The sequence below is a fragment of the Balaenoptera physalus genome (assembly GCF_965194825.1).
Source record: "Balaenoptera physalus genome assembly, chromosome: 14".
In the NCBI taxonomy this organism is placed as follows: Eukaryota; Metazoa; Chordata; class Mammalia; order Artiodactyla; family Balaenopteridae; genus Balaenoptera; species Balaenoptera physalus.
Window position 1 is genome coordinate 18,948,530 of NC_138893.1, and position 72,089 is coordinate 19,020,618.

General features: G+C 46.8%; 2 long non-coding RNA genes across 2 annotated transcripts; both read right to left on the bottom strand.

Annotated features, from left to right (window-relative positions):
* Positions 1 to 9,090: 9,090 nt before the first annotated feature.
* Positions 9,091 to 13,537, bottom strand: LOC309642230. The gene is made up of 2 exons (XR_014253061.1): positions 12,490 to 13,537; positions 9,091 to 9,209 (listed from the first exon to the last, which is right to left on the bottom strand). It is a non-coding gene; the product is annotated as an uncharacterized lncRNA (long non-coding RNA).
* Positions 13,538 to 18,124: 4,587 nt separating this feature from the next.
* On the bottom strand, positions 18,125 to 47,855 carry LOC309642235. The gene is made up of 3 exons (XR_014253067.1): positions 47,761 to 47,855; positions 46,814 to 46,889; positions 18,125 to 18,187 (listed from the first exon to the last, which is right to left on the bottom strand). It is a non-coding gene; the product is annotated as an uncharacterized lncRNA (long non-coding RNA).
* Positions 47,856 to 72,089: the final 24,234 nt, after the last annotated feature.

Sequence of the window (72,089 nt, forward strand, 5' to 3'; positions counted from 1 at the left end):
TACAGTGAGAGAGGTAGTTAGGGACAGTGTCAGGAATTGAGTTGTGAGTAGTGTCAGTGCCTTAGCCACAGTGTCATTGCCTGAGTTGGGAGTAATGTCAGGGCCTTAGTAAAGGACAGTGTCAGTGCCTGTGTTGGGAATAGTGTAAGGCTTAGTTAGGGACAGTGTCAGTGCCTATGCTGGTAGTAGTTTCACTGCCTTCTTTAGGGACCGTGTCAGTGCCTGACTTGCGAGTAGTGTCAGGGCCTGAGTTAGGGACAGCTTCAGTGCCTGACTTGCGAATAGTGTCAAGGCCTTAGTTAGGGACAGCTTCAGTGCCTGAGTTGTGAGTAATGTCAGCGTCTTTGTAAGGGACACTCTCAGGGCCTGAGTTGTGAGTGGTGTCAGGGCTTTAGTAAAGGGCAGTGTAAGTGCCTGACTTCGGAGTAATGTCAGGGCCTTACATACGGACAGTATCAGTGCCTGAGTTGGGAATAGTGTCAGGGCCTAGTTAGGGACATTGTCAGTGCTTATGTTGGTAGTAGTTTTACTGCCTTCTTTAGGGACAGTGTCAGTGCATGAGTTGGGAGTTGTGTCAGGGCATTAGTAAGGGACAGTGTCAGTGCCTGAGTTGGGAGTAGTGTCAGAGCCTTAGGGACAGCATCAGTGCCTGAATTGCCAGTAGTGTCAGGGCCTTAGTTAGGGACAGCTTCAGTGCCTGAGTTGTGAGTAGTGACAGGGTCTTTGTAAGGGACAGTGTCAGGGCCTGAATGAAGAGTACTGTCAAAGCCTTAGTTAGGTACAGCGTCAGTGCCTGAGTTGGGAGTAGTATCAGGGTCTGAGTTAGGGACAGTGTCAGTGCCTGAGTTGGGAGTAGTGTCACGGCCATAATTAGGCAAAATGTCAGTGCCTGAGTTGGGAGTAGTGTCAGGGCCTTAGTTACGGACAGTGTCAGGGCCAGAGTTAGGAGTAGTGTCAGGGCCTTAGTTAGGGACAGCTTCAGTGCCTGAGTTGGGATTATTGTGAGGGCCTTGGTTAGGGATAGTGTCAGGGCGTGAGTTAAGAGTAGTCTCAGGGCCTTAGTTAGGGACCGTGTCAGTGACTGTGTTAGGAATAGTGTCATGGCCTGAGTGAGGTGTAGTGTGAGAGCGGTAGTTAGGGACAGTGTCAGGGATTGAGTTGTGAGTAGTGTCAGTGCCTTAGTTAGTGACAGTGTCATTGCCTTAGTTGGGAGTAATGTCAGGGCATTAGTAAGGGACAGTGTCAGTGCCTGAGTAGGGAGTAGTGTCAGGACCTTAGTTAGGGACAATGTTAGTGCCTGAGTTGAGAGTAGTGTTAGAGACTTAGTTAGGGACAGTGTTAGTGCCTGAGTTGAGAGTAGTGTTAGAGCCTTAGTTAGGGACAGCGTCAGTGCCTCAGTTGAGAATAGTTTCAGGGCTTTAGTTAGGGACAGCGTCAGTTCCTGACTTGCGAGTAGTGTCAGGACCTTAGTTAGGTACAGCTTCATTGTCTGAGTTGTGAGTAATGTCAGGGTCTTTGTAAGGGACAGTGTCAGGGCCTGAATTAAGGGTAGTGTCAAAGCCTTAGTTAGGGACAGCGTCAGTGCCTGACTTGGGAATAGTGTCAGGGTATTAGGTAGGGACAGTGTCAGTGCCTGAGTTGGGAGGAGTGTCAGGTCCTTAGTTAGGGATAGTGCCAGTACCTGAGTTGGGAAGAGTCTCAGGGCCTAGTTAGGGACAGCTTCAGTGCCTGAGTTGGGAGTAGTGTCAGGGTCTTAGTTAAGGACAGCGTCAGTGCCTGAGTTGGGAGGAGTGTCAGGACATTATTAAGGGACAGTGTTAGTGCGTGAGTTGGGAGTAGTGTTAGGGCCTTAGTTAGGGACAGTGTCAGTGCCTGATTTAGGAGTAGTGTCAGGGCCGTTGTTAGGGACAGTGTCAGTGCCTGAGTTGGGAGTAGTGTCGGGGAATTATTTAGGGGCAGTGTAAATGCCTGAGTTTTGAGTAGTGTCAGGGCTGTAGTTAAGGACAATGTCACAGCCTGTGTTGGGAGTAGTGTCAGGGCCATTGTTAGGCACAGTGTCAGTGCCTGAGATGGGAGTAGTGTCATGGGCTTTCTTAATGATAGTGGCAGTGCCTGAGTTGGGAGTAGTGTCAGCGCCTTATATAGGGACAGGGTCAGTGTCTGACTTGTGAGAAGTGTCAGGGCCTACATTAGGGACAGTGGCAGTGCCTGAGTTGGGAGTAGTGTCAGTGCCTTAGATAGGGACAGCTTCAGTGTGTGAGGTGGGAGTAGTGTCAGGGCCGTTGTTAGGGACAATGTCAGAGCCTGAGTTGAGAGTAGTGTCAGGGCCTTATTTAGGCACAGTGTCAGTGCCTGAGATGAGAATAGTGTCAGGGCCTTAGATAGGGACAGTGTCAGTGACTGAGTTAGGAATAGTGTCAGGGCTTGTATTAGGAGTAGTGTCAGAGCGGTATTAGGGACAGTGTCAGGGCCTGGGTTTGGAGTATTGTCAGGGCCTAGTTAGGGACAGTGTCAATGCCTATGTTGGGAGTAGTGTCAGGGCCTTTGTTAGGGACAGAGTCAGTGCCTGATTCGGGAGTAGGGTCAGGGCCTTATTTAGGCACAGTGTCATTGCCTGAGTTGGGAATAGGGTCAGGGTCTTTGTTAGGGACAGTGTCAGGGCCTGAGGTAAGAGTAATGTCAAGGCATTAGTTAGGGACAGTGTCAGTGCCTGAGTCGGAAGTAGTGTCAAGGCCTTAGTTAGGGACAGTGTCAGTGCCTGAGTTGGGAGTAGTGTCAGGACGTTAGGAATAGACAGTGTCAGTGCCTGAGTTGGGAGTAAGGTCAGGGCCTTACTTAGGGACAGTGTCAGTGCCTGACTTGGGAGTAGTGTCATGGCTGTAGTTAGGAACAATGTCAGAGCCTGAGTTGGGAGTAGTGTCAGAACCTTAGTTAGGGACAGTGTCACTGCCCCAGTTGGGAATACTGTCAGGACCTTAGTTAGGGACAGAGTCAGTGCCTGACCTGGGATGAGTGTCAGGGCCTTAGTTAGCAACAGTGTCATTGCCTGAGTTGGGAGTAATGTCAGGGCTTTAGTTAGGGACAGTGTCAGTGCCTGAGTTGGGAGTAATGTTAGGGCCTTAGTTAGGGACAGTGTCAGTACCTATGTTGGTAGTAGTTTCACTGCCTTCTTTACGGACCGTGTCAGTGCCTGACTTGGGAGTAGTGTCAGGGCATTAGTAAGGGACAGTGTCAGTGCCTGAGTTGGGAGCAGTGTCATAGCCTTAGTTAGGGACAGCGTCAGTGCCTGAGTTGGGAAAAATGTCAGGGCTTTAGTTAGGGACAGTGTCAGTGCCTGACTTGCGAGTAGTGTCAGGGCCTAGTTAGGGACATTGTCAGTGTGGATGTTGGTAGTAGTTTCACTGCCTTCTTTAGGAACAGTGTTATTGGCTGAGTTGGGAGTAGTATCTGGGTCATAGTTAGGGACAGCATCAGTGCCTGAGTTGGGAGTAGTGTCTGGGTCATAGTTAGGGACAGTGTCAGTGCCTATGTTGGGAGTAGTGTCAGGGTCTTTGTTAGGGACAGTGTCAGTGCCTGAATTGGGAGTACTGTCAGGACGTTAGTAAGGGACAGTGTCAGTGCCTGAGTTGGGAGTAGTGTCAGGACCTTAGTTAGGGACAGTGTCAGTGTCAGAGTTAGTAGTAGTATCTTGGCCTTAGGTAGGGACAGTGTCAGGACCTGAGATAGGAATAGTCTCAGGGCCTCAATTAGGGAGAGTGTCAGTGCCTGAGTTAGGAGTAGTGTCTGGGCCTAATTTTCGGACAGTGTCAGGGCCTGAGTTAGGAGTAGTTTCAGGGCCTTTGTTAGGGACAGTGTCAGTGCGTGAGTTGGGAGTATTGTCATGGCCTTAGTTAGGGACAGTGTCAGTGCCTGAGTTGGGAGTCGGATCAGGGCCTTAGTTAGGGACAGTGTCAGGGCCTGCGTTAGGAGAAGTCTCAGGGTCTTAGGGATAGTGTCAGTGACTGAGTTGGGATTATTGTCTGGGCCTTACTTAGGGATAGTGTCAGGGCATGAGTTAAGAGTAGTCTCAGGGCCTTAGTTGGGGACCGTGTCAGGGAGTGTGTTAGGAATAGTGTCAGGGCATGAGTTAAGAGTAGTCTCAGGGCCTTAGTTGGGGACCGTGTCAGGGAGTGTGTTAGGAATAGTGTCAGGGCCTGAGTGAAGCGTAGTGTGAGAGCAGTAGTTAGGGACAGTGTCAGGAATTGAGTTTTGAGTAGTGTCAGTGCCTTAGTTAGCGACAGTGTCATTGCCTGAGTTGGGAATAGTGTAGGGTCTAGTTAGAGACAGTGTCAGTGCCTATGTTGGCAGTAGTTTCAATGTCTTCTTTAGGGACCGTGTCAGTGCCTGATTTGGGAGTAGTGTCAGGGCATTAGTAAGGGACAGTGTCAGTGCCTGACTTGGGAGTAGTGTGAGAGCCTTAGTTAGGGACAGCGTCAGTGCCTGAGTTGGGAAAAATGTCAGGGCTTTAGTTAGCGACAGCGTCAGTGCCTGAGTTGGGAGTAGTGTCAGGGCCTTAATAAGGCAAAATGTCAGTGCCTGAGTTGGGAGTAGTGTCAGGGCCTTAGTTACGGACAGTGTCAGTGCCTGAGTTAGGAGTAATGTCAGGGCCTTAGTTAGGGATAGTGTCAGTGCCTGAGTTGGGGTTATTGTCAGGGCCTTAGTTAGCGATAGTGTCAGGGCGTGAGTTCAGTGTAGTCTTAGGGCCTTAATTAGGGACCATGTCAGTGACTGTGTTAGGAATAGTGTCAGGGCCTGTGTGAGGCGTAGAGTGAGAGCGGTAGTTAGGCACAGTGTCAGGGCCTGAGTGGTGAGTGGTGTCAGGGCCTTAGTTAAGGGCAGTGTAAGTGCCTGACTTGGGCGTAATGTCAGGGCCTTACATAAGGACAGTGTCAGTGCCTCAGTTGGGAATAGTGTCAGGGTCTAGTTAGGGATAGTGTCAGTGCCTATGTTGGTAGTATTTTCACTGCCTTCTTTAGGGACAGTGTCAGTGCATGAGTTAAGAGTAGTGTCAGGGCATTAGTAAGGGACAGTGTCAGTGCCTGAGTTGGGAGTAATGTCAGAGCTTTAGTTAGGGACAGCATCAGTGCCTGACTTGCGAGTAGTGTCAGGGCCTTAGTTAGGGACAGCTTCAGTGCCTGAGTTGTGAGTAGTGACAGGGTCTTTGTAAGGGACAGTGTCAGGGCCTGAATGAAGAGTACTGTCAAAGCCTTAATTAGATACAGCGTCACTGCCTGAGATGGGAGTAGTGTCAGGGTCTTAGTTAGGGACAGCGTCAGTGCCTGAGTTGGGAGTAGTGTCAGGGCCTTAGTTAGGGACAGTGTCAGTGCCTGAGTTGGGAGTAGAATCAGGGCCTTAGTTAGGGACAGTGTCAGGGCCTGCGTTAGGAGAAGTCTCAGGGTCTTAGGGATAGTGTCAGTGACTGAGTTGGGATTATTGTCTGGGCCTTACTTAGGGATAGTGTCAGGGCATGAGTTAAGAGTAGTCTCAGGGCCTTAGTTGGGGACCGTGTCAGGGAGTGTGTTAGGAATAGTGTCAGGGCCTGAGTGAAGCGTAGTGTGAGAGCAGTAGTTAGGGACAGTGTCAGGAATTGAGTTTTGAGTAGTGTCAGTGCCTTAGTTAGCGACAGTGTCATTGCCTGAGTTGGGAATAGTGTAGGGTCTAGTTAGAGACAGTGTCAGTGCCTATGTTGGCAGTAGTTTCAATGTCTTCTTTAGGGACCGTGTCAGTGCCTGATTTGGGAGTAGTGTCAGGGCATTAGTAAGGGACAGTGTCAGTGCCTGACTTGGGAGTAGTGTGAGAGCCTTAGTTAGGGACAGCGTCAGTGCCTGAGTTGGGAAAAATGTCAGGGCTTTAGTTAGCGACAGCGTCAGTGCCTGAGTTGGGAGTAGTGTCAGGGCCTTAATAAGGCAAAATGTCAGTGCCTGAGTTGGGAGTAGTGTCAGGGCCTTAGTTACGGACAGTGTCAGTGCCTGAGTTAGGAGTAGTGTCAGGGCCTTAGTTAGGGACAGCTTCAGTGCCTCAGTTGGGATTATTGTGAGGGCCTTAGTTAGGGATAGTGTCAGGGCGTGAGTTAAGAATAGTCTCAGGGCCTTAATTAGGGACCGTGTCAGTGACAGTGTTAGGAATAGTGTCACGGCCTGAGTGAGGCGTAGTGTGAGAGCGGTAGTTAGGGACAGTGTCAGGGATTGAGTTGTGAGTAGTGTCAGTCCCTTAGTTAGCGACAGTGTCATTGCCTGAGTTGGAAGTAATGTCAGGACATTAGTAAGGGACATTGTCAGTGCCTGAGTTGGGAGTAGTGTCAGAGCCTTAGTTAGGGACAACTTCAGTGCCTGAGTTGGGAATAATGTCAGTGCTTTAGTTAGGGACAGCATCAGTGTCTGAGTTGGGAAGAGTGTCAAGGCCTAGTTAGGGACTGTGTCAGTGCCTATGTTGGTAGTAGTTTCACTTCCTTAGTTAGGGACAGCTTCATTGCCTGAATTGTGAGTAGTGTCAGTGTCTTTGTAAGGGACAGTGTCAGGTCCTGATTTAAGACTAGTGTCAAAGCCTTAGTTAGGGACAGCGTCAGTGCCTGAGTTGGGAGTGTGTCAGGGTCTTAGTTAGGGTCAGCGTTAGTGTCTGAGTTGGGAGTAGTGTCAGGGCCTTAGTTAGGGATAGTGTCAGTGCCTGAGTTGGGAGTAAGTAAGGGCCTTAATTAGGCAAAATGTCAGTGCCTGAGTTGGTAGTAGTGTCAGGGTCTTATTTAGGGACAGTGTCATTGCCTGAGTTGGAATTATTTCCAGGGCCTTAGTTAGGGATAGTGTCAGGGTGTGAGTTAAGCAGTCTCAGGGAGTTAGTTAGGTACCGTGACAGTGACTGTGTTAGGAATAGTGTCAGGGCCTTAGTGAAGCATAATGTGAGAGCGGTAGTTAGGGACAGTGTCAGGGCCTGAGTTGTGAGTAGTGTCAGGGCCTTAGTTAAGGACAGTGTCGGTGCCTGACTTGGTAGTAATGTCAGGGCCTTACTTATGGACAGTGTCAGTGCCTGAGTTGGGAGTACAGACAGGGCTTAGTTAGGGACAGTGTCAGTGCCTGAGTTGGGAGAAGTGTCATGGACTTATTTAGGGACAGCGTCAGTGCCTGAGTTGGGAGTAGTGTCAGAGCCTTAGTTAGGGACCGGTTCAGTGCCTGAGTTGGAATTAGTGTCTGGGCCTTAGTTAGGGGCAGTGACAGTGCCTGAGTTGGATGTAGTGTCAGGGCCTCAGTTTCGGACAGTGTCAGTGCCTGAGGTAGGAGTAGTGTCAGGGCCTAATTATCGGACAGTGTCAGGGCCTGAGTTAGGAGTAGTGTCAGGGCCTTAGTTAGGGACAGTGTCAAAGCCTGAGTTAAGAGTCTTGTCAAGCTCTTGGTAAGGGACAGTGTCAGTGCCTGAGTTGGGAATAGTGTCAGGTCTTAGTAGGGACTGTGTCAGTGCCTGAGTTGGGAGAAGTGTCAGGGCCTTAATTAGGCAAAATGTCAGTGCCTGAGTTGGAATAGTGTCAGGGCCTTAGTTACGGAAAGTGTCAGTGCCTGAGTTGGGATTAGTGTCAGGACCTTTGTTAGGGACAGTGTCAGTGCCTGAGTTGAGAGTAGTGTCAGATCCTTAGTTGGTGACAGCGTTAGTGCCTGAGTCGGGAGTAGTTTAAGGGCCTTATTTAGGGACAGTGTCAGTGCTTGAATTGAGATTATTGTGAGGGCCTTAGTTAGGGATAGTGTCAGGGCGTGAGATAAGAATAGTGTCAGGGCCTTATTTACTGACTGTGTCAGTGACTGTGTTAGGAATAGTGTCAGGGCTTGAATGAGGCATAGTGTGAGAGCGGTATTTAGGGACAGTGTCAGTGCCTGATTTGGGAGTAGTGTCATAGCCTTAGGGACAGCGTCAGTGGCTGATATGGTAATAGTGTCAGGGGCTTTTTTAGGGAGAGTGTCAATGTCTCAGTTGGGATTAATGTCAGGGTAAGGGACAGTGTGAGAGCCTGAGTTAAGAGTAGTGTCAAGGCCTTAGTTAGGGACAGCTTCAGTGCCTGAGTTGGGAGTAGTGTCATGGCCTTAGTTAGGGGCACTGTCAGTGCCTGAGTTGGGAGTAGTGTCAGGACCTTAGTTCGAGACAGTGTCAGTGCCTGAGTTGGGAGTAGTATCAGGGTCTTAGTTTTGGAGAGTGTCAGTGCCTGAGTTAGGAGTACTGTCAGGGCCAAAGTTACGGACAGTGTCAGTGCTGGAGTCACCATGGAGTCACCAAGACCCCTTTCACCACAATGCTTCATGACCCCTGTCATCACAATGTTCCCTGCCTTTATCATCACAATGCTCCTTGTCCTCTGGAATCACAATGTTCCATACCCTCGTCATCACAATGATCCATGGCCCCTGTAATCACAATGCTCCATGCCCTTGTCATCACCATGCTCCAGAACTCTTGTCATCAAAATGCTCCATGACACTTGTCATCACAATGCTCCATGGCTTTTGTCATCACAATGCTCCATGGTCCCTGTCATCACAGTGCTCCATGATACCTTTCATTACAGTGCTAAATGACCACTGTCATCACAATGCCCCATGACTCCTGTCATCACAATGTTCCCTGCCAATCATATCACAATGCTCCATGACCATTTCATCACAGTGCTCCAGAATTCTTTTCATCACAATGTTCCATGACCGTGTCATCAAAATGCTCCATGAAACATATCATCACAGTTCTCCATGACCCTTGTCATCACAATCCTCCATGGCCCCTTTCATCACAATGCTCCATGACCCCTGTCATCCCAATGTTCAATGACCCCTGTCTTCACAGTGTTCCCTGCCCTTGTCATCGCAATGCTCCATGCCCCTGTAATCATAATGCTCCATGCCCTTGTCATCACCATGCTCCAGAACACTTGTCATCAAATTCTCCATGACACTTGTCATCAAAATGCTCCATTGCCTTTGTCATCACAATGCTCCATGGCCCCTGTAATCACATTGCTCCATGATCCCTTTCATCAAAATCCTCCATGACCACTGTCATCACAATGCCCCATGACGCCTGTCATCACAATGCTCCATGCTCTTTTCATCACAATGCTCTAGAATTCTTGTCATCACAATGTTCCATGACCGTGTCATCACAATGCTCCATGACCCATGTCATCACAATTCTCCATGACCCTTGTCATCACAATGCTCTATGGCTCTTGTCATCACAATGCTCCATGGTGAATTTCATCAAAATGCTCCAGGACAACTTTCATCACGGTGTTCCATGCCCCCTGTCATCACAATGCCCAATGCCCCTGTCATCACAAGGCCCCATGACCCCTGTCATCACAATGCTCCATGGCCCTTGTCATCACAAAGCTCCATGATCCCTGTCATCACAATGATCCATGACCCCTTTCCTCACAGTGCTCCAGTACCCCTTTCATCACAATGCTCCATGATCCTTTTCAGCACAATGCTCAATGACACCTGTCATCACAATGTTCCCTGCCCATGTCATCACAATGCTCCATGTCCCCTGTAATCACAATGCTCCATGCCCTTTTCATCACAATGCTCCATGGATCTTGGCATCACAATGCACCATGCCCTTGTTATCACAATGCTTCATGAACCATGTCATCACAATGTTCCATGACCCTTGTCATCACAATGCTCCATCACCCTTGTCATCACAATGCTCTATGATCCCTCTCATCACAATGTTCCATGACCGCTGTCATCACAATGCTCCTGGACCATTTTCATCACAATGCTCCATGCCCCCTCTTATCACAATGGCCCATGACCCCTGTCATCACAATTCTCTAGGACCATTTTCATCACAATGCTCTATGCCGTCTGTCATCACAATGCTCCATGACCCTTGTCATCACAATGCTGCATGATCCCTGTCATCACAGTTGTCCGTGATGGCTGTCATCACAATGCTCCAGGACCCTTTTCATCACAATGCTCCATGCCCCCTCTCATCACAATGGCCCATGACACCTGTCATTACAATGTTACATGGCCTTTGTCATCACAATGCTCCATGACCCTGGTCATCACAATGCTCCATGACCCTTGTCATCACAATGCTCCATGCCGTTGTCATCACAATGCTCCATGGTCCTGGTAATCACAATATTCCATGCCCTTGTCATCATAATGCTCCAGAACTCTTGTCATCATAATGCTCCGTGACGGTGTCTTCACAATGCCCCATGACACCTGTCATCACAATTCACCATGGCCCTTGTCATCACAATGCTCCCTGGTCCCGGTAATCACAGTGTTCCATGACCCCTTTCATTACAATGCTCTATGACCACTGTCATCACAGTGCCCCATGAAGCCTGTCATCACAATGCTCCAAGGCCCCTCATCAAAATGCTCCATGATCCCTGTCAACACAGTGTTCCATGACACTTTTCATCACAGTGCTCCGTGATGTCTGTCATGACAACGTTCCCAGTCCATGTCATCACAATGCTCCATATCCCCTGTAATCACAATGCTCCATGGCCCCTTTCATCACAGTGCTCCATTATACCTTTCATCACAATTCAAGATGACTACTGTAATCACAATGCCCCATGACACCTGTCATCAAAATTCACCATGGCCCTTGTCATCACAATGCTCCAAGAACCGTGTCATCACAATGTTCCAGGACACTTGTCATCACAATGCTCCATGACCCCTGTCATCAAAATGTCCCATGACCCCTGTCATCACAATGTTCCATGACAGTTGTCATCACAATGCTCCATAACCCCTGTCATCACAATGCCCCAAGACCACTTTCATCACAGTGTTCAATGCCCCCTGTCATCACAATCCTCCCTGACCCCTTTCATCACAATGCTCCATGACACCTGTCATCACAATGCTCCATGGCTGTTGTCATCACAATGCTCCATTGCCACAGTAATCACAGTGCTCCATGACCCCTTTCAAAACAGTGCTCCATGACCCCTTTCATCACAATGCTCCATGCCCCTGACATCACAATGCCCCATGACACCTCTCATCACAATACTACATGGTCCTTGTGAACACAGTGCTGCATGATCGCTGTAATCACAATGATCCATGACTGCTTTCCTCAAAATGCTCCAGTACGACTTTCATCACAATACTCCATGCCCCTTGTCATCACAACGCTCCATGACCCCTGTAATCACAAGGCTCCATGACCATGTCATCACAATGTTCAATGAGCACTGTCATCACAATGCTCCTTGACCGCTTTCATCACAATGTTCCATGCCCCCTGTCATCACAATGCCCCATGACCTATGTCATCACAGTGCTCCATGGCCCATGTCATCGCTATGATCCATGACCCATTTCATCACATTGCTCCTTGACATCTGTCATCACCATGCTCCATGGCCCCTGTAATCAGAGTGCTCCATGACCCCTTTCATCACAATGCTCCATGAACCCTGTAATCACAAGGCCCAATGGCCCCTGTCATCACAATGCTCCATGGCCCTTGTCATCACAATGCTCCATGACCCCTGTCATAACAATGCTCCATGACCCCTGTAATCACAAGGCCCAATGGCCCCTGTCATCACAATGCTCCATGGCCCTTGTCATCACAATGCTCCATGACCCCTGTCATCACAATGCTCCATGACCCCTGTCATCACAATGCTCCATGATCCCTGTAGTCACACTGATCCATGACACCTTTCATCACAAGGCCGAATGGCCCCTGTCATCACAATTCTCCATAGCCCTTGTCATTACAGTTCCCCAATACCTCTTTCATCACAATGATCCATGACCCCTATCATCACCATTCTCCATGATACTTGTCATCACAATGCTCCATGGCCCTTTTCATCACAATGCTCCATGACCCCTTTCATCACAATGCTCCATGAACCCTTTCATCACAATGCTCCATGCCCCCGACATCACAATACCCCATGAAACATGTCATCACAAAACTACATGGTCCTTGTGATCACAACGCTCCATTAACCCTGTTATCACAATGCTCCATGACCCTGGTCATCACAATGTTCTATGATTGCAGTAATCACAATGGTCCATGACACCTTTCCTCAAAATGCTCCAGTACGCCTTTCAGCACAATACTCCATGCCTCTTGTCATCACAACGCTCCATGGCCCCTGTAATCAAAAGGCTCCATGACCATGTCATCACAATGCTCGATGAGCACTCTCATCACAATGCTCCTTGTCCACTTTCATCACAATGTTCCATGCCCCCTGTCATCACAATGCCCCATGACCCATGTCATCACAATGCCCCATGTCATCACAATGCCCCATGACCCCTGTCATCACACTGCTCCAAGGCCTTTGTCATCACAATGCTCCATGGCATTTGTTATCACAATGCTCCATGGTGCATTTCATCACAATGTGGCTGGACAACTTTTATCACAATGTTCCATTACCCCTGTCATCACAATGCTCCACGACACTTGTCATCACAATGCTCCATGGCCCTTGTCATCACAATGCTCCCTTGTGCGTTTCATCACAATGCTCCATGACATCTTTCATCAAAATGCTACATGACCTATTTCATCACAATGCTCCATGGCCATTGTCATCACAATGCTCCATGAGCCCTGTCATCACAATGATCCATGAACCATTTCATCACAATGCTCAATGGTTTTGTCATCACAATGCTCCGTGGCTTTTGTCATCACAATGCTCCCAGGACCCTGTAATTACAGTGTTCCATGACATCTTTCATCACAATGCTCCATGCGCCTCTCATCACAATGCCCCTTGACCCCTGTCATCACAATGCTCCTTGGTTTTTTCATCACTATTCTCCATGGGCCCTGTAATCATAGTACTCCATGATCCCTTTCATCACAATGCTCCATGGCGCCTGTCATCACAATGCCCCATGACCCATTTCATCACAATATTCCGTGACCATTGTCATCACAATCCTCCATGCCCCTATCATCACAATGCTTCATCACAATGCTCCACGGCTTTGGTCATCACAATGTTCCATGGCCCCTGTAATCACAGTGCTCCATGACCCCTTTTATCACAATGCTCCATACCTCTGTCATCACAATGCCCCATGACCTCTTTTATCACAATGCTCCATGACCCCTGTCATCACAGTGCTCCATGACTCCTTTCATCACAATGTTCCATGCCCTTTGTCATCACAATGCTCCATGATCCATGTAATCACAATGATACATGACCCCTTTCATCACAATGGTCCATGCTCTTGTCATCACAATGCTCCATGATCCCTATCAACACAATGCCCCCTGACCCCTTTCATCACAATGTTCCATGACCATGTTACTACAAGGCACCATGCCCTTATCATCACAATGCTCCATGCCCACTGTCATTACAATGCCCCATGACCCCTGTCATCACAATGATCCATGGCCCTTGTCATCACAAACCTCCATGAACCCTGTCAATCCAGTGATCCATGACACCATTCCTCACAGTGCACCAGTACCATTTTCATTACAATGCTCCATGCCACTTGTCATCACAATGCACCATGCCTTTGTCATCACAATGCTCCATGGCCCCTGTAGTCACAATGCTCCATGCCCTTGTCATCACAAAGTTCCAGAACTCTTGTCATCACAATGGTCCATGCGCGTGTCATCACAATGCTCCATGGCCCATGTCATCACAATGCTCTATGGTACTTTTCATCACAATGCTCCAGGACAATATTCATCACAATGCTACATGCCCCATGTCCTCACAATGCCCCATGTCATCACAATGCCCCATGACCCCTGTCATCACACTGCTCCATGGCCTTTGTCATCACACTGCTCCATGGCATTTGTTATCACAATGCTCCATGGTGCATTTCATCACAATGCTGCAGGACAACTCTCATCACAATGTTCCATGCCCCCTGTCATCACAATGCTCCATGACTCTTGTCATCACAGTGCTCCATGGCCATTGTCATCACAATGCTACCTTGTACGTTTCATCACAATGCTCCACGACATCTTTCATCAAAATGCTGCATGACTTATTTCATCACAATGTTCCATGGCCATTGTCGTCACAATGACACATCTCCCGTTTCATCACAGTGTTCCATGACCACTTTCATTACAATGTTCCATGACCATTGTCATCACAATGCACCATTCCCCTATCATCACAATGCTCCATGACCACTGTCATCACAATGATACATAAACCCTTTCATCCCAATGCTCCATGCCAACAGTCGTCACAATGCCCCATGACCCCTTTCATCACAATGCTCCATGGTGCTTACGATCACAAAGTTCCATGACCCCTCTCATCAAAATGATCCATGACCCCTTTCCTCACAATGCTCCAGTACTCCTTTCATCACAATACTCCATGCCACATGTCATCACAATGCACCATGCCGTTGTCATCATGATGCTCCATGGCCCATGCAATCAAAATGCTGCATGCCCTTGTTATCATAATGCTCTAGATCTCTGGTCATCACAATGCTCCAAGCCCGTGTCATCACAATGCTCCATGACCCCTGTCATCACAATGCTCGATGACCCTTGTCATCACAATGCTCCATGGCCATTGTCATCACAGTGCTCTATGGTGTTTTTCATCACAATGCTCCAGGACCATTTTCATCACAATGCTCCATGCACCCTGTCATCGCAATGCCCCATGACCCGTGTCATCACAATGCTCCATGGCCTTTGTCATCACAATGCTCCATGGCGTTTGTCATTACAATGGTCCATGGTGACTTTCATCACAATGCTCCACCATAATTTTCATCACAATGCTCCGTGCCCCCTATGATCACAACTCCCAATGCCCCCTGTCATAAAAATGCTCCATGGATTTTGTCATCACAGTGCTCCATGACACTTGTCATCACAATGCTCCATGGCCCTTGTCATCAGAATTCTCCCTGGTGCTTATCATCGCAATTCTCTATGACAACTTTCATCACAATGCTACATGACCTCTTTCTTCACAATGCTCCGTGGCCTTTGTCATCACAATGCTCCCATGACCCTGTAATCACAGTGTTCCATGACATCTTTCATCACAATGCTCCATGCTCCTCTCATCACACCGCCCCTTGACCGCTGTCATCACAATGCTCCTTGGCTTTTTTCATCACTATTCTCCATGGGACTTGTAATCATAGTGCTCCATGACCCCTTTCATCACAATGCTCCATGGCACTTTTCATCACAATGCTCCCTGGTGCTTTTCATTACAATGGCCATGAAAATTTTCATCACAATGTTTCATGCCCCCTGTCATCACAATGCCCATGACACCTGTCATCACAATGCTCCATGCCCCTTTTCATCACAATGCTCCATGCCCTTGTCATCACAATGCTCCATGGCGCTTTTCATCACAATGCTCCATGACCACATTCATCACAATGTTCCATATCCCTGTCATCACAATGCCACATTACAGCTGTCATCACAATGCTACATGTATTTTGTCATAAAAGTGCTGCATTTCCTTTGTCATCACAATGCTCCATGGCCCGTGTAATCACATTGCTCCATGACCCCTTTCATCACAATGCTCCAGGACCACTGTCATCACAATACCCCATGATCCCTGTTATCACAGTGCTCCATGGACCTTGTCATCACAATGCTCCATGACACATGTCATCACAATATTCCATGAACCTTATCATCAAAATGCTTCACGATCCCTGTAATCACAATAATCCATGACCACTTTCCTCACAATGCTCCAGTACCACTTTCATCACAATGCTCCATGCTGCTTGTCATCACAATGCTCCATGACACCTGTCATCACAATGCTCAATGACCCTTTTCATCACAATGCTCCATGACCCCTTTCATCACTATGCTCCATGCCTTTGTGATCACGATGCTCCATGCCCTAGTCATCACAATGATCAGGAGCGCTTGTCATTGCAATGCTCCATGCCTGTGTCATCACAATGCTCCATGACCCTTGTCATCACAATGCTCCATGGCGCTTTTCATCACAATGCTCAATGACCACTTTCATCACAATGCTCGCTGACACCTTTCATCACAATGCTCCATGGCCTTTTTCATCACAATGCTCCATGGCCCCTGTAATCACATTGCTTCATGACCCCTGTCATCACAATGCTCCATGGCACTTGTCATCACAATGTTCCCTGGTGCTTTTCATCACAACGTTCCATGACAACTTTCATCAAAATGCTCCATGACCTTTTCTTCACAATGCAGTATGACTCTTTTCCTCAGAATTCCACATGACCCTTTTCATCACAATGCTCTATGACCACTTTCATCACAATGCTCCATGACCATTGTGATCACAGTGCTCCATGCCCTTGTCATCACAATGCTCCATGACCCCTGTCATCACAATGCTCCATGACCATTGTCATCACAATTCTCCATGGCCCTATCATCACAATACTCCATGACCCCTGTCATCACAATGATCCATGACCCCTTTCATCTAAATGTTACATGACCCATGTCATCACAATGCTCCATGGCCTTTGTCATCACAATGCTCCATGACCCTTGTCATCACAATGCTCCATGACACATGGCATCACAATGCTCCATGGCCCTTTCCATCACAATATTCAATAACCACTTTCATCAGAATCCTCGCTGACCCCTTTCATCACTATGCTCCATGACACCTGTCATCACAATGCTCCATGGCTTTTGTAATCACAATGCTCCAAGGCCCCAGTAATCACTGTGCTCCATGACCCCTTTCATCACAGTGTTCCATGCCCTTGTCATCACAATGCTCCATGACCCCTGTCATCACAGTGCTGCATGATCCCTGTAATCACAATGATCCATGAGGCCTGCCATCACAATACTCCAGTACCACTTTCATCACAATACTCCATGCCCCTTGTCATCACAATGCTCCATGCCCTTGTCATCATAATGCTCCATAACTCTTCTCATCACAATTCTCCATGCTTGTGTTATCACAATGCTCCATGAAAATGTCATCAAAATGCTCCAGGACTCTTGTCATCGCAATGCTCCATGGCACTTTTCATCACAATGCTCCATGACCACTTTCATCCAAAGGCTCCATAACCCATTAAATCACAATGCTTCATGGCCCTTGTCATCACAATGCCCCATGACCCCTTTCATCACAATGCTCCATGACGACTTTCATCACAATGCTCCATGACACCTGTCATCACAATGCCCCATGACCCCTGTCATCACAATGCTGAATGGTTCTTCTCATCACAATGCTCCATGACCTTTGTGATCACAATGCTCCAGGATCCCTGTATTCTCAATGATCCATGACCCCTTTCATTGCAATGCTACAGTACCGCTTTCATCACAATGCTCCATGCCCATTGTCATCATAATGCTCCATGGCCCCTGTAATCACAGTGCTCCATGACCACATTCATCATCACAATGCCCAATGTCACCTCTCATCACAATGCTCCATGACCTTTGTCATCACAATGCTCCATGACACCTATAATTCACAATGCACCCTGACACTTGTCATCACAATGCTCCATGGCCCTTGTCATCACAATGTTCCCTGTTGCTTTTCATTGCACTGCTTCATGACAATTTTCATCAAAATGCTTCAAGATTTGTTTCATCACAATGCTCCATGGCCCTTGTCATTACAATTTCACATGATCCCTTTCATCACAATTCTCCATGACCACTTACATAAAATGTTCCATGCCCCTGTCATCACAATGCCTCATGATACCTGTTTTCACAATGCTCCATGAGCCCTGTCATCACAAGGCTCCATGCACTTGTCATCACAATGCTCCATGAAAACTGTAATCACATTGTTCCTTGACACTTGGCATCACAATGCTCCGTAGCCATTGTCGTCACAATGACTCATGACCCCTGTCATCACAATGCTCCATGGACTTTGTTATCATAATGCCCCAAGGCCCCTGTCATCACAATGCCCCGTGACCCCTGTCATCACAATGCTCCATGACCCCTGTCATCACAATGTTCCATGGCCCCTGTCATCAAAATGCTCCATGACCCCTGTCATCACAGTGTTCCATGGCCCCTGTCATCACAATGCTCCATGCCCTTGTCACCTCAATGCTCCAGAATTCTTGTCATCACAATGCTCCATGACCCCTGTCGTCAAAATGTTCCATGACTACTGTAATCACAGTGCTCCATGACCCTTTTCATCACAATGCTCCATGACCCCATCATCACAATGCTCCATGACACTTGTAATCACAATGCTCCATGGCCCTTTTCATCACAGTGATCCCTGGTGCTTTTCATCACAATGCTCCATGATAACTTTCATCACAGTGCTCCATGACCTTTTTCATCACAGTGCTCCATGGCCCTTGTAGTCACAATGCCACATGTCGCCTTTCATCAAAATGCTCCATGACCATTGTCATCACAATGCACCATGCTCCTATCATCATAATACTCCATGACGCCTGTCATCGCAAAGATCCATGATGCTTTTCATCACAATGCTCCATGGCTTGGTCATCACAATTCTCCATGACCCCTGTAATCACAATGCTCCATGCCCTTTTCATCACAATGCTCCAGAACTCTTCTCATCACAATTCTCCATGCCCGTGTCATCCCAATTCTCCATGACAATGTCATCACAATGCTCCAGGACTCTTGTCTTCACAATGCTCCATGGCGTTTTTCATCACAATGCTCCATGACCACTTTCATCACAACGCTCCATAACCCATTTAATCACAATGCTCCATGGAACTTATCATCACAATGCCTCATGACCCTTTTCATCACAATGCTCCATGACCCCTGTCATCACAATGATCCATGACACCTTTCCTCACAATGCTACAGTACCCGTTTCATCACAATGCTCCAGAACTCTTGTCATCACAATGCTCCATGCCCGTATCATCACCATGCTACAGGGCCCTTGTCATCACAATGCTCCACGACGTCTTTCATCACAATGCTCCATGACCAGTGTCATTCCAATGCTTCATGCCCCTATCATCACAATGCTCATCGACCATTGTCATCGCAATGATCCATTACCCCTTTAATCACAATGCTCCATGACCCCTGTCATCACAATGCCCCATGACCCCTGTCATCACAATGCTCAATGGTCCTTGTCAACACAAATCTCCATGACCCCTGTCATCAGAATGATCCATTACCCCTTTCCTCAAAATGCTCCAGTCCCATTTTCATCACAATGCTCCATGCCACTTGTCATCACAGTGCACCATGCCCTTGTCATCACAATGCTCCATGGCCCCTGAAATCACAATGCTCCATGGACCTTGTCATAACAATGCTCGATGACCCTTGTCATCACAATGTTGCATGGCCCATGTAATCACAATGCTCCATGAACCCTGTCATCACAATGCTCCATGGCCTTTGTCATCACAATGCTCCATGACCCTTGTCATCAGAATGCTGGATGACCCTTGTTATCAAAATGCTAAATGGCACTTCTCATCACAGTGATCCATCTCACTTGTCATCACAATGCTCGATCGGCCCTGTAATCACAGTGCTCCATGACCACTTTCATAACAATGCTCCATGAGCACTTTCATCAGAACTCTCTATAACACATTTGATCACAATGCTCCATGGCCCTTGTCATCACAATGTTCCATAGCGCGTTTCATCACAATGCTCTATGACCAATTTCATCACAATGCTCCATGACCCCTTTCATCAGAATGCTCCATGGCCCTTGTTATCACATTGTCCCATGACCCCTTTTATCTCAATGCTGCCTGACCCCTTTCATCACAATGCTCCATGACGATTGTTATTACAATGCCATAAGCCCCTATCATCACAATGCTCCATGACCCCAGTCGTTGCAATGATCCATGCACTATTTCATCACAATGCTCCATTATGCAGTCGTCACAATATTCCATGACCTGTGTCATCACAATTCTCCATGGCCCCTGTAATCACTGTGCTCCATGACACCGTTCATCACAATGTTCCATGACCACAGTCATCACAATGCCAGATGACCACTGTCATCACAATACTCCATGACCTTGTCATCACAATGCTCCATGATCCCTGTAATCACAATGATCCATAACTCGTTTCCTCAAAATGCTCCAATACCTTTTTCATCACAGTACTCCATGCAACTTGTCATCACAATGCTCCATGCTCTTCTCATCACAATTCTCAATGGCTCGTTTATTCACAATGCTCCATTACCCCTTTCATCACAAGGCTCCATTCCACTTGTCATCAAAATGCTACATGCCCTTGTCATCACAATGCCCATGATCCCTTTAATCGCAATTCTTCATGACCACATTCATCACAATGCTTCATGACCATTGTCCTAACAATTCTCCATGGCCCTATCATCACAATGCTCCATGGCCCCTGTTATCAAAATGCTCCATGGCCCTTGTCATCACACTGCTCCATGATATCTGTAATCAAAATGATTCATGACTCCTTTCATCACAATGCTCCAGTACCACTTTCATCACAATATTCCATGCCCCTTGTCATCACAATGTGCCATGTCTTGTCACTACAATGCTCCATGGCCCCTGTAATCACAATGCTCCATGCCCTTGTCATCACAATGCTCCAGAACTATTGTCACAATGCTCCATGCCAGTTTCATCACAATGCTCCATGACATTTGTAATCACAATGATCCATGGCAGGTTTCTGCACAATGCTCCAGTATGCGTTTCATCACAATCCTCCACGACCCCTGTTATCACAATGCTCCATGGAATTTGTCATCCCAATGCTCCTTGACACTTGTCATCACAATGCTCCATGACCCCTGTCATAACAATGCTCCATTACACTTGTCATCACAATGCTCCATCATCCATGTCATCAGAATGATCCATGACCCATTTCATCACAATGTTCCATGACCCATGACATCACAATGCTCCATAGCCCTTGTCATCACAATGCTCCATGACCCCTGTCATAACAATGCTCCATGGCACTTTGCATCACAATGCTCCATGACCACTTTCAGCACAGTGGTCCATGACCCCTTTCATCACAATGCTCCATGGCCCTATGCCATAACAATGCCCCATGACCCTTTTATAACAATATTCCATTACCCCTGTCATCCCAAAGTTCCAGGAACCCTTCATCACAATGCCCCATGAGCTTTTCATCACAATGTTCCATGACCACTTTCATCACAATGCTCTATGTCCCCTTTCATCACAATGCTTCATGGCCCTTGTCATCAAAATGGCCCATGGCCCCTTTCATCACAATGCTCCCTGACTACTTTCATCACAATGATCCATGACTCTTGCCATCACAGTGTTCCATGACCCCTGTCATCATAATGCTCCATGCCCCCTTTCATTACAATGCTCCATGACACTTTCATCACAATGGTCCATGACACTTGTCACTGCCATGTTCCATGGCCCTTGTCATCACAATGATCCATGGCGCTTGTCATAACAATGCGCCATGATCCCTGTCATCAAAATGCTCCATGACCACATTCATCACAATGCTCCATGACCCCTTTCATCACAATGCTCCAAGGCCCTTGTCACCACAATGCTCCATGGCGCTTTTCTTCACAATCGTCCATTATCCCTGTAATCACAATGATCCATGACCCCTTTCAACACAATGCCTCATGACCAATTTCATCACAATGCTCCATGACCACTGACATCACAATGCTCCATGGCCCTTGTCATCACAATGCTCCATGTCCCCTGACTTCACAATGATCCATGAGCCAATTCATCACAAAGTTCCATGACCCTTGTCATCACAATGTTCCATGACCCCTGTCTTCACAATGCTCCATTACTCTTTTCATCACAATGCTCCAATCCCTTATCCTCACAATGCTCCATGACCCTTGTCATCACAATCCTCAATGAAATCTGTAATCACTATGATCCATGACCAATTTCATCACAAGGCCCCAATACCACTTTCATCACAAAGCTACATGACCCCATTCAGCAAAATACACCATGACCATTGTCATCACAAGTCTCCATGCCCTTTTCATGACAATGTTCCATGACCCCTTTCATCACAATGATTCATGACCCTTGTTATCACAATGCACCTTGAGCCCTGTCTTCACAATGCTCCATTCCCCATTTGATCACAATGTGCCATGCCCCCTGTCATTACAATGCTCCATGCCCTTATCCTGACAATGCTCCATGACACCTGTCATCACAATGATGCATGACTCCTTTCATCACAATGCTCCATGACCCCTTTCATCACAATGTTCCATGGCTCTTGTCATCACAATGCTCCATGGCCTTATCATCACTATGCTCCATCACCCCTGTCATCGCAATGATCCATTACCCCTTTCATCACAATGCTCCATGACCATTGTCATCACAATGCTCCATGATCCCTTTTATCACAATGCTCCAGTACCTCTTTCATCGCAATGCTCCATGCCCCATTTCATCACAATGCCACATGACCCCTGTCATCACAATGCTCCATGACTCCTGTCCCCACAGTGCTCCATGACACTTGTCATCATAATGTTCCATGGACCTTGTCATCAAAATGCTACCTAGCGCTTTTTATCACAATGCTGCATGACGACTTTCATCACAATTCTCCTTGACCGCTTTGATAACAATGCTCCATCGCACTTGTCATCACAATGCCCCATGTCACCTTTCATCACAATGCTCCACGCCCCCTGTCACCACAATGACATGGGACCCCTGTCATCAGAATGATCCCTGACCCCTTTCATCACAATAATCCATGACACCTGTCATCCCAATGCTCCAGGACCCCTGTCATCACAATGCTCCATGGCCCTTGTCATCAAAATGCCCCATGGCCCCTTTCATCACAATACTCCATGAACATTGTCATCACAATGATACATGACCCCTTTAATCACAATGCCCATACCCCCTGTCACCACAAAGCTCCATGTCCCCTGTCATCACAATGTTCCATGAGGCTTGGCATCAAAAGTCTCCATGGCACCTGTCATCAAAATGCTCCATGACCCTTGTAATCTCAATGCTCCATGGCCCTTGTCATCACAGAGCTCCACGCCCTTGTCATCACAATGCTCCATGACAACATTCATGACAATGTTCCATGATCCCCTTCATCACAACGCTCCATGGCCACCTGTCATCACAAGGCTCCATGGCGAATGGCATCACACAGCTCCACGCCCTTGTCATCACAATGCTCCATGACAACTTTCATCACAATGCTCCGTGACCCCACTCATCACGATGCTCCATGGCCCTTGTAATCACAATGCTCCTTGGAGCTTGTGATAACAATGCTCCTTGATCCCTGTAATCACAATGATCAATGACTCCTTTGATTACAATGTTCCATTATCCCTTTCATCAAAATGATCCATGGCGCTTTTCATCACAGTGCTCTATTATCCCTGTAATCACAATGATCCATGACCCATTATATCACAATGCCCCATGACCCCTATCATCACAATGCTCCATGGCACTTATAATCACAATGCACCAAGACACTTGTCATCACAATGATCCATGGCCTTTGTCATCTCAATGCTCCATGGCCCCTTTAATCTCAGTGCTCCATGACCCCTTTCATCACAATGCCCCATGACGCCTGTCTTAACAATGCTCCATGGCACTTGTCAGCACAATACTCCATGACACTTGTCATCACAATGCTCCATGGTCCTTGTCATCACAATGCCCCATGGCCCCTTTTATCACAATGCTCCCCGATCCCTTTCATCACAATGCTTCATGACCATTGTCATCACAATGCTCCTTTATACCTGTAATCACAATGATCCATGTCCCCTTTCATTACAATGCTCCATTAATCCTTTCATCGCAGTGCTCTATGACCTTTGTCATCACAATGCTCCATGTCCTTCTCATTACAATGCACCATGGCCCTGGTCATCACAATGCTCCATGCCGCATGTCCTAACAATGCTCCAAGCCCTTGTCATCACAATGCTCCATGGCGCCTGTTTCCACGATGCTCCGGAACCCTTGTCATCAAAATGCTCCATGCCCGTGTCATAAGAATGCTCCATGACAATTTTCATAACAAGACTCCATGACACGAGTCTTCACAATGCTCCATGACCCCTTTCATTACAACGCCCCATGACGCCTGTCATCACAATGCTCCATGGCCTTTCTCAGCACAATGCTCCATGACCCCTGTCATCACAAGGCTCCATGACTCTTGTAATCTCAATGCTCCATGGCCCTCGTCATCACAAATCTCCATGCATTTGTCATCAAAATGCTACATGACCCGTGTCATCACAATGCTCCATGACTCTTGTAATCTCAATGCTCCACGGCCCTCGTCATCACAAATATCCATGCATTTGTCATCACAATGCTACATGACCCCTGTCATCACAATGCTCCATAGCGCTTTTCATCACAATGCTCCATGACCACTTTAATCACAATGCTCCATGAACACTTTCATCAAAATGCCCCATGACCACTTTCATCACAATGCCCCATGACCCCTGTGATCACAATGCTCCATGCCCTTGTCATCACAATTCTCCATGACCCTTGTCATCACAATGCTCCATGGCACTTGTCATCACAATGATCCAGAGCCTTAGTGCCTGACTTGGGAGTTGTGTCAGGACCTTAGTTAGGGACGGCATCATTGCCTGAGTTTGGAGTAGCATCAGGGCTTTAGTTAGGGACAGCGACACTGCCGGAGTTGGGAGTAGTGTCAGAGTCTTTGTTAGGGACAGTGTCAGGGCTTTAGCTAAGAGTAGTGTTAAGGGCTTAGTTAGGGAGAGTGTCAGTGCCGGAGTTGCGAGCAGTGTCAGAGCCTTAGTTAGGGACAGTTTCAGGTCTTTAGGATGGAGTAGTCTCAGGGCCTTAGTCAGGGAGAGTGTCAGTGCCTGAGTTAGGAGTAGTGTCAGGGCCTAAGTTATGGACAGTGCCAGTGCTTGAGTTAGTAGTATTGTGAGGGCCTTTCTTAGTTATCGTGTCAGGGCCTGAGTTAGGAATAGTGTCAGGGCCTTAGTTGGGGTCAGAGTCAGGGCCTGAGTAAGGAGTATTCTCAGGGCCTTAGTTAGGGACAGTGTCAGTGACTGTGTTAGGAATATTGTTAGGGCGTGATTTAGGAGTAGTGTGAGAGCGGTATTTAGGAACAGTGTCAGGGCCTGTGTTGTGAGTAGTGTAAGGGTCTATGTTAGTAAGAGTGTCAGTGCCTGGGTTGGGAGTAATGTCAGGGCCTTAGTTAGGGACAGTGTCAGTGCCTTAGGTGGGAGTAGTACCAGCCCTAGTTAGGGACAGTGTCAGTGCCTATGTTGGGAGTATTTTCGCTGCCTTAGTTAGGGACAGTGTCAGTGCCTGAGGTGGGAGTAGTGTCAGGGCATTAGTAAGGGACAGTGTCAGTGCCTGAGTTGGGAGTAGTATCAGGGTCTTAGGGACAGTGTCAGTGCCTGAGTTGTGATTAGTGTCAGGGCCTTAGTTAGAGACAATATCAGTGGCTGAGTTGGCAGGAGTGTCGGGGCCAGTGTTAGGGACAAAGACAGTGGCTGATTTGGGAGTAGTGTCAGGGTCATTGTAAGGGACAGTGTCAGGGCCTGAGTTAAGAGTAGTGTCAAGGCCTTAGTTAAGGAGAGTGTTAGTGCCTGAGTTGGGAGTAGTGTCATGGTCTTATTTAGGGACAGTGTCAGTGCCTGAGTTGGGAGTAGTTTCAGGGCCTTTATTAGGCACAGTGTCAGGGCCTGAGTTGAGAGTAGTGTCATGGCCATATTTAGGGACAGTGTCAAAGCCTGAGTTGGCAGTAGATTCAAGGCCTTAGTTATGGACAGTGTCAGGGCCTGAGGTAGGAGTAATCTCAGGGCCTTAGTTAGGGAGAGTGTCAGTGTCTGATTTATTGGTAGTGTCAGGGCCTAAGTTATGGACAGTGTCAGTGCCTGAGTTAGGAGTAGTGTGAGGACCTTTGTTAGTTATAGTGTCAGGGTCTGAGTTTGGAGCAATGTCAGGGCCTTAGTTTGGGACAGTGTCAGTGTCTGAGTTGTGAGTAGTGTCAGGGCCTTAGTTAGGGACAGTGTCAGTGCCTGAGTTGGGAGTAGTGCCAGAGTCTTAGTTAGGCACATTATCAGTGCCTGAGATGGGAGTTATGTCAGGGATTTATTTAGGGATAGTGTCAGTGCCTGAGTTGGGAGTAGTGCCAGAGTCTTAGTTAGGCATATTATCAGTGCCTGAGATGGGAGTAGTGTCAGGGACTTATTTAGGGACAGTGTCAGTGCCTGAGTTGGGAGTAGTGTCAGGGCCTAGTTAGGGATAGTGTCAGTGCCTGAGTTGAGAGTAGTATCAGTGCCTTTGTTAGGGACAGTGTCAGGGCCTGAATTGGGAGTAGTCTCTGGGTCTTAGTTAGGAACAGTGTCAGTGACTGAGTTGGGAGTAGTGTCAGGGTCTTAGTTAAGGACAGTGTCAGGGCATCAGTTAAGTATTGTGTCAAAGCCTTAGTTACGGAGAGTGTCAGTTTTTGAGTTAAGAGTAGTGTAATGGCCTTAGTTAGTGACAGTTTCAGTGCCTGAGTTAGCAGTAGTGTCAGGGCCTTAGTTAGGGACAGTGTCAGTGCCTGAGTTGGGAGTAGTGCTAGGGCCTTAATTAGGGAGAGGGTCAGTGCCTGAGTTGGGAGTAGTGTCAGAGCCTTAGTTAGGCACAGCGTCATTGCCTGACTTGGGAGTAGTGCCACTGCCTGAGTTGGGATTAGTGTCAGGGTCTTTATTATGGACAATTTCATGGCCTGAGTTAAGAGTAGTGTCAAGGCTTTAATATGGGAGAGTGTTAGTGTCTGAGTTGGGAGTAGTGTCAGACCCTTAGTTAGGGACAGCGTCTGTGCCTGAGTTGGGAGTAGTGCCAGGGCCTAAGTTATGGACATTGTCAGGGCCTGAGTTAGGAGTAGTTTCAGGGCCTTAGTTAGGGACAGTGTCAGTGACTGTGTTAGGAATAGTGTCAGGGCCTGAGTTAGGAGTATTCTGAGACTGGTACTTAGGAGCAGTGTCAGGGCCTGAGTTGTGAGTAGTTGTATGGCCTTAGTTAGCGAAAGTGTCAGTGCCGGCGTTGTGAGTAATGTCAGGGCCTTAGTTAGGGACAGTGTCAGTGCCTGAGTTGGAAGTAATGTCAGGGCCTAGTTAGGGACAGTATCAGTGCCTGAGTTTGCAGTAGTGCCAGGGCATTAGTAAGGGACAGTATTAGTGCCTGAGTTGAGAATAGGGTCAGGGACTTCGGTCGGGACAATGTCAGTGCCTGAGTTGAAAGTAGTGTCAGGGCCTTAGGGACAGTGTCAGTGGTTGAGATGGGAGTAGTGTCAGGGTCTTAGTTAGCGAGAGTGTCAGTGCCTGAGTTGGGAATAGTGTCAGGGTGTTTGTTATGGACAGTGTCAGGGCATGAGTTAAGAGTAGTGTCGGGGCTTCCCTCGTGGCGCAGTGGTTGAGAATCTGACTTCTAATGCAGGGGACACGGGTTCGAGCCCTGGTCTGGGAAGATCCCACATGTCGTGGAGCAACTAGGCCCGTGAGCCACAACTACTGAGCCTGCGTGTCTCGAGCCTATGCTCCACAACCATAGAGTCCGCGATAGTGAGAGGCCCACTCATGACGATGAAGAGTGGCCCCCGCTTGCCGCAACTGGAGAAAGCCCTCGCACAGAAACGAAGACACAACACAGCCAAAAAGAATTAAATATATCAATTAAAAAAAAAAGAGTAGTATCAAGGCCTTAGTTAGGGAGAGTGTCAGTTCCTGAGTTGGGAGTAGTATCAGGCCTTAGTTAGGGACAGTGTCAGTGCCTGGGTTGGGAGTAGTGTCAGCGTCTTTGTTAGGGACAGTGTCAGTGTCCATGTTGGGAATAGTGTCAGGGCCTCAGTGAGGGACAGTTCCATTGCCTGAGTTGGGATTAGTGTCAAGGCCTTAGTTAGGGACAGCGTCACTGCCGGGGTTGGGAGTAGTGTCATGGTCTTTGTTAGGGACAGTGTCAGGGCCTTAGATAAGAGTAGTGTTAAGGCCTTAGTTAGGGAGAGTGTCAGTGCCGGAGTTGCGAGCAGTGTCAGAGCCTTAGTTAGGGACAGTTTCAGGTCCTGAGGTTGGAGTAGTCACAGGGCCTTAGTTAGGGAGAGTGTCAGTGCCTGAGTTAGGAGTAGTGTCAAGGCCTAAGTTATGGACAGTGTCAGGGCCTGAGTTAGGAGTAGTGTCAGGGCCTTGGTTAGGGCCAGAGTCAGGGCCTGAGTAAGGAGTATTTCAGGGCCTTAGTTAGGGAGAGTATCAGTGACTGTGTTACGAATAGTGTTAGGGCCTTATTTAGGAGTAGTGTGAGAGCGGTATTTAAGGACAGTGTCAGGGCCTGTGTTGTGAGTAGTGTAAGGGCCTAAGTAAGTGACAGTGTTAGTGCCTGAGTTGGGAATAATGTCAAGGCCTTAGTTAGGGGCAGTGTCAGTGCCTATGTTGGGAGTATTTTCACTGTCTTAGTTAGGGACAGTGTCAGTGCCTGAGTTGGGAGAAGTTTCAGGGCCTTATTTAGGGAAAGTGTCAGTGCCTGAGTTAGGAGTTGTGTCAGCCTTATTTAGGGACCTTTTCAAAGCCTAAGTTAGGAGTAATGTCAGGGCCTTCCTTAGGTATTGTATCAGCGTCTGAGTTAGGAATAATGTCAGGGCCTTAGTTAGGGACATTGCCAGGGCATGATTTAAGAGTAGTGTTACGGCGTGAGTTATGAATAGTTTCAGGGCCTTAGTTAGTGACAGTGTCAGTTCCTGAGTTAGGAGTAGAGTCAGGGCCTATGTTAGGGACAGTGTCAGAGCTTAGTTCGGAGTAGTATCAGGGCCTTAGTTAGAGACAGTGTCAGGTCCTGAGTTAGGAGGATTGTCAGGGCCTTATTTAGGGATAGTGTCTGTGCCTGAGTTAAGAGTAGTGTCAGAGGCTTTGTTAGGGACAGTGTCAGGGCCTGAGTTAAGAATCGTGTCACAGCTTTAGTTAGGACCAGTGTCAGGGCCTTAGTTAAGCCCAGCATTAGGGCCTATGATAGGAATCAGATCAGGGCCTGAGTCCTGACTTACTCCTTACTCTCCTCACTAAGGACTTTTGACACTACTGCTAATTCAGGCCTTGATAATGTCCCTAACTAAGGCCCTGACACTTTCCCTGGCTAAGGCCCTGAACTTCTCTTAAATCAGGCCCTGATACTGTCCCTAACAATGGCCCTGACACTACACCTAACTTAGGCCCGACATGATACCTAACAAAGGCTCTGTTGCTAGTCCAAACTAAAGCCCTAAAATTGGTCCTAAATAAGGCGTTGACACTAATCCTAACTCAGGCCCTAACATTGTCCCTAACTAAGGACCTGACAGAACGCCTAACTCAGGCCCTCATATGATTCCTAACAATGGCTCTGATGCCAGTCCAAACTAAGGCCCTGAAATTGGTCCTAAATAAGGCCTTGACACTAATTCTAACTCAGGCCCTAGCACTCTCCCTAACTAGGTCTCTGACAGTACACCTAACTCAGACCCTGACTCTGTCCCTAAGCAAGGCCCTGACACTACTCCTAACTCAGTCCCTTACACTGTATCTAACAAAGGCTCTGATGCTAGGCCTAACTCAGGCCCTGAAACTGTCTGTAACTAAGGCCCTGCTGCCATCAGTATCTAAAGTCCTGATATTATCCTGAGCTAATATCCTGACCTATGTCTTTCCAAGGTCCTGAAACTGTCCCTAAGTCAAGACCTGAGGCTGTCCCTAACTCAGGCCCTGAAGCTTTCCTTAACTGAAGCCGTGAAGCTGTGAGTAACTCAGGCTCTGATCATGTATTTCACGAAGACCTTAAGGCTGATCCAGCAAAGACGCTGATGCTGCTCCAAAGTCATGCCCTGACAGTGTGCCCAGCTAAGGGCCTGACGCTAAGCCTCACTCAGGCCCTGTCGCTCTCCCTAAGTCAGGCCCTGACACTGTCACTAACTAAGGCCCTGACTCTACTCCTAACTCAGTCCCGTACACTGTACCTAACAAAGACTCTGATGCTAGTCTTGACTCAGGGCCTGACCCTGTCTCTAACTAAGGGCTGCTGCCATCAATATCTAAAGTCCTGACATTATCCGGAGCTAATATCCTGACCCATGTCTTACCAAAGTCCTGAAACTGTCCCAAAGTAAGCCCTGAAGCTTTTCCTAACTAACTCAGGCCTTGATGCTGTGACTAACTCAGACCCTGATCATGTCTTTTACTAAGACCCTAATGCTGATCCTACAGAGGCATTTATGCTGCTCCTAAGTCATGCCCTGATACTGTCCCTTACTCAGGCCCTAAAGATAGGCCTCACTTAGGCCCTGTTGCTGTATCTTAGTTAAGCTCTGACGCTGTCCATACATCAATCCCTGGCACTGGTCCTGATTAAGGCCCTCACGCTGCTGCTAACTAAGGCCCTGATGCTCTCAATAACTAAGGTCTTCTCATTATCCCTTGGTCATTTCCTTTCACTATCTCTGGCCTGGAAGCTGACTCTGTCCCGAGATAATCTCCTGCATCTTATGCTGACTGAAACCCTAATGCTCTCCCTAACTAAGGCCCTGACTACTCTTAACTAAGGCCATGACACTGTCTCTAACAAAGGCCCAGAATCTGTCCCTAATATAGGCCCTGCTGCCAGCCATAACTAAAATCCTGACACTCTCCTGAGCTAATATCCTGACCCATTTCTAACCAAGGTCCTGACACTGTCCCTAAGAAAGCCCTGTCGCTGTCTTTAAGTGAAGACATGAGGCTGTCTGTAACTCCGACCCTGAAGCTTTCCCTAACTGAGGCCTTGACGCTGTGACTAACTAGAGCTCTGGTCATGTCTTTAACTAAGAGCCTAAAGCTGATCCAACAAAGGCACTGATGCTGCTCTTAAGTCATTCCCTGACAGTGTCTCCAGCTAAGGGCCTGACATTAGGCCTCATTCAGGCCCTGTCGCTCTCCCTAAGTCAGGCCCTGATGCTGTCCCTACCTGAAGCCCTAATACTGGTTCTGAATAAGGCCCTGATAGTCTCAGTAACAATGGTCTTCATACTATCCTTAGGTCATTTCCGGGCACGATTCCTAGCCTTTACCCTAAGCCTGTCCCGAGCTATTGTCCTACCTCTTATGCTAACTATGACCTTATGCTGTGCCTACCTCAGGCACTGAATTTAGTCCCAAGGCCGGTAGACTGTCCCTAACTAGGCTCCATGCCCTTATCGTCACAATGTTCCTTGACCACTGCCATCACAATGCTCCAGGCCCTTGTCATCACAATGCTCCATGACCATTGTCGTCACAATGATCCATGCCCCTTTCATCTCAGTGATCCATAAGAACTGTCATCACAATTCTCCATGGTCTTTGTCATCACAATTCTCCATGTCCCCTGTAATCACACTGCTCCATGACCCCTTTCATCACAATGCACCATGAACACTGTCATCACAATGCCCCATGACGCCTTTCATCACAATTATCCATGACCCCTTTCATCACAATGCTCCAGTACGCCATTCATCACAATGCTCCATGCCCTTTGTCATCACAGTGGTCCATGCCCTTGTCATCACAATGCTGCAGGGCCCTTGTTATCATAAGGCTCCATGCCCATGCCATCACAATGATCCAGAATTCTTGTCATCACAGTGCTCCATGCCCTTGTCATCACAATGTTCCATGACCTTTATCATCACAATGCTCCTTGACCCATGTCATCACAATTCTCCATTACACTTGTCATCACAAAGCTCCATGACCCCTTTCATCACAATGCTCCATGCCACTTGTCATCACAATGCACCATGCCATTGTCAGCACAATGCTCCTTGGCCCCTGTCATCAAAATGCTCCATGCTCTTGTCATCACAATGCTCCAGATCTCTTCTCATCACAATGCTCCATGTCCGTGTCAACACAATGCTCCATGACCCATGTCATCACAATGCTCAATGACCCGTATCATCACAATGCTCCATGCCCTTGTCACCGCAATGCTTCATGAACCTTCTCATCACAATTTTCCATGACCCCTCTCTTCACAATGATCCATGACCCTTGTCATCACAATGCTGCATAATCCCTGTCATCAAAATTCTTCGTGACCGCTGTCATGACAATGCTCCAGTACCATTTTCATCACAATGCTCCATAACTCTTGTCAACATAATGTTCCATGCCCGTGTCATCACATTGCTCCATGACCCCTGTCATCACATTGATCCATGGCCCATGTATTCACAATGCTCCATGGCTCCTGTAATCACACTGCTCCATGATCCCTTTCATCACAAAGGTAGGTGACCACTGTCATCACAATGCCCCATGACACCTGTCATCAAAATTCGGCATGGCCCTTGTCATCACATTTCTCCATGAACCATGTCTTCACAAGGTGCCAAGACACTTGTCATCACAATGATCCACTACCACTTTCATCACAATGCTCCATGTCCCCTGTCGTCACAATGCTCCATGACCCCTGTCATCTCAATGCTCCATGACCACTGTCATCACAATGCCTCATGACACCTGTCATCACAATGCTCCAAGGCCCCTCTCATCACAATGCTCTATGATCCCTGTCAGCACAATGTTCCATGACACTTGTCATCACAATGATCCATGATCCCTGTCATCACAATGTTCCCTGCCCATGTCATCACAATGATCCATGTCCCCTGTAATCACAATGCTCCATGCCCATTTCATCAAAATGATGCAGAATTCTTGTCATTGCAATGTTCCATGACTGTGTCATCACAATGCTCCATGACCCATGTCATCACAATTCTCCATGACACTTGTCATCACAATGCTCCATGACTCTTGTCATCACAATGCTCCATGCCTCTTGTCATCACAAAGCTCCATGGTGCTTTTCATCACAATGCTCCAGGACAACTTTCACCACAGTTCTCCATGCCCCCTGTCATCACAATGCCCAATGACCCTGTCATCACAATGCTCCATAGCCCTTGTCACCACAAAGCTCCATTAACCCTGTCTTCACAATGATCCATGACCCCTTTCCTCACAATGCTACAGTACGCCTTTCATCACAATGCTCCATGCCACTTGTCACCACAATGCACCATGCACTTGTCAGCACAATGCTCCTTGGCTCCTGTCATCAAAATGCTCCATGCCATTGTCATCACAATGCTCCAGATCACTTCTCATCACAATGCTCCATGCCTGTGTCAACACAATGCTCCATGATACTTCTCATCACAATGCTCCATGACCACTGTCATCACAATGCCCCGGGACGCCTGTCATCACAGTGCTCCGAGGCCCCTCTCATCACAATGCTCCATGACTGCTGTCATCACAATGTTCTCTGCCCATGTCATCGCAATGCTCCATTTCCCCTGTAATTACAAAGCTCCATGCCCTTTTCATCACAATGCTCTAGAATTCTTGTCATCACAGTGTTCTATGACTGTGTCATCATAATGCTCCGTGACCCATGTCATCCCAGTTCTCTATGACCCTTGTCATCTCAATGCACCATGGCTCTTGTCATCACAATGCTCCATGGTGCTTTTCATCACAATGCTCCAGGACAACTTTCATCACAGTGCTCCAGGCCCCCTGTCATCACAATGCTCCTAACACAGTGACTCCTAATACAGTCACTGACACTCTCCCTAACTAAGGCCCTGAGACTACTCCTAACTCAGGCCGTGACACTGTCCGTAACTTAGGCCCTGGCACTGCTCCCAACTCAGGCACTGATGCTGTCCCTAACTAAGGGTCTGACACTACTCTCAACTCAGACACTGACACTCCCCCAAATTAAGGCCTTGACACTACTCTTTTTTTGTTGTTGCTTTGTTTTTTTGTTTTTTTATCCACTCATATTTATTGTGATTGCTGTTTCATTGCATATATTCGTAACATTTGTACTTTTAATTTACTATCATGTTCCTTTGCAATTTTCTCCTTTTCTGTCTTCTGCTGGATTCATAAAAAAGTTTTCGGTCTTCCTGTTTCTCCCTGCTACTTTTTGGGAAGCTATAGAGTCTATTCTTTTGGTGACTACTGTTAAAATTTTTAAATATATTCGTCCCTATTTTAAAAAAAAATTATTTTTATTTGTTTATTTCTGGCGGTGTTGGGTCTTTGTTGCCGCATGCGGGCTTTCTCTAGTTGCGGCGGACAGGGGCTACTCTTCGTTGCAGTGTGCGGGCTTCTCATTGCGGTGGCTTCTCTTGTTGCCGAGCACGGGCTCTAGGCACACAGGCCTCAGCAGTTGTGGCACGTGGGCTCAGCAGTTGTGGCGCACGAGCTTAGTTGCTTCGCGGCATGTGGGATCTTCCCAGACCAAGGCTCGAACCCGTGTCCCCTGCACCGGCAGGCGGACTCCCAACCACTGCGCCCCCAGGGAAGTCTCTTCCCTATGTTTTTTTTTAACATCTTTATTGGAGTATAATTGCTTTACAATGGTGTGTTAGTTTCTGCTTTATAACAAAGTGAATCAGTTCTACATATACATATGTTCCCATGTCTCTTCCCTTTTGCATCTCCCTCCCTCCCACCCTCCCTATCCCACCCCTCTAGGTGGTCACAAAGCACCGAGATGATCTCCCTGTGCTATGCGGCTGCTTCCCACTAGCTATCTATTTTACATTTGGTAGCGTATATATGTCCATGACACTCTCTCACCCTGTCACATCTCACCCCTCCCCCTCCCCATATCCTCAAGTCCATTCTCTAGTAGGTCTGTGTCTTTATTCCCATCTTGCCACTAGGTTCTTCATGACCTTTTTTTCCCCCTTAGATTCCATATATATGTGTTAGCATACTGTATTTGTTTTTCTCTTTCCGACTTACTTCACTCTGTATGACAGACTCTAACTCCATCCACCTCATTACAAATACCTCCATTTCATTTCTTTTTATGGCTGAGTAATATTCCATTGTATATATGTGCCACATCTTCTTTATCCATTCATCCGATGATGGACACTTAGGTTGCTTCCATGCCCTGGCTATTGTAAATAGAGCTGCAATGAACATTTTGGTACATGACTCTTTTTGAATTATGGTTTTCTCAGGGTATATGCCCAGTAGTGGGATTGCCGGGTCGTATGGTAGTTCTATTTGTAGTTTTTTAAGGAACCTCCATACTGTTCTCCACAGTGGCTGTATCAATTTACATTCCCACCAACAGTGCAAGAGTGTTCCCTTTTCTCCATACCCTCTCCAGCATTTATTGTTTCTAGATATTTTGATGATGGCCATTCTGACCGGTGTGAGATGATATCTCATTGTAGTTTTGATTTGCATTTCTCTAATGATTAATGATGTTGAGCATTCTTTCATGTGTCTGTTGGCAATCTGTATATCTTCTTTGGAGAAATGTCTATTTAAGTCTTCTGCCCATTTTTGGATTGGGTTGTTTGTTTTTTTGTTATTGAGCTGCATGAACTGCTTGTAAATCTTGGAGATTAATCCTTTGTCAGTTGCTTCATTTGCAAATATTTTCTCCCATTCTGAGGGTTGTCTTTTCGTCTTGTTTATGGTTTCCTTTGCTGTGCAAAGGCTTTTAAGTTTCATTAGGTCCCATTTGTTTATTTGTGTTTTTATTTCCATTTCTCTAGGACCTGGGTCAAAAAAGATCTTGCTGTGATTTACGTCATAGAGTGTTCTGCCTGTTTTCCTCTAAGAGTTTGATAGTGTCTGGCCTTACACTTAGGTCTTTAATCCATTTTGAGTTTATTTTTGTGTATGGTGTCAGGGAGTGTTCTAATTTCATACTTTTACGTGTACCTGTCTAATTTTCCCAGCACCACTTATTGAAGAGGCTGTCTTTTCTCCACTGTATATGCTTGCCTCCTTTATCAAAGATAAAGTGACCATATGTACGTGGGTTTATCTCTGGGCTTTCTATCCTGTTCCATTGATCTATATTTCTGTTTTTGTGCCAGTACCAAAATGTCTTGATTACTGTAGCTTTGTAATATAGTCTGAAGTCAGGGAGCCTGATTCCTCCAGCTCCATTTTTCTTTCTCAAGATTGTTTTCGCTATTCGGGGTCTTTTGTGTTTCCATACAAATTGTGAATTTTTTTGTTCTAGTTCTGTGAAAAATGCCAGTGGTAGTTTGATAGGTATTGCATTGAATCTGTAGATTGCTTTGGGTAGTAGAGTCATTTTCACAATGTTGATTCTTCCAATCCAAGAACATGGTATATCTCTCCATCTATTTGTATCCTCTTTAATTTCTTTCATCAGTGTCATAATTTTCTGCATACAGGTCTTTTGTCTCCTTAGGTAGGTTTATTCCTAGATATTTTATTCTTTTTTTTGCAATGGTAAACGGGAGTGTTTTCTTAATTTCACTTTCAGACTTTTCATCATTAGTGTATAGGAATGCAAGAGATTTCTGTGCATTAATTTTGTATCCTGCTACTTTACCAAATTCATTGATTAGTTCTAGTAGTTTTCTGGTAGCATCTTTAGGATTCTCTATGTATAGTATCATGTCATCTGCAAACAGTGACAGCTTTACTTCTTCTTTTCCGATTTGGATTCTTTTTATTTCTTTTTCTTCTCTGACTGCTGTGGCCAGCACTTCCAAAACTATGTTGAATAATACTGGTGAGAGTGGGCAACCTTGTCTTGTTCCTGATCTTAGTGGAAATGGTCTCAGTTTTTCACCATTGAGGACAATGTTGGCTGTGGGTTTGTCATATATGGCCTTTATTATGTTGAGGAAAGTTCCTTCTATGCCTACTTTCCGCAGGGCTTTTATCATAAATGGGTGTTGAATTTTATCGAAAGCTTTCTCTGCATCTTATGAGATGATCATATGGTTTTTCTCCTTCAATTTGTTAATATGATGTATCACGTTGATTGATTTGCATATATTGAAGAATCCTGGCATTCCTGGAATAAACCCCACTTGATCATGGTGTATGATCCTTTTACTGTGCTGTTGGATTCTTAATGTGCTGTTGGATTCTGTTTGCTAGTATTTTGTTGAGGATTTTTGCATCTATGTTCATCAGTGATATTGACCTGTAGTTTTCTTTCTTTGTGACATCTTTGCCTGGTTTTGGTATCAGGGTGATGGTGGCCTCGTAGAATGAGTTTGGGAGTGTTCCTCCCTCTGCAATATTTTGGAAGAGTTTGAGAAGGATAGGTGTTAGCTCTTCTCTAAATGTTTGATAGAATTCGCCTGTGAAGCCACCTGGTCCTGGGCTTTTGTTTGTTGGAAGGTTTATAATCACAGTTTCAATTTCAGTGCTTGTGATTGGTCTGTTCATATTTTCTATTTCTTCCTGGTTCAGTCTCGGCAGTTTGTGCATTTCTAAGAATCTGTCCATTTCTTCCAGGTTGTCCATTTTATTGGCATACAGTTGCTGGTAGTAATCTCTCATGATCGTTTGTATTTCTGCAGTGTCAGTGGTTACGTCTCCTTTTTCATTTCTAATTCTATTGATTTGAGTCTTCTCCCTTTTTCTCTTGATGAGTCTGGCTAATGGTTTATCAATTTTGTTTATCTTCTCAAAGAACCAGCTTTTAGTTTCATTGATTTTTGCTATTGTTTCCTTCATTTCTTTTTCATTTATTTCTGATCTGATCTTTATGATTTCTTTCCTTCTGCTAGCTTTGGGGTTTTTTGTTCTTCCTTCTCTAATTGCTTTAGGTGCAAGGTTAGGTTGTTTATCCGAGATGTTTCTTGTTACTTGAGGTAGGCTTGTATTGCTATAAACTTCCCTCTTAGCACCGCTTTCACTGCATCCCATAGGTTTTGGGTCGTCGTGTCTCCATTGTCATTTGTTTCTAGGTATTTTTTGATTTCCCCTTTGATTTCTTCAGTGATCACTTCGTTATCAAGTAGTGTATTGTGTAGCCTCCATGTGTTTGTATTTTTTACAGATCTTTTCCTGTAATTGATATCTAGTCTCATAGCGTTGTGGTCAGAAAAGATACTTGATACGATTTCAATTTTCTTAAATTTACCAAGGCTTGATTTGTGAACCAAGATATGATCTATCCTGGAGAATGTTCCATGAGCCCTTGAGAAAAATATGTATTCTGTTGTTTTTGGGTGGAATGTCCTATAAATATCAATTAAGTCCATCTTGTTTAATGTATCATTTAAAGCTTGTGTTTCCTTATTTATTTTCATTTTGGATGATCTGTCCATTGGTGAAAGTGGGGTGTTAAAGTCCCCTCCTATTGTTGTGTTGCTGTCGATTTCCCCTTTTATGGCTGTTAGTATTTGCCTTATGTATTGAGGTGCTCCTATGTTGGGCGCATAAATATTTACAATTGTTATACCTTCCTCTTGGATCGATCCCTTGATCATTATATAGTGTCCTTCTTTGTCTCTTGTAATAGTCTTTACTTTAAAGTCTTTTTTGTCTGATATGAGAATTGCTACTCCAGCTTTCTTTTGATTTCCATTTGCATGGAATATCTTTTTCCATCCCCTCACTTTCAGTCTGTATGTGTCTCTAGGTCTGAAGTGGGTCTCTTGTAGACAGCATATATATGGGTCTTGTTTTTGTATCCATTCAGCCAGTCTGTGTCTTTTGGTGGGAGCATTTAATCCATTTACATGTAAGGTAATTATTGATATGTATGTTCCTATTCCCATTTTCTTAAATGTTTTGGGTTTGTTATTGTAGGTGTTTTGCTTCTCTTGTGTTCCTTGCCTAGAGAAGTTCCTTTAGCATTTGTTGTAAAGCTGGTTTGGTGATGCTGAACTCTCTCAGCTTTTGCTTGTCTGTAAAGGTTTTAATTTCTCCATCAAATCTGAATGAGATCCTTGCTGGGTAGAGTAATCTTGGTTGTAGGTTTTTGTCCTTCATCACTTTAAGTATATCCTGCCACTCCCTTCTGGCTTGCAGAGTTTCTGCTGAAAGATCAGATGTTAACGTTATGGGGATTCCCTTGTGTGTTATTTGTTTTTTTTCCCTTGCTGCTTTTAATATGTTTTCTTTGCATTTAATTTTGGATAGTTTGATTAATATGTGTCTTGGCATGTTTCTCTTCGGATTTATCCTGTATGGGACTCTCTGTGCTTCCAGGACTTGATTAAATATTTCCTTTCTCATATTAGGGAAGTTTTCAACTATAATCTCTTCAAATATTTTCTCAGTCCCTTTCTTTTTCTCTTCTTCTTCTGGGACCACTATAATTCGAATGTGGGTGCATTTAGTATCGTCCCAGAGGTATCTGAGACTGTCCTCAATTCTTTTCATTCTTTTTTCTTTATTCTGCTCTGCAGTAGTTATTTCCACTATTTTATCTTCCAGGTCACTTATCATTTCTTCTGCCTCAGTTATTTTGCTATTGATCCCATCTAGAGTATATTTAATTTCATTTATTGTGTTTTTCATCGTTGCTTGGTTCCTCTTTAGTTCTTCTACGTCCTTGTTAAATGTTTCTTGCATTTTGTCTATTCTGTTTCCAAGATTTTGGATCATCCTTACTATCATTATTCTGAATTCTTTTTCAGGTAGACTACCTATTTCCTCTTCATTTGCTAGGTCTGGTGTGTTTTGACCCTGCTCCTTCATCTGCTGTGTGTTTTTCTGTCTTCTCATTTTGCTTATCTTACTGTGTTTGGGGTCTCCTTTTCACAGGCTGCAGGTTCGTAGTTCCCGTTGTTTTTGGTATCTGTCCCCAGTGGCTAAGGTTGGTTCAGTGGGTTCTGTAGGCTTCCTGCTGGAGGGAACTAGTGCCTGTGTGGATGAGGCTGGATCTTGTCTTTCTGATGGGCACGTCCACGTCTGGTGGTGTGTTTTGGGGTGTCTGTGGCCTTATGATTTTAGGCAGCCTCTCTGCTAATGGATGGGGCTGTGTTCCTGTCTTGCTAGTTGTTAGGCATAGGGTGTCCAGCACTGTAGCTTGCTGATCGTTGAGTGAAGCTGGGTCTTGATGTTGAGGTGGAGATCTATGAAAGATTTTTGCCGTTTGGTATTACGTGGAGCTGGGAGGTCTCTTGTGGAGCAATGTCCTGAAGTTGGCTCTCCCACCTCAGAGGCACAGCCCTCATGCCTGGTTGGAGCACCAAGAGCCTTTCATCCACACGGCTTTCTCACTCCGACGGCCAGTCGCCCTTCAGACCACGTCCACACTGCTCCCCAGTGCTCCCGCCCCCAGCCCGCGATACCTGAGGGAAACTTCTCCCACGCCCCCTCCGACAGTACTCTTAACTCAGACCCTGACACTATCCATAATAAAGACCCTGACACTAATCCCAACTTAGGCACTGACACTGTCCGTAACTCAGGCCCTGACACTACCCCCATCTCAGCCACTGACACCTTCCCTAAATATGGCCCTGACACTACTCGCAACTCAGGCACTGACGCTGTCCCTAACTAAGGGAATGGTACTACTCCCAACTCAGACACTGGCGATGTCCGTAATTTAGGCTGTGACAATACTCCCAAGACAGGCACTGACACTGTCCCTAACTAAGGCCCTGACACTACTACCATCTCAGGCACAGATAATGTGCCTAACTAAGGCTCTGACACTACTCCCAACTCAGGCACTGACATTGTCCCTAAATACGGCCCTGACATTACTCACACCTCAGGCACTGAAGCTGTCCCTAAGTAAGGCCCTGACACTACTCCTAACTCAGGCTCTGACACTATAACTAAGAAAGGCCCTCACACTACTCCTAACTCAGGCATTGATACTGTCCATAATTTAGGCCCTGACACTACCCATAAATAAGACACTGACACTCTCCCTAACTAAGGCCCTGAGACTACTCCTACCTCAGGCAATGACACTGTCCATAACTAAGGCCTTGATACTACTGCCAACTCAGACTCTGACACTGCCCCTAACTATGTCCCTGACACTACTCCCAACTCAGGCACTGCCAACTCAGACTCTGACACTGCCCCTAACTATGTCCCTGACACTACTCCCAACTCAGGCACTGACAGTGTCCCTAATTAAGGCACTGACATTACTCCCAACTCAGGCACTGAAGCTATCCCTAATAAGGCCCTGAAACTACTCCAAAGTCAAGCACTGATGATGTCCCTAACTAAGGTTCTGACACTGCTCCCAACTCAGGCACTACAAATCTCCCTAACTAAGGCCTTGACACCACTCTTTACTCAGGCCCTGACACTGTCTCTAACAACGACCCTGACACTACTTCCAACTCAGCCACTGACATTGTCCCTAACTAAGGCCCTGACACTACTCCCAACTCAGGCACTGACACTGTCCCTAACTAAGACCCTGATACTACTCCCAAGTCAAGCACTGATGATGTCCCTAAGTAAGGTTCTGACACTGCTCCCAACTCAGGCACTACAAATCTCCCTAACTAAGGCCTTGACACCACTCTTAACTCAGGCCCTGACACTCTCCCTAACAACGACCCTGACACTACTTCCAACTCAGCCACTGACATTGTCCCTAACTAAGGCCCTGACACTACTCCCAAATCAGGCACTGACACTGTCCCTAACTAAGACCCTGATACTACTCCCAACTCAGGACCTGACACTGTCCTTTACCAATGGCCTGACACTACTCCCACCTCAGGCACTGACACTGTCCCTAAATAAGGCAGTGAAAATAATCCCAACATAAAAACTGACACTGTCCCTAACTGGGCCCTGGTACTACTACCACCTCAGGCACTGACACTGTCCCTAACTAAAGCCCTGAAATTACTCCCAACTCAGGCACTGACCCTGTCGACAACTTAGGCCCCTACACTAGGCACAACACAGGCCCTGACACTGTCCCTAAATACCGCTCTCACACTACTCCTAAATCAGGCCCTAACACTATAACTAACTCAGGCACTGACACTAGCCTAAATAAGGCCCTGACTCCACTCCTAACTCAGGCACTGGCACTGTCACTAACTAAGGCCATTACACTACTCCTAACTCAAGAACTGACACTCGGTAACTAAGGCTTTGATACAATACTTAACTCATGCCCTCACACTGTCCTTAACTAAGACCTGACACTACTCCCAACACAGTCACTGACATTGTTCCTAACTAAGGCCCAGAGACTACTCCCAATTCAGGCCCTGACACTCTCCCTAACTAAGGCACTGATATTAAGCCCAACTCAGGCACTGACACTGTCCCTAACTAAGGCCCTGACACTACTCCCATCTCAGGCACTGATAATGTGCCTAACAAAGGCTCTGACACTACTCCCAACTCAGTCACTGACATTGTCCCTAACCACGGCCCTGACATTACTTCCACCTCAGGCACTGAAGCTGTCCCTAACTAAGGCCCTGACAGTACTCCTAAATCAGGCCCTGACACTATACGTAAGAAAGGCCCTCACACTACTCCTAACTCAGGCACTGACACTGTCCATAACTTTGGCCCTGACACTACCCATAAATCAGACACTGACACTCTCCCTAAATAAGGCCCTGAGACTACTCCAACCTCAGTCCCTGAAACTGTCCCTAACTAAGCCTCGGTCACTGCTCACAACTCCGGCACTGACACTCTCCCTAACTAAGGCCTTAACACTACTCTTAGCTAAGGCCCTAACACTGTCCATAACAAAGACACTGACACTACTCCCACCCCCAGCAGTGATGCTGTCCCTAATAAAGACCCTGACACTAATCCCATCTCAGCCACAGACACTGTCCCTAACTAAGGCCCTGACACTACTCCCAACTCAGGCACTGACACTGTCCAGAATTAAGGTGCTGACATTACTCCCAAATCAGGCACTGAAACTGTTGCTAACTATTTCCCTGACACTACTCACAACTCAGGCCCTGACACTGTCCCTAACTACCGCTCTCACACTACTTCTAATGCAGGCCCTGACACTATTCCTAACACAGTCACTGACACTGTCCCTAACTAAGGCCCTGAGATTACTCATAACTCACGCCCTGACATGGTCCCTAACAAAGCTCCTGACACTAATCCCAACTCAGGCACTGACACTGTCCCTATCTAAGGCCCTGAAACTGTTCACAACTCAGGCACTGACACTGTCCCTTACTAGTGCCCTGACACTACTGCCAACACAGGCACTGACACTGTCCCTAACTATGGCCCTGAGACTACTCCAACCTCATGCCCTGACACTGCCCCTAAATAAGACCCTGATACTACTCCCAACTCAGGCTCTGACAATGTCCCTAACTATGGCCCTGACACTACTCCCAACTCAGGCACTGACATTGTCCCTAACTGAGGCAAGGATACTACTCCCAACTCAGGCACTAAGACTCTGTATCATTGTCATGACAAGAGCCATGGAGCATTGTGATGACAAGGATCATGGAGAATTGTGATGACAAGGGCATGGAGCATTGTGATGACAAGGGTAATGGAGCATTGTGATGACAAAGACCATGGAGAATTGTGATGACAGTGGTCATGGAGAAATGTGATGTCAAGGGGCATGGAGCATTGTGATTACAGGGTTCAGGGGGTATTGTGATGAAAGTGGTCATGGAGTATTGTGATGAAAGTGGTCATGGTGCATTGTGATGAAAGTGGACATGGAGCATTGTGATGAAAAGTGCTATGGAGCATTGTGATGACAGGGGTCATGGAGAATTGTGATGATAGGAGTCATGAGACATTGTGGTGACAGGGATCATGGAGCATTGTGATGAAAGGGGTCATGGATCACTGTGGTTACAGGGATCAAGGAGCATTGTTTTGACAAGCACCATGGATCATTGTGATGAAAGGGGAAATGGAGAATTGTGATGAAAGGAATCATGGATCATTGTGATGACAGGGATCATGGAGCATTGCTATGACAGTGGTCATGGAGCATTGTGATGACAATGGTCATGGCGATTTTTGATGAAAGGGGTCATGGAGCATTGTGATGGAAGGGGTCATGGGGCATTGTGATGACCATGGTCATGGAACATTATGATGAAAGGTCCATGGGGATTTGTGATGACAAGGACCATGGAGCATTTTGATGAAAGGGGTCATGGAGCATTGTGATGAAAGTTGTCATGGATCATTGTGATAAAATGCTCCATGGAGCATTGTGATGACAGGGGTCATGGAGCATTGTGCTGAGAAGGGCCATGGAGCATTGTGATGACAGGCATCATAGGGCATTGTGATGACAGGTGTCATGGAGCTCTGTGATTACAGGGGCCATGGAACATTGGGATGACAAAGGCCATGGAGAATTGTGATGAGAAGTGTCATGGAGCATTGTGATTATAAGGGCCATGGAGCATTTAGATGACAGGGGTCATGGGGAACTGTGATGTAATGGGTCATGGATCATTGTGATTACAGGGATCATGGAGCACTGTGATGACAAGCGCCATGGATCATTGTGAAGAAAGAGGAAATGGAACATTGAAATGAAACGGGTCATGGAGCAATATGAAGACAGGGGTCATGGGGTATTGTGATGAAATGTGTCATGGAGTATTGTGATGACACGGGCATGGAGCATTGTAATGACAAAGGTTTTGGAGTATTGTGTAAACATGCGCCATGGAGCATTGTGATGACAAGGGCCAAGGAGCATTGTGATGAGGAGGACATGGAGCATTGTTATGATAAGGGTCATTGAGCATTGTGATGAAAGGATTAATGGAGCATTGTGATGAAAGGGGTCATGGATCGTTGTGATTACAGGTATAATGGAGCATTGTGATGACAATGGTCATGGAGCATTGTGATGAAAGGTCTCGGGGAGCATTGTGATGAAAGGGGCCATGGGGAATTGTGATGACAAGGGCATGGAACTTTGTGATGAATTGAGTCATGGATCATTTTGAAGTCAGGGGTCATGGAGCATTGTGATGACAAGGGCCATAGACCATTGTGATGAAAATGGTCCTGCAGCATTGTGATGAAAGGGGTCATGAGGTATTGTGATGAAAGGGGTCATGAGGTATTGTGATGAAAGGGGTCATGGATAATTGTGATTACAGGGATAATGGAGGATTGTGAAGAAAAGCACCATGGAGCATTGTGATGACCAGGGCCTTCGAGCAATGTGATGAAAGGGGTCATGGAGCATTGTGATGAATGTGGTCAAGGAACATTGTGATGACAGGGATCATGGCTCATTGTGATGACAAGGGACATGGAGCATTGCCGTGACAAGTGCCATGGAGTATCGTGATGAGAGTGTCATGGAGCATTATGGTGACAGGGTTCAAGGAACATTGTTATGAAACGGGTCATGGAGCATTGTGATGTCAGGGGTCATGTAGCACTGTGATGGCAAGTGTCATGGATCATTGTGATAAAACGGGTCATGGAGAATGGTGATTACAGGGGCCATGGAGCACTGTGATATAAGGACATGGAGCAATGTGATGACAATGATCAAGGAGCATTGTGATGAAAGGGATCATGGATCATCTTGATTAGAGGGATCATGGAGCATCGTGATGACAATGGTCATGGAGCATTGTGATGAAAAGGATCAGGGAGCATTGTGATGAAAGGGGCCATGGGGCATTTTGATGACAAGGGCCATGGATCATTGTGACGACGGGGTCCTGGAGCATTGTGATTACAGGGATCATGGAGGATTGTGATGATAAGGGCGTGGAGCATTGTGATGACATTGGTCATGGAGTATTTTGATGACAAGTGTCATGGAGATTTGTGATGACAAGGGCCAGGAAGCATTGTGAGGAAAGGTGTCAAGGAGCATTGTGATAAATGTGGTCATGGAGCACTGTTATGACAAGGGCCATGGAGCATTGTGCTGAAAAGGGCCATGGAACATTGTGATGACAAGGGTCATGGAGCATTGTGAAGAAAGGTGTCATGGGGCATTGTGATGTGAAATGCCATGAGCATTGTTATGAAAGGGGTCAAGGAGCATTGTGATGAAATTCTTTATGGAGCATTGTGATGAAAGGTGCTAGGGAACATTTTGATGACAAGACCCATGGAGAATTGTGATGACAAGTGTCATGGAGCACTGTGAGGACAGGAGTCATGAGCATTGTGATGACAGGGGTCATGTGGCATTGTGATGAAATGGGGCATGGACCATTGTGATGAAACTGGTACTGGAGCATTGTGATGAAAGAGGTCATGGATCATTGTGATAAAAGGGATAATGGAGCATTGTGATGACAATGGTCATGGAGCATTGTGATGAAAGGGGTAATGGATCATTGCGATGACTGGGGTAATGGAGCATTGTGATGATAAGGCCATTGAGCATTGTGATGACAAGAGCCATGGATCATTGTGATGAAAGGGGTCATGGATCACTGTGATGAAAGGGGTCATGGAGCATTGTGATGAAAGGGGTTATGAATCATTGCGATGACGGGTGTCATGGAGCATTGTCAGGGTAAGGGCATGGAGCATTATAATGACAGGGGACATGGCACATTGTGATGAAAGGGGTTATGGAGCATTGTGAAAACTGGGCTCATGGAGCATTGTGATGACAAGAGTTATGGATCATTGTGATGAATGCGGTCATGGAACATTGTGATGATACGGGCATGCAGACTTGTGATGACAATTATCACGGTGTATTGTATTGAAAAGGGTCATGGAGCATTGTGATGAATGTGGTCATGGAGCAATGTGATGACAGGGATCATGGCGCATTGTTATGACAAGCACCATGGATCATTGTGATGACAAGGACCATGGAGCATTGTCTTGACAAGTGCCATGGATCATCGTGATGACAAGGTCATGGAACATAGTGATGACATGTATTCTGGAGCATTGTTATGAAAAGGGCTCCTGTAATCACAATGCTCCATGACCACTCTCATCACAATGCCAGATAACCCCTGTCATCACAATGCTCCATGGCCCTTGTCATCACAATGCTCTATGACTTCTGTCATCACAATGCTCCATGACCCTTGTCATCACAATACTCCATGATCCCTTTAATCACAATACTCCATTACACCTTTCATCAAATTGCTCCATGACGACTGTCATCACAATTCTCCATGGCCCTTTCCATCACAATGCTCAATGACCATTTTCATCAGAATCCTCGCTGACCCCTTTCATCACAATACTCCATGATCCCTTTAATCACAATGCTCCATGACGCCTTTCATCAAATTGCTCCATGACCACTGTCATCACAATTCTCCATGGCCCTTTCCATCACAATGCTCAATGACCATTTTCATCAGAATCCTCGCTGACCCCTTTCATCACAATGCTCCATGGCCCTTGTCATTACAATTCCCTATGACCCATTTCATCACAATGCTCCATGACACCTGTCATCACAAAGTTCCATGGCTTTCATCATCACTATGCTCCATGGCCCCAGTCATCACAGTGCTCCATGACCCTTTTCATCACAATGCTCCATGCCGCTGACATCAAAATGCCCCATGATCCTTGTCATCACAATGATCCATGACCTCTTTCCTCACAATGCACCAGTACCACTTTCATCACAATGCACCATGCCCTTGTCATGACAATGCTCCATGGCCCGTGAAATCACAATGCTCCGTGACTTTGTCATCACAATGCTCCAGATCTCTTCTCATCACAATGCTCCATGCCCGTGTCATCACAATGCTCCATGATAATGTCATCACAATGCTCCAGGACTCTTGTCATCACAGTGCTCCATGGCGCTTTTCATCACAATGCTCCGTGACCACTTTCATCACAAAGCTCCATATCACCTGTCATCACAATGCCACATGACACCTGTCATCACAATGCTCCATCGCCCTTCTCATCACAATGCTCAAGGACACTTGTCATCACAATGCTCCATGGCCCTTGTCATCACAATGCTCCATGGACCCTGGAACCACAATGCTCCATGCCCTTTTCATCACAATGCTCCAGAACACTTGTCTTCACAATGCTCCATGACAACTGTCATCACAATGTTCCATGACCCTTGTCATCACAATGCTCCATGGTGCTTTTCATCATAATGCTCGATGACGACTTTCATCACAATGCTCCATGTAAACATTCATCACAATGCTCCATTGCCCTTGTCATCACAAGGCTTCATGGCCTTTGTCATCACAATGCTCCATGACCCCTGTCATCGCAATGATCCATGACCTCTTTCATCACAATGCTCCATGATGCCGTCATCACAATGTTCCATGACCTTTGTCATCACAATTCTCCATGGCCCCTTTAATCACAGTGCCCCATGACATCTTGCATCACAGTGCTCCATTACCACTGTCATCACAATGCCAGGTAACCCCTGTCATGACAATGCTCCATGAAACTTGTCATCACAATACTCCATGCAACTTGTCATCACAATGCTCCATGCCCTTGTTATCACAATGGTCAATGGCCCGTTTACTCACAATGCTCCAGTACCCCTTTCATCACAAGTCTCCATTCCACTGGTCATCACAATCCTACATGCCCTTGTCAGCAACATGCCCCATGATCCATTTAATCGCAATGCTCCATGACCACTTTCATCACAATGCTTCATGAGCATTGTCCTTACAATTCTCCATGGCCCTATCATCACAATGCTCCATGACCCCTGTCATCGCAATGATCCATGACCCCTTTCATCACAATGCTCCATGACACCTCTCGTCACAATGTTCCATGTCTTTGTCATCACAATGTTCCATGGCCCCTGTAATCACAGTGTTCCATGACCCGTTTAATCACAATACTCCATGACACCTCTCATCACAATACATCATGACCCTGTAATCACAATGCTCCATAGCCCTTGTCATCACAATGCTCCACGCCCCTTGTCATCACAATGCTCAATGCAGTTGTCCCCACAGTGCTCCATGGCCCCTGTAATCATAATTCTCCATGCCTTTGTCATCAAAATGCTCTAGAAGTTATTTCATCACAATGCTCCATTCCCTTGTCATCACAATGATCCATGGCACTTGTCATCGCAATGCTCTTTCGCGCTTTTCATCAGAATGCTCCATGACAACTTTCACCACAATGCCCCATGCCCCCTGTCATCACAATGCCCCATGCCCCTGTCATCACAATGCTCCATGGCGTTGTCATCACCATGCTGGATGACCCCTGTCATCACAATGATCCATGATCCCTGTAATCACAATGATCCATGATCCATTTCATCTCACTGCTCCAGTACCACTTGCATCACAATGATCCATGCCCCTTGTCATCACAATGGTCCATGCCCTTGTCATCATAATGCTCCATGGCCCCTGTAATCACAATGATCCATGGTCCTTGACATCACCATGCTCCATGACCACTATCATCACGATGCTCCATAACCCATTTAATAACAATGCTCCATGGGCCTTGTCATCACAATGTCCAATAAACACTTTTATCTCAATGCTACATGAACACTTTCATCACAATGCTCCATGACCATTGTCATCACAATGCTCCATATCCCATTTGATCACAATGCTCCATGGCCCTTGTCATCACCGCGCTCCATAACACATTTGATCACAATGCTCAATGGCCCTTGTCATCACAATACTCCATTGCCCTTATCATCACAATGCTCCATGACACTTGTCATCACAATGCTCTATGGCCCTTGTCCTCACAGTGATCCCTGGTGCTTTTCATCGCCTTGCTCCATGACAAATTTCATCAAAATGCTCCATGACCTCTTTCATCACCATGCTCCATGGCCCTTCTCATCACAATGCTCCATGATCATTGTCATCACATTGCCCCATGATCGATGTAATCACAATGATCCATGAAACCTTTCATCACAATGCTCGAGTACCACATTCATCACAATGCTCCATGCCCGTGTCATCGCAATGCTCCATGACACTTGTCGTCACAATGCTCCATGACACCTGTCATCACAATGCTCCATGAACCCTTTAATCACAATGCTCCATGCCCTTGTCATCACAGTGCTCCATTGACCCTGAAATCACAGTGCTCCATGACACCTGTCATCGCAATGATCCATGACCCATTTCATCACAATGCTCCCTGACACCTGTCATCACAATGCTCCATGGCCTTTGTCAACACAATGCTCCATGCCCTTGTCATCACAAGGCTTCATGGCCCATGTAATCACAATGCTCCATGCCCTTGTCATCAAAATGCTCCAGATCTCTTGTCATCACAATTCTCCATGCCCGTGTCATCACAATGTTCCATGCCCTTGTCATCACAATGCTCCATGGCCCCTGTAATCACATTGCTCCAAGCCCGTGTCATCACAATGCTCCCTGGTGCTTTTCATCACAATGCTCCCTGACAACTTTCACCACAATGCTCCATGACCACATTCTTCCCAATGCTCCATGACACCTTTCATCACAATGCTCCATGGCCTTTCTCATCACAATGCTCCAGGGCCCCTGTAATCACAGTGCTCCATGACCCCTTTCATCACAATGCTGCATGACCACTGTCATCACAATGCCCCATGACACCTGTCATCACAATACTCCATGGTCCATGTGATCACAATGCTCCATGACACCTGTTATCACAATGCTCCATGAACCTGATTATCACAGTGCTCCATGGCCCCTGTAATCACAAGGCTCCATGACCATTGTCATCACAATTCTCCATATCCCATTTGATCACAATGCTCCATGGCCCTTGTCATCACAATGCTCCATGAAACATTTCCTCACAATGCTCCAGTACGCCTTTCATCCAAATTCCCCATGGCCACTGTCATCACAATTCTCCATGACCCCTGTCATCGTAATGGTCCATGGCCCGTTTCATCTCAATGCTCCATGATACCTGTCATCACAATGCTCTATGGCCTTTGTCATCACAATGCTCCATGGCCCCTGTAATCACAGTGCTCCATGACCCCTTTCATCACAATACTCCATGACCACTGTCATCACAATGCCCCATGACACCTGTCATCACAATACTCCATGGTCCATGTGATCACAATGCTCCATGACACCTGTTATCACAATGCTCCATGAACCTGGTTATCACAGTGCTCCATGGCCCCTGTAATCACAAGGCTCCATGACAATTGTCATCACAATTCTCCATATCCCATTTGATCACAATGCTCAATGGCCCTTGTCATCAAAATGCTCCATAGCGCTTTTCATCACAATGCTCGATGACCACTTTCATCACAATGCTCCATGTAAACATTCATCACAATGCTCCATTGCCCTTGTCATCACACGGCTTCATGGCCTTTGTCATCACAATGCTCCATGAGTCCTGTCTCACAATGCTCCATGACACTTGTCATCACAATGCTCTATGGCCCTTGTCATCACCGTTATCCCTGGTGCTTTTTCATCACACTGCTCCATGACAACTTTCATCACAATGCTCCATGACCTCTTTCATCACAATGCTCCATGGCCCTTGTCGTCAAAATGCCACATGTCCCCTTTCATCACAATGCTCCATGACCATTGTCATCACAATGTACCATGCCCCTACATCACAATAGTCCAGGACGCCTGTCATTGCAGTGATCCAAGACACCTTACATCACAATGCTCCATGTGTTTGTCATCACAATGCTCCATCACCCCTTTCATCACAATGTTCCATGACACCTGTCATCACAATGTTCCATGACCATTGTCATCACACTGCTCCAGATCTCATGTTATCACAATGCTCCATGACTAGTGTCATCATCATGCTCAGTGGCCCTTGTCATCACAATGCTCCATGGTGCTTATCATCACAAAACTCCATGACCACTTTCATCACAATATTCCATTCCCCCTGTCATCACAATGCCCCATGACCTCTGTCATAACAATGCTCCATGGCCCTTGTGATCACAATGCTCCATGACCACTATCGTCACAATGATCCATGCCTCTTGTCATCACAATAGTCCATGGCCCCTGTAATCACAACACTACATGCACTTGTCATCACAATGCTAAAGAACTCTTCTCATCACAATTCCCCATGCCCACATCATCACAATGCTCCATGAAAAGGTCATCACAATGCTCCAGGACTCTTGTCTTCACAATGCGCCATGGCGCTTTTCATCACAACTCTCCATAAACCATTTAATCACAATGCTCCATGGCCCTATCATCACAATGCTCCATGACCCCTGTCAATGATCCATGACCACTTTCATCACAAAGCTCCATGACCCCTTTCATCACAAAGCTCCATGGCCCTTGTCATCACAATGTCCAATGACCCTTTTTATCTCAATGCTCCATGATCACTTTCATCACTATGCTCCATGACCCCTGTCATCGCAGTGATCCATGACCCCTTTCATCACAATGCTCCATGACACCTGTCATCACAATGTTCCATGTCTTTGTCATCACAATGTTCCATGGCCCCTGTAATCAGTGTTCCATGACCCGTTTAATCACAATACTCCATGACACCACTCATCACAATACCCCATGACCCCTGTAATCACAATGCTCCATAGCCCTTGTCATCACAATGTTCCACGCCCCTTGTCATCACAATGCTCAATGCAGTTGTCCCCACAGTGCTCCATGGCCCCTGTAATCATAATTCTCCATGCCCTTTTCATCAAAATGCTCTAGAAGTTATTTCATCACAATGCTCCATTCCCTTGTCGTCACAATCATCCATGGCACTTGTCATCGCAATGCTCTTTCGCGCTTTTCATCAGAATGCTCCATGACAACTTCCACCACAATGCTCCATGCCCCCTGTCATCACAATGCCCCATGACCCCTGTCATCACAATGCTTCATGGCGTTGTCATCACCATGCTGCATGACCCCTGTCATCACAATGATCCATGATCCCTGTAATCACAATGATCCATGATCCATTTCATCTCACTGCTCCAGTACCACTTGCATCACAATGATCCATGCCCCTTGTCATCACAATGCTCCATGACCCCTGTAATCACAATGATCCATGGTCCATTTCATCTCACTTCTCCAGTACCACTTGCATCACAATGATCCATGCCCCTTGTCATCACAATGCTCCATGGCCCCTGTAATCACAATGATCCATGGTCCTTGACATCACCATGCTCCATGACCACTATCATCACTATAATCCATAACCCATTTAATAACAATGCTCCATGGGCCTTGTCATCACAATGTCCAATAAACTCTTTTATCTCAATGCTACATGAACACTTTCATCACAATGCTCCATGACCATTGTCATCAAAATGCTCCATATCCCATTTGATCACAATGCTCCATGGCCCTTGTCATCACCATGCTCCATAACACATTTGATCACAATGCTCCATGGCCCTTGTCATCACCATGCTCCATAACACATTTGATCACAATGCTCAATGGCCCTTGTCATCACAATACTCCATTGCCCTTATCATCACAATGCTCCATGACACTTGTCATCACAATGCTCTATGGCCCTTGTCCTCACAGTGATCCCTGGTGCTTTTCATCGCCTTGCTCAATGACAAATTTCATCAAAATGCTCCATGACCTCTTTCATCACCATGCTCCATGGCCCTTCTCATCACAATGCTCCATGATCATTGTCATCACATTGCCCCATGATCGATGTAATCACAATGATCCATGAAACCTTTCATCACAATGCTCGAGTACCACATTCATCACAATGCTCCATGCCCGTGTCATCACAATGCTCCATGACACTTGTTGTCACAATACTCCATGACACCTGTCATCACAATGCTCCATGAACCCTATAATCACAATGCTCCATGCCCTTGTCATCACAGTGCTCCATTGACCCTGAAATCACAGTGCTCCATGACACCTGTCATCGCAATGAACCATGACCCATTTCATCACAATATTCCCTGACACCTGTCATCACAATGCTCCATGGCCTTTTCATCACAATGCTACATGACCCATGTCGTCACAATGCTCCTTGACCCTTGTCATCACAATGCCCCATGATCCCTGTAATCACAATGATCCATGACCCCTTTCATCACAATGCTTCAGTACCACTTTCATCACAATGCTCCATGCCCCTTGTCATCACAATGGTCCATGACCTTGTCATCAAATCCTCCATGGCCCTTGTAATTACAACGCTCCATGCAGTTGTCATCACAATGCCCCAGAACTCTTCTCATCACAATTCTCCATGCCCAGATCATCACAATGCTCCATGAAAAGGTCATCACAATGCTCTATGAAAAGGTCTTCACAATGCTCCATGGCGCTTTACATCACAATGTTCCATCACCACTTTCATCATAATGCTCCATAACAAATTTAATCACAATGCTCCATGGCCCTTGTCATCACAATGCTCCATAGCGCTTTTCATCACAATGCTACATGACGACTTTCATCGCAATGCTCCATGACCCCTTTCATCACAATTCTCCATGGACCTTGTCATCACAATGTCTCATGACTCGTTTTATCTCAATGCTCCATGACCCTTGCATCACAATGCTCCATGACCATTGTCATCACAATGATTCTTGGCGCTTTTATTCACAATGATCCATGACCACTTTCATCACAATGCTCCATGCCCCCTGTCACCACAATGCCCTATGACCCCTGTCATCACATTGATCCATGATTTCTTTCATCACAATGCTGCATGGCACTTGTCATCACAATGCTCCATGACCCCTGTCATCACAGTGCTCCATGATCCTTGTAATCACAATGATCCATGAAGCCTTTCATCACAATGCTCCAGTGCCACTTTCGTCACAATGCTCCATGACCTCTTTCATCCCCATGCCCCTTGTCCCTTTTCGTCACAATGCCACATGACTCTTTTCAGCACAATGCTCCATGACCTGTGTCATCACAATGCTCCGTGGCCACTGTAATTACAGAGATCCATGACCTTTATCATCACAATGATCCATGACCCTTTTCTTTACAATGCTCCCTGACACCTGTCATCACAATGCTCCATGGCATTAGTCATTACAATGCTCCATGGCCCCTGTAATCAAATTGCTCCATAACCCTTGTCATCACAATGGTCCATGTTCCCTGTAGTCACAATGATCCATTACCCCATTCATCACAATGCTCTATGCCCTTTGTCATCAAAATGCTCCAGGGCCCTTGTTATCACTGTGCTCCATGGCGCTTGTCATCACAATGCCCCATGATCCCTTTCACCACAATGCTCCATGACATCTTTCATCACAATGCTCCATGACCCTAGCCTCACAATGCTCCATGACCCCTGTCATCACAATGCTCCATGGCCTTTGTCATCACAATGCTCCATGGCCCCTGTAATCACAGTAGTCCATGACACCTGTCATCACAATGCTCCATGCCCGTGTCATCACAATGCTCCATGACACTTGTCATCACAATGCTCCATGGCCCTTTTCATCACAATGCTCAATGACCACTTTCATCACAAAGCTCGCTGACTCCTTTCATCACAATGCTCCATGACCCTTGTCATTACAATACCCCATGACCCATTTCATCACAATGCTCCATGATACTTGTCATCACAATGCTCCATGTCCCCTGTAATCACAGTGTTCCATGAACCCTTTCTTCCCAATGCTCTATGCCCCTGTCATCACAATGCCCCATGACACCTGTCTTCACAATATCCATGGCACTTGTTATGACAATGCTCTATGAACCCTGTCATCATATTGCTCGATGACCATTTCATCACAATGCTTCATGGCAGCTGTCATCACTATGCTCCATGGCTCCTGTAATCACCAGGCTCCATGCCCTTGTCATCACAATGCTCAGTGACCAATTTCATCACAATGCTCACTCACCCATTCATCACAATGCTCCATCGTCCTTGTAATCACAAAGCTCCATGACCCCTGTCATCACAATGATCCATGGCCCTTGTCATCACAAGATTCCATGATCCCTGTAATCACAATGATCCATGACCCCTTTCCTCACAATGCTCCAGTGTCCCTTTCATCAAAATGCTCCATGTCAATTGTCGTAACAATTCTCCATGCCCTTGTCATCACAATGTTCCATGGCCCATTTCCTTACAACGTTCCAGTACGCCTTTCATCACAATGCTCCATGACACTTTTCACCTAAATGTTCCATGCCGTTGTTATCACAAGGCTCCATGAGACTTGTCATCACAATGCTCCATGGATTTTGTCATCACAATGTTCCATGACCCCTGTAATCACAGTGTTCCATGACCCCTTTCATCAAAATGCTCCATGCCCCTGTCATCACAATGCTCCATGACCCATGTCATCACAATTCTCCATGACCCTTGTCATCACAATGCTCCATGGCTCTTGTCATTGCAATGCTCCATGGTGATTTTAATCACGATGCTCCAGGAAAAATTGCATCACAGTGCTCCATGCCACCTGTCATCACGATGCCCCATGACCCCTGTCATCACAATGCTCCAGTATCCCTTTCATCAAAATGCTCCATGCCAATTGTCATAACAATGCTCCATGACCTTTTCATCACAATGCTCCATGGCCAATTTCCTCACAACGTTCCAGTACCCCTTTCATCACAATGCTCAATGACACTTGTCACCTAAATGTTCCATGCCATTGTCATCACAAGGATCCATGACACTTGTCATCAAAATTCTCCATGGATATTGTCATCACAGTGCTCCATGACCCATTTAATCACAGTGTTCCATGACACATTTCATCAAAATGCTCCATGCCCCTGTCATCACAATGCTTCTTGACCCATGTCATCACAATTCTCCATGACCCATGTCATCACAATGATCCATGACACCTTCCCTCAAAATGCTCCAGTACCACTTTCTTCACAATGCTCCATGCTGCTTGTCAATCACAATACACCATGCTCTTGTCAGCACAATGCTTCTTGGCCCCTGTCATCACAATGCGCCATGGCCTATGTATTCACAATGCTCCATGGCCTCGGTAATCACATTGCTCCACAATCCCTTTCATCACAATGCTCAATGAGCACTGTCATCACAATGCCCAATGGCGCCTGTCATCACAATGCTTCATGGCCCCTTTCATCACAGTGCTCCTTGACCCTTGACATCACAATATTCCATGACAGTTGTCATCACAATGCTCCATTTCTCCTGTAAACACAATGTTCCCTGCCCTTGTCATCACAGTGATCCATGGCCCGTGTAATCACAATTTTCCATGCCCTTGTCATCACAATGTGGCAGTACTTTATCATCATAATGCTCCATGCCCATGTCATCACAGTGCTCCATGACACTTGTCATCACAATGCGCCATGGCCCCAGTCATCACAATGAATCATGCTCCCTTTCCTCACAATGCTGCAGTACCCCTTTCATCACAATGCTCCATGCCACCTGTCATAACAATGCACCATGCTCTTGTCAGCACAATGCTCCTTGGCCCTGTAATCAAAATGCTCCATGCCCTTGTCATCACAATGCTCCAGATCTTTCTCATTACAATGTTCCATGCCCGTGTCAACACAATGCTCCATGACCACGGTCATCACAATGCTCTATGACCCATGTCATCACAATGCTCCATGCCCTTGTCATCACAATGCTTCTTGAACCTTGTCATCAGAATGTTCCATGACCCCTGTCATAACATTGCTCCATGACCCTTTTCATCCCAATTCTGCATGATCCCTGTCATCAGCAATTCTCACTGACTGCTGTCATCACAATGCCCCAGGACCATTTTCATCACAATGCTTAATGCCCCCTGTCATCACAATGCCCATGACCCCTGTCATTACAATGCTCGATGACCCTTGTCATCACAATACTCCATGACGTTGTCATCACAATGCTCCATGGCAGCTGTAATCACAATGCTACATGCCCTTCTCATCACAAACCTCCAGAACTCTTGTCATCATAATGCTCCATGCCTACGTCATCACAATGCTCCATGACACTTGTCATCACAATGCTCCATGACATCTGTCAACAAAATGAACCATGGCTTTTTTCATCACAATGCTCCATGGACCCTGAAATCACAATGCTCCATACCTTTGTCATGGCAAAGTTCCCAAACTCTTGTCATCACAATGCTCCATGCCTGTGTCATCAGAATGCTCCAGTGCCATTTTCATCAGTATGTTCCATTGCACTTGTCATCACAATGTCCCATGATCCCTTTCACCCAGTTACTCCATGACAATTGTCATTACAATTCTCCATGGCCCTATCATCACAATGCTCCATGATCTCCGTCATCACAATGATCCATGACCCCTTTCATCATGATGCTCCATGACCCCTGTCATCACAATGCTCTATGGCTTTTGTCATCACAAGGCTCCATAACATTTGTCATCACAATGTTCCATGACCCTTGTCATCACAATTCCCTATGACCCCTTTCATAACAATGCTCCATGACACCTGTCATCACAATGCTCCATGACTCTTGTCATCACAATGCTCCATTACCCTTGTCATCACAATGCTCCATGGCCCTTTTCATCACATTGCTCAATGACCACGTTCATCAGAATCATCGCTCACCCCTTTCATCAAAATGCCCCATGGCCCTTGTCGTTACAATTCCCCATGACCCTTTTCATCACAATGCTCCATGGCGCTTGTCATCACAATGTTCCATGATCCCTTTCACCCCAATGCTCCATAACCCCTTTCTTCACAATGATCCATGACCATTGTCATCATAGTTCTTCATGGCCCTATCATCACAATGCTCCATGACCCCTGTCATCACAATCATCCATGGCCCCTTTCAACACAATTCTCCAGTGCCCCTCTCATCACAATGCTCCATGCACGCTGTCATCACAAGGCCCCATGACCCCTATCATCACAATGCTCCAAAGCCCTTGTCATCACAATTCTCCATGGCCCTTGTCATCACAATGCTCCACGCCCTTGTCATCAAAATGCTCCATGACACTTTTCATCACAGTGTTCCATGGCGCTTGTCATCACAATGATACAGGATCCCTGTAATCACAGTGCTTAATTACTCCTTTTATCAGAATGATCCATTACCACTGTCACCACAATGTCCTATTACCGCTGTTATCACAATGATCCATGACCCCTTTCATCACAACTTTTCTGTATCCCTTTCATCACAATGCCCATGCCACCTGTCACCACAATGCTCCATGATTCCTGTCATCACAATGCTCCATGGCCGCAGTCATCACAATGCTCCATGATCCTTGTAATCTCAATGTTCCATGGCCGTTGTCATCACAAAGCTCCACGAACTTTTCATCACAATGCACCATGACAACATTCATCACAATACCCCATGACTGCTGTCATCACAATGCTCCATGGCCCTTTTCCTCACAATGCTCTATGGCCCTAGTCATCACAATGCTCAAAGGCGCTTATCATCACAATCCTCCATGAAACCTGTAATCACAACGATCCATGACTCTTTTCATCACAATGCCCAATGATCCCTTTCATCACAATAATCTATAACCCCTTTCATCGTAATGCTCCATTACCACTGCATTAAAGGCTCCATGCCCATATCATCACAATGCTCCATGACACCTGTCATCACAATGCTCCACGGCCCTTGGCACCACAATGCTCCATGTCCCTTGTCATCACAATGCTCCATGATCCTTGTAATTAAAATGCTCCTTGACCCCATTCATCACAATGCTACAGTACCCCTTTCATCACAATGTTCCATGCCGCCTGTCACCACAATGCTCCATGACCCTGTCATCACAATGCTCCATGGCCCTTAGCATCACAATGCTCCATGGCCCCGGTCATCACAATGCTCCATGATCCCTGTCATCACAATTCTCCATACTGCTTTTCATCACAATGCTCCATGACCACTTGAATCACAATGCTCCATGACCACTTTCATCACAAGGCTCCATGGCCCTTGTCATCACAATTCTCCATGACACCTGTCATCACAATGCTCCACGGCGCTTGTCATCACAATGATCCAGAACCTTAGTGCCTGATTTGGGAGTAGTATCATTGCCTCAGTTAGGGACACTGTCAATGCCTGAGTTGGGAGTAGTATCAGGGCCATAGTTAGGGACAGTGTCAGGGCGTGAGGTAGGAGTAATCACAGCGCCTTAGTTAGGGAGAGTGTCAGTGCCTGAATTAAAAGTAGTGTCAGGGCCTAAGTTACGGACAGTGTCAGGGCATGAGTTAGGAGTAGTCCCAGGGCCTTAGGTAGGGACAGTGTCAGTGCCTGTGTTGTCAGTAGTGTCAGGGCATTACTAAGGGACAGTGTCAGTGCCTGAGCTGTGAATAGTTCAGGGCCTTAGATAGGGACAGTGTCAGTGCCTGAGTTGGGAGTAGTGTCAGGGTCTTTGTTAGGGACAGTGTCAGGGCCTGAGTTAAGAGTAGTGTCAAGGCCTTAGTTAAGGAGAGTGTCAATGTCTGAGTTGGGAGTAGTGTCAGAGCCTTAGTTAGGGAAAGTGTCAGTGGCTGAGATGGGATTAGTGTCAGAGTCTTTATTAGAGACAGTGTCAGGGCCTGAGTTAGGAGTAGTATTAAACCGGTAGTTAGGAAAAGTGTCAGGGCCTGAGTTGTGAGTAGTGTCAGGGTTTTAGTTAGGGAGAGTGTCAGGGCCTGGGTTGCGAATAGTGTCAGGGTCTTTGTTAGGGACAGTGTCACGGCATGAGTTAAGAGTAGTGTCAAGGCCTTAGTTAGGGAGAGTGTCAGTGCCTGAGTTGGGAGTAGTAACATGTCCTTAGTTAGGGACAGTGTCAGGGCCTGAGGTAGAAGTAGACTCATGGCTTAGTTAGGGAGCATGTCAGTGCCAGAGTAAGGAGGAGCGTCAGGGCCTAAGTTAGGGACAGTGTCAGAGCCTGAATTAGGAGTAGTGTGAGGGCCTTAGTTAGGGACAGCCTCAGTGCCTGAGTTGGGAGTAATGTCAGGGCCTTACTTAGGGATGGCGTCAGTGTCTGGTTTGGGAGAAGTGTGAGGGCCGTAGTTAGGGACACTGTCAGTGCCTGAGTTTGGAGTAGTGTCAGGGCCTTAGTTAGGGAAAATTTTAGGGAGTGAGTTAGGATTAGTTTCAGGGCTTTAGTTAGGGACAGTGTCAGTGCCTGAGTTGGGAATACTGTCAGGGCGTATTTAGGGACAGTCTCACCTTCCATGTTGGGAGTAGTGTCAGGGCCTTTGTTAGGAACAATGTCAGTGCCTGACTTGGGAGTAGAGTCAGGATATTAATAAGGGACTGTGTCAGTGCCTGAGTTAGGAGTAGTGTTAGGTCCTTAGTTAGGGACAGCTTCAGTGCCTGAGTTGGGAGCAATGTCAGGGCCGTGGTTACGGACAATGTCAGTGCCTGTGTTGGGAGTAGTGTCAGAGCCTTAGTTAGGCACATTATCAGTGCCTGAGATGGGAGTAGTGTCAGGGCCTTAGTTAGGGACAGTGTCAGTGCCTGAGTTAGGAGTAGTGTTAGGTCCTTAGATAGGGACAGCTTCAGTGCCTGAGATGGAAACAATGTCAGGGCCGTGGTTACGGACAATGTCAGTGCCTGTGTTGGGAGTAGTGTCAGAGCCTTAGTTAGGCACATTATCAGTGCCTGAGATGGGAGTAGTGTCAGGGCCTTAGTTAGGGACAGTGTCAGTGCCTGAGTTGGGAGTAGTATCCGTGCCTTAGATAGGGACAGTGTCCCTAAGGGCCTGAATTGGGAGTAGTCTCTGGGCCTTAGTTATGAACAGTGTCAGTGACAGAGTTGGGAGTAGTGTCAGGGTCTTAGTTAAGGACAGTATCAGGGCATGAATTAAGTGTTGTTTCAAAACCTTAGTTATGGAGAGGGTCAGTTCTTGAGTTAAGAGTAGTGTAATGGCCTTAGTTAGTGACAGTGACAATGCCTGAGTTAGGAATGGAGTCAGGGCCTTATTTAGGCTAGTGTCAGTGCCTGAGTTAGGAGTAGTGTCAGGGACTTAGATACGGACAGTGTCAGTGCCTGAGTTGGGAGTAGTGTCAGAGCCTAAGATAGGGACAGCGCCAGTGCTTGAGTTGGGAGTAGTGCCAGTGCCTTAGTTAGGGACAGTGTCAGTGCCTGAGTTGGGAGTATTGTTAGGGCCATAGTTAGGGACAGTGTCAGTGGCTGAGATGGGAGTAGTGTCAGGGCCTTTGTTAAGCACAGTGGCAGTGCCTGAGTTGACATTATTTTCAGGGTCTTTATTATGGACAGTGTCAGGGCCTGAGTTAAGAGTAGTGTCAAGGCCTTAATTTGGGAGAGTGTCAGTGTCTTAGTTGGGAATAGTGTCAGACCCTTAGTTAGGGACAGCGTCAGTGCCTGAGATGGGAGTCGTGTTAGGTCCTTAGTTAGGGACAGTGTCAGGGCCTGAGTTGTGAGTAGTTGCAGAGCCTTAGTTAGCGAAAGTGTCAGTTCCGGAGTTGGGAATAGTGTCAGAGCCTTATTTAGGGACAGCTTTACTGTCTGAGTTGGGAGTAGTGTCAGGGCCTTAGTTGGGAATAGTGTCAGGGTCTTTGTTAGGGACAGTGTCAGGGCATGAGTTAAGAGTAGTGTCAAGGCCTTAGGTAGGGAGAGAGTCAGTGACTGAGTTGAGAGTAGTAGTGTCAGGGCCTTAGTTAGGGACAGTGTCAGGGCCTGAGGTAGAAGTAGTCTCAGGGCCTTAGTTAGGAAGCGTGTCAGTGCCTAAGTAATGAGTAGTGTCAGGGCCTCAGTTAGGGACAGTGTCAGAGCCTGATTTGGGAGTAGTGTCAGGGCCTTACTTAGGGACGGTGTCAGTGCCTGAGTTGGGAGTAGTGTCAGGGCCTTAGTTAGGGACAATGTTAGGGCATGGGTTAGGAGTAGTCTCAGGGCTTCAGTTAGAGAGAGTGTCAGTGCCTGAGTTGGGAGTAGTAACAGGTCCTTAGTTAGGGACAGTGTCAGGGCCTGAGGTAGAAGTAGACTCATGGCTTAGTTAGGGAGCATGTCAGTGCCAGAGTAAGGAGGAGCGTCAGGGCCTAAGTTAGGGACAGTGTCAGAGCCTGAATTAGGAGTAGTGTGAGGGCCTTAGTTAGGGACAGCCTCAGTGCCTGAGTTGGGAGTAATGTCAGGGCCTTACTTAGGGACAGCGTCAGTGTCTGATTTGGGAGAAGTGTGAGGGCCGTAGTTAGGGACACTGTCAGTGCCTGAGTTTGGAGTAGTGTCAGGGCCTTAGTTAGGGACAATTTTAGGTAGTGAGTTAGGATTAGTTTCAGGGCTTTAGTTAGGGACAGTGTCAGTGCCTGAGTTGGGAATACTGTCAGGGCGTATTTAGGGACAGTCTCACTTCCTATGTTGGGAGTAGTGTCAGGGCCTTTGTTAGGAACAATGTCAGTGCCTGAGTTGGGAGTAGAGTCAGGACATTAGTAAGGGACTGTGTCAGTGCCTGAGTTGGGAGTATTGTTAGAGCCATAGTTAGGGACGGTGTCAGTGGCTGAGATGGGAGTAGTGTCAGGGCCTTTGTTAGGGACAGTGTCAGTGCCTGAGTTGGGATTACTGTCAGGGAGTATTTAGGGAGAGTCTCAGTGGCTATGTTGGGAATAGTGTCAGGGCCTTTGTTAGGAACAATATCAATGCCTGAGTTGGGAGTAGTGTCAGGGCATTAGTAAGGGACAGTGTCAGTGCCTGAGTTAGCAGTAGTGTCAGAGCCGTATTTAGCGACAGTGTCAGTGGCTTAGTTGGGAGTAGTGTCAGGGCCTTAGTTAGGGACAGTGTCAGTGCCTGAGTTGGGAGTAGTGGCAGGTTCTTTTTTAGAGACAGAGTCAGGGCCTGAGTTAAGAGTAGTGTCAAGGCCTTTGTTAGGGAGAGTGTCAGTGCCTGAGTTGGGAGTAGTGTCAGAGCCTTAGTTAGGGACAGCGTCAGTGCCTGAGTTGGCAAGAGATTCAGGGCTTTAGTTAGGGACAGTGTCAGTGCCTGACTTGGGAGTAGTGTCAGGGCCTTAGTTAAGGAGAGCATCATTGCCTGAGTTGGGAGTAGTGTCAGGGCTTTTGTTTGGAATAGTGTCAGGGTCTTTGTTAGGGACAGTTTCAGGGCCTGAGTTTAGAGTAGTCTCACGGCCTTAGTTAGAGACAGTGTCAGTGCCTGAGTTAGGAATAGTGTGAGGGCCTTTCTTAGTTATCATATCAGTGCCTGAGTTAGGAGTAGTGTCAGGGCCTTAGTAAGGGACAGTGTCAGTGCCTGAGTTGGGAGTAGTGTCAGGGCCTTATTTAGGGACAGTGTCAGTGGCTGAGATGGGATTAGTGTCAGGGTCTTTATTAGGGACAATGTCAGGGCCTGAATTAAGAGTAGTGTCAAGGCCTTAGTTAGGGAGAGTGTCAATGCCTGATTTGGGAGTAGTGTCAGGGCCTTAGTTAGGGACAGCTTCACTGCTGGATTTGGGAGTAGTGTCAGAGCCTTATTTAGGGACAGCTTCAGTGTCTGATTTGGGAGTAGTGTCAGGGTCGTTGTTAGGGACAGTGTCAGGGCCTTAGTTTAGAGTAGTGTCAAGGCCTTAGTTAGGGAGAGTGTTAGTGCCTGGGTTGGGAGTAGTGTCAGAGTCTTTGTTAGGGACAGCGTCAGTGACTGTGTTAGGAACAGTGTCATGGCCTGAGTTGGGGGTATTGTCAGGGCCTAGTTAGGGACAGTGTCAGTGCCAGAGTCGGCAGTTGTGTTAGGGCATTAGTAAGGGACAGTGTTAGTGCCTGAGTTGAGAATACGGTCAGGGCCTTAAATAGGGACAATGTCAGTGCCTGAGTTGGAATTAGTGTCAGGGCCTTAGGGACAGTGTCATTGGATGAGATCGGAGTAGTGTCAGGGTCTTCGTTAGGGAGAGTGTCAGTGCCTGATTTGGGAATAGTGTCAGGGTCTTTGTTAGGGACAGTGTCGGGGCATGAGTTAAGAGTAGTGTCAAGGCCTTAATTAGGGAGAGTGTCAGTGCCTGAGTTGGGAGTAGTATCAGTGTCTTAGTTAGGGATAGTCTCAGGGCCTGAGGTAGAAATAGTCTCAGGACCTTAGTTAAGGAGCGTGTTAGTGCCTAAGTAAGGAGTAGTGTCAGGGCCTAAGTTAGGGACAGTTTCAGAGCCTGAATTAGGAGTAGTGTGAGGGCCTTAGTTAGGGACAGTGTCAGTGCCTGGGTTGGGAGTACTGTTATGGCCTTAGTTACAGACAGCGTCAGAGCCTGAGATGGGAGTAGTTTCAGAACCTAGTTAGTGACAGTGTCAGTGCCTGAGGTAGGAGTAGTGTCAGGGCCTTACTTAGGGATAGCACCAGTGCCTGAGTTGGGAGTAGTGTGAGGGCCGTAGTTAGGGACACTGTCAGTGCCTGAGTTGGGAGCAGTGTCAGGGCCTTAGCTAGGGACAGTGTCAGTGCCTCAGTTTGGAGTAGTGTCAGGGCCTTAGTTATGGACAGTGTCAGTGCCTGAGTTGCGAGTAGTGTCAGGTTCTTAGTTAAGGACAGTGTCAGGGACTGATTTAAATATTGTGTCAAGGCCTTAGTTAGGGAGAGTGTCAGTTCCTGAGTTAAGAGAAGTGTATTGGCCTTAGTTAGTGACAATGACTGTGCCTGGTTTAGGAGTAGAGTCAGGGCCTTAATTAGGGTAGTGTCGGTGCCTGATTTAGGAGAAGTGTTAGGGCCTTAGTTAGGGGCAGTGTCAGTGCCTGTGTTGTGAGTAATGTGAAGGCCCTAGTTAGGGACAGTCTCAGTTACTGAGTTGGGAGTAGTGTCAGAGCCTTAGTTATGGACAGCGTCAGTGCCTGAGTTGCAAGTAGTTTCAGGGCCTTAGTTACGGATGGTGTCAGTGGCTGAGATGGGAGTAGTGTCAGGGCCTTATTTACGGACAGTGCCAGTGCCTTATTTGGGATTAGTGTCAGGTTCTACATTAGGGCCAGTGTCAGGGCCTGAGTTAAGAGTAGTGTCAAGGCCTTAGTTAAGGAGAGTGTCAGTGCCTGAGTTGGGATTAGTGTCCGACCCTTCATTAAGGACAATGTCAGTGCCTGAGTTAGGAGTAGTGTCAGGTCCTTAGTTAACGACAGTGTCAGTTCCTGAGTTGGGAGTAATGTCAGGGCGTTAGTTAGGGATAGTGTCAGTGCCTGATTTGGGAGTAGTGTCAGGGTCTAGCTACAGACTGTGTCAGTGCCTATGTTTGCTGCAGTTTCACTGCAATATTTAGGGACAGTGTCAGTGCCTACGTTCGGAGTTGTGTCAGAGTCTTATTTAGGAACAGTGTCACTGCCTTAGTTGGGAGTAGTGTCAGGGCCTTAGTTAGGGACAGTGTCAGTTCCTGAGTTGGGAGTATTGTCAGGACCTTAGTTAGGGACAGTGTCAGGGCCTGAGTTAAAAGTAGTGTCAGGGGTCTAGTTAGGGTCACTGTCAGTGTCTGAGTTAGGAATACCGTCAGGGCCTTATTTAGGAAGAGTGTCAGGGCCTTGGTTAGGAGGAGCATCAGTTCCTACGTTAGGTATTGGATCGGCAACTGAGTTAGGAATAATGTCAGGGCTTTAGTTAAGGACAGTGTCAGTGCCTGAGTTACGAGTAGTGTCAGGGCATTAGTTAGGGACAGTGTGACTGTTTTAGTTAGTGGTAGTGTCAGGGCCTTAGTTAGGGAGAGTGTCAGTTCCTGAGTTAGGAGTAGTGTCAGGGCCTTACTTAGGGACAGGGTCAGGGCCTGAATTAGGAGTAGAGTTAGGGCCTTATTTAGGGACTGTCACGGCCTTAGTTAAGGCAAATGTCAGGGCCGAAGTGAGGAGTAGCATCAGTGACTTCTTTAGGTATGTTACCAGCGCCTGATTTAGGAATAGTGTCCGAGACTTCGTTAGGTGTCGTATCAGTGCCTGAGTTAGGAGACGTATCTGGGCCTTATTTTGGGACAGTGTCAGTGCCTTCGTTAGGAATTGTATCAGCGCCTCAGTTAGGATTACTGTCAGGGATTTAGTTACGGACAGTGTCAGTGCCTGAGCTAGGAGTAGTGTGAGGGCCTTCGTTAGCGACATTGTCAAGGCATGAGCTAGGAGTAGTGTCAGGGCCTATGTTTGGAGTAGTGTAAGGGCCTAAGTTAGCAACAGTGTCAGTGCCTGAGTTGAGAGTAACGTCAGGGCATTAGTTAGGGACAGCGTTAGTGCCTGAGTTGGGAGGAGTGTCAAGGTGTTTGTTACGGACAGTGTCAAGGCCTTAGCTAAGAGTAGTGTTAAGGCCTTAGTTAGGGAGAGTGTCAATGCTGGAGTTGCGAGCAGTGTCATAGCCTTAGTTAGGGACAATTTCAGGGCCTGAGGTTGGAGTAGTCTCAGGGCCTTAGTTACGGAGATTGTCAGTGCCTGAGTTAGGAGTAGTGTGAGGGCCTTTCTTAGTTATCGTGTCAGGGCCTGAGTTAGGAGTAGTGTCAGGGCCTTAGTTAGGGACAGTGTCAGGGCCTGTGTAAGGAGTATTCTCAGAGCCTTAGATAGGGACAGTGTCAGTGACTGTGTTAGGAATAGTGTTAGGGCCTGATTTAGGAGTAGTGTGAGAGCGGTATTTAGGGACAGTGTCAGGGCCTGTGTTGTGAGAACTGTAAGGGCCGAAGTTAGAGACAGTGTCAGTGCCTGTGTTGGGAGTAATGTCAGGGCATTAGATAGGTTCAGTGTCAGTGCCTGACGTGGGAGTTGTATCAGGGCCTGGTTAGGGCCAGTGTCAGTGCCTATGTTGGGAGTAGTTTCACTGCCTTAGTTAGGGACAGTGTCAGTGCCTGAGGTGGGAGTAGTGTCAGCATCTTAGTTAAGGACAGTGTCAGGGAATGAGTTAAATATTGTGTCCAAGCCTTAGTTACGGATAGTGTCATTTCTTGAGTTAAGAGTAGTGTAATAGCCTTAGTTAGTGACAATGACAGTGCCTGAGTTAGGAGTGGAGTCAGGGCTTTATTTAGGGTAGTGTCAGTGCCTGAGTTAAGAGTAGTGTCAGGGCCTTAGTTAGGGACAGTGTCAGTGCCTGACGTGGGAGTTGTATCAGGGCCAAGTTAGGGACAGTGTCAGGGCCTGAATTGGGAGTAGTTTCTTGGCCTTAGCTAGGAACAGTGTCAGTGACTGAGTTGGGAGTAGTGTTAGGATCTTAGTTAAGGACAGTGTCAGGGAATGAATTAAATATTGTGTCAAAGCCTTAGTAACGGAGAGAGTCATTTCTTGAGTTAAGAGTAGTGTAATGGTCTTAGTTAGTGACAGTGACAGTGCCTGAGTTAAGAGTGGAGTCAGGGCCTTATTTAGGGTAGTGTCAGTGCCTGAGTTAGGAATAGTGTCAGGGCCTTAGTTATGGACAGTGTCAGTGCCTGAGTTGGGAGTAGTGTCAGGGCCATATTTAGGGACGGTTTCAGTTGGATGGGAGTAGTGTCAGGGCCTTAGTTACGGACAGTGTCAGAATCTGAGTTGGGAGTAGTGCCAGTGCCTTAGTTAGGGACAGCGCCAGTGTCTGAGTTGGGAGTAGTGTCAGGGCCATATTAAGGACGCTTTCAGTGGGATGGGAGTAGTGTCAAGGCCTTAGTTATGGACGGTGTCAGTGCCTGAGTTGGGATTATTGTCAGGGTCTTTATTATGCACATTGTCAGGGCCTGAGTTAAGAGTAGTGTCAAGGTATTAATTTGGAAGAGTCTCAGTGTCTGAGTTGGGACTAGTGTCAGACCCTTAGTTAGGGCCAGCATCAGTGCCTGAGTTGGGAGTAGTGCCAGGGCCTAAGTTACTGACAGTGTCAGGGCCTGAGATAGGAGTAGTCTCAGGGCCTTAGTTAGGGACAGTGTCAGTGACTGTGTTAGGAATAGTGTCAGGCCCTGAGTTAGGAGTAGTCTGAGACCGGTAGTTAGGAACAATGTCAGGGCCTGAGTTGTGAGTAATTTCAGGGCCTTAGATAGCGAAAGAGTCAGTGCCGGATTTGGGAGTAATGTCAGGGGCTTAGTTAGGGACAGTGTCAATGCCTGAGTTGACAGTAGTGTCAGAGCAGTAGTAAGTGACAGTGTTAGTGCCTGAGTTGAGAATAGGGTCAGGGCCTTAGGTAGGGACAATGTCAGTGCCTGAGTTTGAATTTGTGTCCGGGCCTTAGGGACAGCGTCAGTGGCTGAGATGGGAGTAGTGTCAGGGTCTTTGTTAGGGACAGTGTCAGGGCCTGAGGTAGAAGTAGTCTCAGGGCTTTAGTTAGGGAGCTTGTCAGTGCCTAAGGAAGGAGTAATGTCAGGGCCTAAGTTAGGGACAGTGTCAGTGACTGTATTAGGAATAGTGTCAGGGCCTGAGTTAGGAGTAGTCTGAGACCGGTAGTTAGGAACAGTTTCAGGGGCCTAAGTTGTGAGTAGTTTCAGGGCCTTAGTTAGCAAAAGTGTCAGTGCTGTAGTTGGGAGTAATATCAGGGCCGTAGTTAGGGACAGTGTCAGTGCTTGAATTGGGAGTAGTGTCAGGGCCTAGTTAGGGACATTGTCAGTGCCCGAGTTGGCAGTAGTGTCAGGGCATTAGTAAGGGACACTGTGAGTGCCTGAATTGGGAGTAGTGTGAGGGCCGAAGTTAGGGATACTGTTAGTACCTGAGTTGGTGGTAGTGTCAGGGCCTTTGTTAGAGACTGTGTCAGGCCCTGAGTTAAGAGTAGTGTCAAGTCCTTAGTTAGGGACAGTGTAAGTGCTGAGTTGGGAGTAGTGACACGGCCTTAGTTAGGGACAGTTTCAGTGCCTGAGCTGGGATTATGTCAGGTTTTTTATTATGGACAGTGTCAGGGCCTGAGTTAAGAGTAGTGTCAAGGCCTTAATTTGGTAGAGTGTCAGTGTCTGAGTGGGGAGTAGTGTCAGACCCTTAGTTAGGGACAGCGTCAGTGCCTGGCTTGGGAGTAGTGCCATGTCCTAAGTTACGGACAGTTTCAGGGCCTTCTTTAGGGACAGAGTCAGGGCCTGAGTAAGGAGTATTCTCAGGGCCTTAGTTAGGGACAGTGTCAGTGACTGTGTTAGGAACAGTGTCAGGGCCTGTGTTGTGAGTAGTTTCAGGGCCTTAGTTAGGGATAGTGTCAGTGCCGGAGTTGGGAGTAATGTCAGGGCCTTAATTAGGACAGTGTCAGTGCCTGAGTTGGCTGTAGTGCTAGGGCATTAGTAAGGTACAGTGTTAGTGCCTGAGTTGAGAATATGTTCAGGGCCTTAGGTATGGACAATATCAGTGCCTGAGTTGGAAGTAGTGTCAGGGCCTTAGGGACAGTGTCAGTGGCTGAGATGGGAATAGTGTCAGGGTCTGTGTTATGACAGTGTCAGGGCCTGAGTTAAGAGTAATGTCAAGGCCTTAATTTGGGAGAGTGTCAGTGTCTGAGTTGGGACTAATGTCAGACCCTTAGTTAGGGACAGCCCCAGTGCCTGAGTTGGGATTAGTGCCAGGGCCTAAGTTACTGACAGTGTCAGGGCCTGAGTTAGGAGTAGTCTCAGGGCCTTAGTTAGGGACAGTGTCAGTGACTGTGTAAAGAATAGTGTCAGGGCTTGAGTTAGGAGTAGTCTGAGACCGGTAGTATGGAACAGTTTCTGGGTCTGCGTTGGGAATAGTGTCAGGGCCTTAGTTAGTACAGTGCCAGTGCCTGAGTTGGGATTAGTATCAGGGTCTTTATTATGCACAGTGTCAGGGCCTGAGTTAAGAGTAGTGTCAAGGCCTCAATTTGGTAGAGTCTCAATGTCTGAGTTGCGACTAGTGTCAGACCTTTAGTTAGGGCCAGCATCAGTGCCTGAGTTGGGATTAGTGCCAGGGCCTAAATTACTTACAGTGTCATGGCCTGAGTTATAAGTAGTCTCAGGGCCTTAGTTAGGGACTGTGTCAGTGACTGTGTTAGGAATAATGTAGTAGTCTGAGACTGGTAGTTAGGAACAGTGTCAGGGCCAGAGTTGTGATTAATTTCAAGGCCTCAGATAGCAAAAGAGTCAGTGCCCGAGTTGGGAGTAATCTCAAGGGCTTAGTTGGTGACAGTGTCAGTTCCTGAGTTGGGAGTAGTGTCAGGGCCTAGTTAGGGAGAGTGTCAGGGCCTGAATTGGGAGTAGTTTCTGGGCCTTAGTTAGGAACAGTGTCAGTAACTGAGTTTGGAGTAGTGTCAGGGTCTTAGTTAAGGACAGTGTCAGGGCATGAGTTAAATATTGTGTCAAAGCCTTAGGAACGGAGAGAGTCATTTCTTGAGTTAAGAGTAGTGTAATGGTCTTAGTGACAATTACAGTACCTGAGTTAGGAGTGGAGTCAGGGCCTTATTTAGGGTAGTGTCAGTGCCTGAGATACGAGTAGTGTCAGGGCCTTAGCTAGGGACAGTGTCAGGGCCTGAGGTAGAAGTAGTCTCAGGGCCTTATTTAGGGAGCTTGTCAGTGCCTAAGGAAGGAGTAGTGTCAGGGTCTAAGTTAGGGACAGTGTCAGTGACTGTGTTAGGAATAGTGTCAGGGCCTGAGTTAAGAGTAGTCTGAGACCAGTAGTTAGGAACAGTTTCAGGGCCTAAGCTGTGAGGAGTTTCAGGACCTTAGGTAGTGAAAGTGTCAGTGCTGGAGTTGGGAGTAGTGTCAGGGCCTTAGTTAGGGACTGTGTCATTGCCTGAGTTAGGAGTAGTGTCAGGGCCTTAGTTAGGAGTAGCATCAGTGCCTTCATTAGCTATTGTATCACCGCCTCAGTTAGGAATAGTTTCAGGGCCTTATTTAGGGACAGCGTCAGTGCCTGAGTTAGGAGTTGTGTCGGCCTTACTTAGGGACCTCTTCAGGACCTGAGTTAGGAGTAATGTCAGGGCCTTCCTTAGGTATTGTATCAGCGCCTGAGTTAGGAATAGTGTCAGAGCCTTAGTTAGGGACATTGCCAGGGCTTGATTTAGGAGTAGTGTTAGGGTGTGAGTTATGAACAGTGTCAGGGCCTTAGTTAGTGACAGTGTCAGTGCTGAGTTAGGAGTAGAGTCAGGGCCTAAGTTAGGGACAGTGCCAGTGCTGAGTTCGTAGTAGTATCAGGGCCTTAGTTAGAGACAGTGTCAGGGCCTGAGTTAGGATTATTGTCAGGGCCTTAGTTAGGGACAGTGTCAGTGCCTGAGTTTGGAGTAGTGTCAGAGGCTTTGTTAGGGACAGTGTCAGGGCCTGAGTTAAGAGTAGTGTCACAGCTTTAGTTAGGAACAGTGTCAGGGCCTTAGTTAAGACCAGCATCAGGGCCTATGATAGGAATCAGATCAGGGCCTGTGTTATGAGTAGTGTCAGGGCCTTAGTTAAGGACAGTGTCAGGGCCTGAGTCCTGACTTACTCCTTTCTCTCCTCACTAAGGACTTTTGACACTACTGCTA